Below are 61,039 nucleotides of genomic sequence, written 5' to 3' on the forward strand. Positions count from 1 at the left end.
AGAGTGGAGAAGGTGGAGAGGAACGGCACCATCATCTCCGTCATCCTGGGCGTCGGGAGCAGCCGGATGCTCTACGACATCGTCCCTGTGGTGTCGTTTAAGGGCTGGCCGGCCGTTGCTCAGAGCTGGCTGATGGAGAACCACTTCTGGGATGGGAAGATCACAGAGGAGGAGGTAATCAGCGGCTTCTACCTCGTCCCCGCCTGCTCCTACAAGGGCCGCAAGGAGAACGAGTGGCGGCTGTCGTTCGCCCGCAGCGAGGTGCAGCTGAAGAAGTGCATCTCGTCCAGCCTGATGCAGGCCTACCAGGCCTGCAAAGCCATCATCATCAAGCTGCTGTCTCGCCCCAAAGCCATCAGCCCCTACCACCTCCGCAGCATCATGCTGTGGGCCTGCGACCGCCTCCCCGCCAACTACCTGGCGCAGGACGACTTCTCCGCCCACTTCCTGCTCGGCCTGATCGACGACCTGCAGCACTGCCTCGTCAACAAGATGTGTCCCAACTACTTCATCCCCCAGTGCAACATGCTGGAACACCTGTCGGACGAGACGGCCATGCTGCACGCCCGCAAACTCTCCTCGGTGCGCTCCGACCCGGCCGAGCACCTCCGCACCACCATCGAGCATGCCAAGGCGGCCAACAGGCTGACGGTGGAGCTGCAGTGGCGGGGCAGCTCCAACAACCTGCCGTCGCCACAGTCCGACGCCGGCGGAGAGAACCAGCCCGACGACCGGCTGGCCAAGAAGCTTCAGCAGCTCGTCACGGAGAATCCCGGGAAATCCATCTCGGTCTTCATCAACCCGGACGACGTCACGCGACCGCACTTCCGCATCGACGACAAGTTCTTCTGAGACTGAAAACGATCTCCAAGACCTCTTCCTCCTCCTCCTCCTCCTCTTCTTCCTCCTCTTTCTCTCTGCCTTCCTCCTCCTCCTCGCCCGGTGCCCCGCCTCCTCTGAAACTTTGTTTTTTACATTTTTTATGTTTCTCTGCCACAGAGTGAAGTGAGGTGATCGTCTAGTTGTGTCCGCCACAGTTTTTTAATTTTTATTTTTCTACCCCCTTTCCCCTCTTCCCTCCTCTTTCACTGTGTGCCCTGTGTTTTTTTTACCTGCTGAATGCCTTTTAAATAGACAGCTGAATAGCAGCAGGTTGTTTTTAAAACTTAAGGATGAGGCGAAGATCCACCTTCAGATGGAATTCGTGTTCCTACGTTGCGGCAGTTTAATGTAATTATCAGGGATCCCGGAAATGAGACGAGACCACCCACCCGAAAACATCGCAGGAGCTTGTTCAGAGCATATTTTGGGTTCACTGACCCAGTGAAGGGTCAGATTTGAAGCCTGTAGTAATCAGGTAACGTGAAGCTACTATCGTCCAACTTAAAATACGATGTAATCACTAGCTAGTCTTTACCGCTGAAAGAATAAAAACTCATATCACATATCAACTGGAACTGACACGAGATAAAACATTTTAAAAGATGACACTAAATAATCTGTAAAAAATGAAACATTCGAGCAAATGTTGGAAACTTTTTATCACAGAATCACAATTTCAAGAATCCGATCAATCGGTTTATTTATTTATTTTAATTTGCTCTTTTCTACTCATGAATTATGACTAATTTAATAATTAAGATTTAGTTGAATGAAATAATAATGAGATAGGACCACAAATATACAAGCCCATAATGAATCAGTACGGTGAGCACCTCCGATACTAAGTCATAACTATGAGAAGCTACCTGATATAGGCCATTAATATTATGAGAATTTATGAGAATGTTTCTCATAACAATTTGGTTATGAGTCCGTGATAGGTACTTATTTCTCATAATTCAATTACAAGGTTTCTTATGATTTTTTTTAATGAAATTATGAGAATATCTTATCAATATATCCTTGGTCAGTTATGAGATATTATCTTATAATTAGTATTGAGGAGGTGACAACAACCTAAAGTGGGAGGTTTTTGTTTTTTTTTAAATTTTTTTTCTTTATTTTTAAAACACAAACTTAAAACACCGGAACGTCACTCTCATGTCCACGTCGTTCGTGGTTCCACACCGAGCCTGGAACAGCAACGAGATTGTAGATCGAGACTGTATAGAAGAAGGCGGGGATGCCAAATGGCGCCGACCGTCTCAGAGCCGGGAGCAAAGGTAACAGAGTTGTGTCTGAAGGTGGATTTTGTCCCTCCGAGGAATGTCTTAGTCCCGCTGGGGAATGATGGTACTAACGTCTTAGAAAACTAACTGTAAATAGAAGAAAACTGACTGAACACTGGTGTGCGTAGACAGAAAGTGAACTAGAGACTGATAACGATGTGTGGACTACTTTTCGTCTAACTTTGCACAGAATGTACAAAAACACTTTTCCTCTCGACGGTGGACGTCGCGTTCGTCCTGATTCTGAAACGATGCATCATATCATTAGACGGGTGACACTCTACCGAAGAATCATCGTACGGCACGATTTAAATGTGCGTATTAACCAGTGGAACAGCAGCCTGTGCACAGTGACACCGCGGTAATACTTCACCAGGGCGTCGCTCACACCTGGCTCACGTCAGAGCGGGGGGAGGGGGGAGACAATTATCCTCCGGCCGAATCGATCGTAAGATGCGTCAGGATCGGGGCGGCTGACCACCTCAGCTAAAAAAGGCTCCTGCAGCAAGGGAGTAGAAAAGAAGTGGTTCGTATAACGCGCTGTCCGACCGTGTAGGAAATGAGAAGTGTTTGTAGCTGATCCGACGGCAACGCTGGAGGGCTGAGGGAAAAGCCAGCCTTCATGCAGAGGTGGGGGGCAAATGAAAATATTTTCACACATGCAGGAAGACATTCGTAGGGTCTCAGTGGGTTATACCAGGTTATAATAGTGGTCAGAGGCTTCCCAAACAACGTGTGGCAGAAGGTGGCTTGGAAAATTAACTGTTGCGTTGTCGGCCAGTTTAGCGTTGGTGCGAATTACCTGCTCAACATTAAACGGGCCTGAAAGCTACAGACTCACTAAGACCCCCTCCAATGAAAACCGATCCTTCAGCCTTGTTAACGTGTTCGTATGGAGTTTTTTATATGATACAACACACGTCATGAGCGAAATGGCCGAGTATCTCCACCTTGGACAGCACCTCGCTGTCCGCGGTGGACGGCATCACTGTGCACTTGCGGCCTGTCCTCTCCACTGCTTAATCTCAGCCTAATCTGCTGCATTATGACCATCATCTGGTAGAGTGTCACAGAATATCTCTTTAGACATGATATCCCCGACGTCCCTCTTCACTTATTCCTCTCACTTTCTTCCATTTTCTTTGCTTTGATCAGAAGTGGTCGCACGTTTCCATACGCTTCACTGTTTCTGTACGACCTGGTGTTTTTGTTTCTGTTTGTTGTTTTGTACCTGACTGATATATTGTCTTCAGCTGCTTATTTGTTTTGATGTGTCAAGGATTCGACTCAATTCAACCAGCTCAGGATGTGAATTAGAGAGAAACCAGTCAGGTCGTGTTTATCAGGTCGGAGTCACTAAAGCCGGCCCACGGTGGGACTGAGAGTCGTGGATGAAGCTTACTGCGCCGACTGAAAGAGATGTCGCAGAATGCCATTTCCTTTGCCCTCCGAAAGGTCTGCAGTCTGCAGCGTTTCTGTGTACTGTGAAGGTCCACGCCGGGAGCCTGCCATCGTCCTCCTCGTGGCTGCACCTCACTGCCTGCCTGATCTCTCTCTCCAGCAGCTCCGTGTCTTTGCCGAGTACCAGGATGACGCCCCATTTGTTCTGGCTGCCAATTTAGAGCTTTGGCGGCCAGAGACGGCCTGCGTCAAAATTCAGACTGCCGGAAGTTTAGGACCCTGTTCTCACAGCGTAATCCGCAGCTACGACCCAGGCAACGAAATCCAATCCATCAGAAAACAACGCGCGATGCCACAGAACACACCGGCCGGCCCAATATGTTGTACGTGCCATTTTTGGATAAAGTTTAGGGGGGAAAAAAAGATGCACACGCCGACCAAAGCCGGTTCCAGACGCTGTTAGATGTGCTAAGCACTTCCTTTGAAGCGGACTGAGGCCTTAACAGGCTAGGACTCCTCTGGAGCTCTCCTGAATATCAGCAGAGATAAGAATCAGTTCCTGAGTTTAACAAGTTGATAAAATGCTTTTACTTCCAGTCCTGAAAGTAGGACAAAACATGCATCAGTCTGAGAACCTCTGGCCGTTTAGGACTGATTTCCTACTTTTAAGACGCTTCATAGATTTGGGTCCTGAACCTTCTGTCCCCGGTCATGATGTTAGTAATTAGCCGTGCTTTGCTCGACAGCTTCCCGTAGAAGAAGAAAACGCTGCAGCTGAATCTTAAAGTCTGCTGGTCCCGAGCTGGTTGTGTTGAGGGCGAGTCAATTCCAGTTTTTGTTGTTTTTGTATTGTCGACCGTCCCACACATTTCCAGAAAAATGCCAAAAAACCCGCAGACATCTGACCGGCAATGTAATCTCATATCCTCATCCTCAAGTGCAATTAGTGAAACTATACACACGACACGTTCACGCACATACAGTCATCGTGAAGCATCAAGACTAAAAGACAGTAAAAGAAGTTAAAACTGGTTTTAACAAAGACACACACAGAACACTAAACCCTTCACAAACCGACACTAACACACACACACACACACTCAGAGGTTTTTCACACCATCAAAGTGCCACACACTCTCCTGCTCGATGGAAATGTGATCAGTGTGTTGTTCTTCTGAGCTTCGTGACCTTTGACCTTACTCCTCTCTGTTTGTTCAGAACCTTGTTCAGAACTGTGAGTTTTTATTTTCTGTATCTTGCTGCTCTGCTTCATTGTGATGATGGATTTCTTTATGTAATGTCGACTTGGATGGGTTAACCCTTCAGATGGCAGCTCCTCCCCCCCGTATGTGAAGGTTCTCCACTATGATTCACTGTACAGTAGAGTCGTCATAAAGGCTTTCAACCAGAAGCTCTCACGGTCTGTTCTCAGTGAGTTCCTATAAATCTTATCTCGATATAAACTACATAGTTTGAGCTGTTAGTTTTAAATAACACTGGCCCTGTAGTCAAATCAAGAAGCAGTAACTTTGTCTTTCCTGCTTGTTGCCGGATTTTAGTCCTGTTTTCGTACACAGCGAGTCTGTGGTACAGAAGTAAATCTGATGTGCTGATGAGTAGTCCGGTGTGTGGAAGAGAGCACGGTTTGAATAACAGAGGCCCCAGAATCGAACCCTGGGGAACTCCGCTCTGACCGGCAAAGTGTCCCTGAGCAGGCAGCAAAGTCCCAAGGCGCTAAAACGTAGCACTCAGAAAATCCTCATTTACGAGTTGGAAATCAAAGTGTCTCCTTAATAGCTGCATGTGAGCACTGCTTTCCTGTAATGAAAGGCACAGAGCACCCGAAGTCCCGAACGATGGTACTTTTGTATCTTGCACAAACAAGATAAGAACATTTGCATAAAAGCTAGATGCACAAGTTATTAACTTGTCTGCAATAGTGATTATCTCGAACACACAAGTTATTAACTAGTGTGTGTAAGATAATATGTTATCCCCAAAAGTTATCATGAGAGCAAAAATTAAAGTCTGCAAAGTTATAATGTCCACAAAAGTTATAATGTCCACTGAGTTCATTATGTCCTGCACAAAAACGATTACAATGCAATGTTGCGCACTAACATTATTATCTGCTGCATAATGTACAATAACTTGTGCACATGATCCTGTGTACAAAAGTTAGAATTTGGTTTGCAAAAGTTATCGTTTTTGTGCGGTTATTATATTAAACGTACAAGACAAAACACTAAAGCTGACCGTCTCATTATCTTGTGCAGAAAAGTTAGTGTCTTGTGTGCACCATATATAGATGTGGTGCCCACAGGATAATGACTTGTTAGCACAAAATAAGTTGTGCATTAAGAAATGAATCCTGTGCACATTAGATTTAAAAAAAAAAAAAAATCCTATTTCAGGACCTTGACTCTGTGTAGAAAGGAGAGAGGCAGAATTCAGCCACCGTGACTCAGTAAGTTCAAATCACGCAAACATGGTGGCGCTGCAGCGCCCTGTCAGTGGAATATACTAAATATGAATGAGAAAATTACATCTCATCAGTCAAGTTCCCTCCGTGGCATCATGATGATGATGATGATGATGATGATGAGTCCTGTGTAACTGCACTGGGAAGGGCCTCACTCCTCGCATGCGTTACGCTCCAGAAACACTCAGACAGTTAAAAACCTCCTCCGATCTGCCGCTGTGCTTGTTGTTTTAAAAGACAAGCTGAACTCAAACTCAGACGTGTTGAAGAGCACGGAGTCCTGTCGGAGAACTCCCAGCGTCTGGGCTCTGCGCTGAAACATTCACGGGGATCGGCGGACGGCGGCCGACTGACATTCACTGACTCAAGTCCACCTGTAGACGTGACGCCTTGAACGTCGAATTTACTCTCGTGAGATCGATGCAGTCTGTCCTTTTAATATTTAAGTACCTCTCAGTGCCACAGGGGGACGCCAGTGAGGAAATAAATGTGCAGCATGTGAAGAATCGGGCCCGGCGTGTGAGGAAGAGACGCAGCTCCGTCAGCTGCTGGTGTCATTGAGGCGGAGGGAGCTGCGATCTGAACGGCTGCCGTTTGTACAAACGCAGTGACTTCGTCTGTAATGTGGAACTGTCGTTGTAAATAGCACTTGATAAAATAACTCAAACTCTTGTCCGGCGGTTCCTCTGAGCCTCGGTCCGGGTCAGGCGTTCTCAGCCGGGACGCTCTGTCTCGGTGTCGACCAGCTGGCCTCCGCTCGCCGGGCGGATCCTGTTGCAGACCAGTCAGACCCCGATCAAATGTTGCGACCTCAGTGCCGGGGATCGGATTCCCCCCGACATACTGGGCGGGCCCTGGTGAAAACTGCCCCGCCGACAAAATGCTGACCCATCACCACGTTGTGGAGATGTCATGTTTATGAGTCCGGCACAAAGTGAAATCACTACAGTTGCGGAGGACAAACAGGTTTCAGGTTTAGCTTTCTCTGCTAAGGTTCGGTGATCAAAAACCAATTGTGAAAAAAGATGGACACAAACGTCACAAGGGAGTTTTTCCTTTAAGAGTCGTCCGCTCCCAGGTCCTGGTCTCGGAGTAAAGAAAACGGTTTTGAACTGTGACCAGTTAACGAGTATTATGTGACCACGAGAAAATGGTCGTTCATGACGCCGAACGACCATTTTCCAGGTTGTCTCAAACGCAGCATTCCTCTCCTCCCCCTCTTTCCTCTCTTTTCCTCCTCTCCTCTCCTCCCCTGTCTTCCTCTTCTCGTCTCCTCTCCTCCCGTCTCCTTCTTTCGTCTTTTCCTCCTCTCGTCTCCTCTCCTCCCCCGTCTTCCTCTCCTCCTCTCCTCTCTTCCCCTCTTCTTTCCTCTCTTTTCCTCTTCTCGTCTCCTCTCTTCCCCTGTCTTCCTCTCCTTGTCTCCTCTCCTCCATCTTCTTCTTTCCTCTTTTCCTCCACTCTTCCCCCGTCTTCCTCTCCTCGTCTCCTCTCCTTGTCTCCTCTCCTCCATCTTCTTCTTTCCTCTTTTCCTCCTCTCTTCCCCTGTCCTCCCCTCCTTGTCTCCTCTCCTCCCGTCTCCTTCTTTCCTCTTTTCCTCCTCTCGTCTCCTCTCCTCCCCCGTCTTCCTCTCCTCCTCTCCTCTCCTCCCCCGTCTTCCTCTCCTCGTCTCCTCTCCTCCCCCGTCTTCCTCTCCTCGTCTCCTCTCCTCCCCCGTCTTCCTCTCCTCGTCTCCTCCCCGCCTTCCTCTCCTCCTCTCCTCCCCGCCTTCCTCTCCTCGCCTCCTCTCTTCCCCGTCTTCCTCTCCTCCTCTCCTCTCCTCCCCTGTCTTCCTCTTCTCTCCTCTCCTTGTCTCCTCTCCTCCCCGGCTTCCTCTCCTCCTCTCCTCTCCGCCCCCGTCTTCCTCTCCTCGTCTCCTCTCCTCCCCCGTCTTCCTCTCCTCGTCTCCTCTCCTCCCCCGTCTTCCTCTCGTCGTCTCGTCGTCTCCTCTCCTCCCTCGTTTGTTTTTTTGTTCTGCTTCCTGTCGTCTCACCACCTGTCCTCCACCTGCTCTTCTCTCTGTTTTGCTCGCGCTCAGTTCTTCCTCGTCGTCATCAGAGCGGTCGTCGTGCCAACCGGAAACCATCCATCACCCTCCAAATAGAAACACACCACATGCTGTGAACGCCACACACACACACACACACACACACACACACACACACGCTCAGGCTGTGTGTGTGTGTGTTTACCTGCTGGGATCACAGACTCGTCGGTGAAGGATGCTCCACCCACAACACGTGACCTGTGAGAGTAACGATGGTTAATGGTGATTCTTCCGCTTCTGGACGCATCAACCGTCGATCAACACGTGAGCGACGACGGCGACGAGCTGAGGACATGGAGTAGAAGTAAATAAGGTAAGTTAGAGGTTTAGAAAGCGGAAGTTAAAAAAAAGTCTGTTGTCCAGCCCACCCCGGCTGATTTGAATGGGGAGGACAAAATAATAGACTGCAGCCTCCAGAAGGATCAGACCGGTGGATCAGCTCCTCTCTAACACAGTTCCACTCCTTCCGGAAGGAGGATTTACCGCGGGACCGGTGGATCAGACTGGATTAGTTTTAGCTTGGGGTTCCTAATAAACTGACACCTGAGCGTATAAACGCAGTAACGATCACTAACAGTGAGACGGTCTTTAAAAGGCGGCAACCGTGTCCCCGTCCGGTCAGCTTGGGAGACGACGCGGCTCCAGTAACAGTTTCCCCCGCAGGGATTTTGTCGTGTTGTTGAACGCGCTCCTCATGGCTTTGTTGGGGGACTCAACAAATCACTTCACCTCACACGCCTCCGTGTTTTTACGCTCCATTTCACACATGTTCACACACTGTCCTAAAAACTCTACCGTCCATGTCCAAGACCTGAAACATAAAGCAAAGTGACTGTAGATTAGATTGACATTGTGCTACATTTACATCTAAAGAGAAATAAGAAAACACAAAACGTGCACCAAGTCCTATATGAGACACTGAGATGACGTCCATGGAAGACCTGTCCCAGGTGAGGAAAGGGGGCAGGTGAGGCTGAATCCGGAACCGTTTGAACCTGTCTGGGACCATGTGGTGTTTCGCCGTTACAGGCCGGTTTACAGCCCGTCCCAGGGTGGAGCCACTTCTCCTCCCACCTCGCTCTCCGTCCCCTCAGCCCCACAGAGGAACTGTCCTCCTCATAGAGGTGGACAGTTTATGATCAGACGTCCCTCTGGGACACAGCGAATGCCGGATGTGTGGACGTGACTGCGGAAGACCGTCGGGAAGGATCAGGCTGCGGAAAGACTCGGTCCCAGGTGGACTGAAGAGAGGACAGAGGGTCTGACGTGAGTTGACCTGCGCTGTCCCAAACAAGGACGTATGGTTTCTTTTAGCGCTTCTGGAATGACCTCAGTTTTATTTTGTGGACTTGGGATTACAGATAATTAGATAAATAAATACGAAAATCAAATCAGGCTGCAGCATCTCTGATTCATGAGGGTTCGTTGTAGAGGAATCTCCGTTTCTGCCAGATAAAAAACGTACCGTGATGCTGCCTGTCACTGCGTTTTCTTGTTGGGAGACAAATGTCAGCGTTCTGGTCCCAGACTCGATCCTGAGATGTGGATCAGGTCTTTTGTTGCCTCGGCTCATTGTGGACTAAATGGTTTGCTGAGAGAAATGTGGATGTCCGGCTGTAAAAGACGGGGCGTTTTCAAACTGTGGACGATTCTTCATTCGAAGAGTCGGGATGTCAAACGTCCAGTCCGTCCTACACACTGGACGTGAGGAGTTTGGAAGATGTGGCTGTGAACCAGGCGGGGAGGCTCTCCAGGTGCGTTATGGGAAATGTAGGATCCTGTGGGTTTGGAGTTTGTGAGTTCTCTCTCAACAACTACTTTAAAGTGATTTCACCTGGTTTTTACGTCAGAATTATGACCTTTGGACCTTTTAGACCATTTAAACTCGAGGTTCGGCTTTAGAAGGAGAATCTGCAGATATGCATTCGCACACGGCACCGTGTGAAAGCTTAGACGCCTCAGGTTCTTCTCCATCATCAGTCCCACCAGGAGACGCCCGATCGTCCCAGATTCGTCCTGCAGCAGGACAGCGAGTCCAAACACACAGCCAGAGACATAGAGGACTGCGTTCAGAGACCAGGAGAACAAGGAGTCCTGCAGCAGAGGGTCTGGACCTCGCAGAGCCCTGATCTGAGCATCACGGAGTCAGTCTGGGGCCACATGAAGGGACAGGAGACACTGAGACAGACTGAATCCACAGAGGAACCGTGGCAGGTTCTCCAAGACGCTGGGGCGACCTACCTGCCCAGAACCTGAAACCTGCTAGCAGGTGCACCAGGGAGAACTGGTGCTGACTTACAGGCCAAAGGGGGGTCAGAGCAAATACGGATCTGATTCAGCACTTTGGATGAAGTTCACTGGGAAATAAAAACTACTCTGACTTTATTCTGAAAACATCCTGACTTTGCTTCAAGAGCCTGAAACTGAAACGTTTACAGCCTAGAAAATGTCTTTTAACGGTTGAATGGGAAAATTTAGTCAGAGGATTTATCCTCTGACTGAACGGGGGGGGGGGGGGGGCACACCATGGGGGGGGGCACCCCGGAGTCCACCTCTGAAAACTGTCCGACCGAGGTTGGGGGTGAAATTCCCGCCCCGGTGATGCCTTGCAGGGGTGTGTGCCCCCCCCGGGCAGAAAAGGTTCACCACCATCATCATCATGTCACCTTAAAAACTCCTCCGGTGGTGACGTCACTGTGCTGTCCTGGCTCGAGCTGCAGCAACACGGCGCGAGCAGAGAGAGAGAGAGAGAACAGCAGCAGCAGCGCGCGGACACGGCACAGGTGAACGCACGAGCCTCAACGTCCGCAGGAGGAGAAAACGGCGAAGAAGAAGAAGAAGAAGAGGAAGAAGAAGAAGAAGAGGAGGAGGAGAACCGCTGCCGCGAGGAGGATTTCAGAGAAAACACCGCGGTTTGTTTCTGTTCTTATCCGCGCGGGTCGGTTCCTCCCGGTGCCTCCCTCCTTCCTCCCGCATCCTCCGCTTCCTTCTCTCTCCCGCCGGTATCGATCCATCGGCGGCTGATCAGCGATCAGATTTCCTCCGGCTCGACGCTTGTTGACTACAGCTGATACAGGAAGGAAGGAGGGAAGAAAGGGAGGAAAGGAAGGAAGGAAAGCAGGCAAGTGGATTTCTTACGGGGGCAGGAAGACCACCTCACCGCACCGGGAGATGGAGGGCAAAGAGAAGGCGCCGGCAGGTAGGGGACGGGGGGATGGATGGATGGATGGAGGGAGGGAGGGAAGTTTCCTGACATGGAGGGATGTACGGGAGGAAGTTGCTGCTTTTCTCCTGCGGGGGGTGGATGGAGGGGTGGAGACGCTGACGGGATGGAGGGATGATGGATGGATGGAGGGAGGGAGTGATGCATGTTGGGTAGAAGTGTACTGCGGTATCCTGCCTGCCGCTGCCGCTCACATCCTGAATGCAGCTGCACTGGAGCTTTTAGGTGTGGTTATTATGGGATGGGGTGCAGTGTGTGTGTGTGTGTGTGTGTGTGGCTCTGCTGTGTGTTTGTTTTTAACCGTACGGCTGAAACACTGAGCAGCCTGATGCAGCAAAACACAGAAAGGGAGACAGACAGGAGGTTAGTGAGACAGATAACAGGCCCGACGGAGAGACGGGGTGTTGCGGCAGACAGGTAAGAGCGTAAATACACAAAACAAGGCGGAGAGACCGACAAAAGACTTGGACGTGGGGGGCAGGCGGGGACAGATAACGGGACAGCGAGACAGGCAGGAGAGCTGAGAGAGAGAGACGGCTGGAGGTGCAGAGAGACAGGTATGAGGAGTAAGATGTGAGAGGAGCAGAGTAGAGAGACGGACGGCAGGAGGGCAGCGGCGGGACAGGTGGGAGGCTCGGAGACAGAGGGGCCGGAGAGACGGGGCTGCAGGCAGACAGGTAAGAGGGGAGAAAGACAGGGCAGAAGGTTTACAGATGGTCTAAGGTCAAAGAGACAGGACAGGACAGTCGGAAGACGGACAAGAGGGCTGAGAGACCGCCGAGAAACAGTAAACATTAGAGAGACAGGTGGAAGGCTGGGAGACCGAAGGGGCAGAGAGACAGACAGCAAGGGGGTAAGACAGCGAGGGTTAGGGACAGATAACAGAGGGAGACAGAGAAGACACCTGAGACAGACAAGTAGAGAGACAGACGGGGTGGCTGATAGGACACACGAGGGCAAACAGACAGGTTCGAGTGATCTTAAAAGTGCTAAGAGACGGACAGGACAGTCAAAAGACAGACGGGAGGGCAGACGGAAAGACAGTAGAGCTGCCAGACAGGTGAGAGAGAGACAGACAGGAGGAGGACACTTGAAAGATGGACAGGAAGGCAGCAGCGAGACAGACAAGAGGCCTGAGACAGACGGGACAGCAGAAAGACAGACAAAGTGATCAAAGTGTGTGTGTTCAGGTGCGTCCTGAAGAGAAGTCCATACAAGTGATGCATTCTGGGAAGTGAAGTTCTTCCCCACAGAGACTCTGGGTCTGTTAATCACCATCTGTACCTGGACCAGAGGTGTCAGGCTGACACACATGCGGTCTCTGGGCCCGCGTCACATCCTGCACTCACACAGTCTGGGGTCTCAGTCCAGATGTTGGAGCTGATGTTAGAGGTGAGAGAGGCTGCTGGTTCGATTCCTGGTGCAGACTTGTGTCCGCGAGCAAAGCGTCGACCCACGTCAACCTGCCCGGGTTTCAGACCTGTTTAATTTCATCTGGATCCGGTTGGTCCCTGGTCCCCCAAACAACAACAGTCAACGCAAACATTCCAGGTCCCACAGTTTGAACCCGGACCTGCACAAAGGCAGAATATTTCTGAACGTGGTTGAAACCAGCGCGTACGTTCTCACTGACGTGTTGTGGGACCCGAACGTGTCCGTGGTGTTTTGTACTTGTCAGTTGAAGACGCTCAGAACGAGCCGTCGTCACGTTTCCTCCGGGTTCTTATCTCTCCTCCTCTCACCGGATCTTTATCCTGTAGGAAATGCTTTTCATCACTTTGTCACGTTTAACTGTGACGACACCGTGGGTGCAAATTAGCTGTCGCGCTAACCGCGGCACGCGGCTAACGTCGTTGCTGGGGATTAACGTTCGCCGTCCCGCATGAGGACACAAATAAAGCAAGAAGAGTCAAAACTAGCGCTGTAGTGTCCCGGTCGATCGGATGGTCCGTTCGCTCTCGCCCGACCACATTCTCAAACGCTCTCCTGTCATTCGTCGACCTCACCCTGCTAACTTAGCCCGTTAGCACGGTTAGATAGCCTAGATAAATAGGCGCCACTGTGTTGGTGTCACACGTTGACGAGGGGTGTGTTGTTTTTAAGAACATCAACCAAAGGTTCAGTCTCGTTGCCGGTTTGTTCCGACACATTCGGAGTCATCGGCGCTTCCGACGTCAACGGGTGCCGCTTCTCGCTCGCTTTGGGCGAGGCTCATTATTACGGTTCCTTATTTCTCCTTAAGGTAGCACAGTGTTCGTTTTACTTACAACATTGTCTCTCGGCCCTGGAACGCAAACCATTTTCTGATGCTCTCCAGAAATATATATATATTAAGTAATTAAAGTAACATCTTAAACGTGCGGCGACCGTTCGACGGTGGGGCGGCGGCCTTAGAAAACGCAAACAAAACGACCAGCAACAGAAAGAAAACGGCAGTAACTCAAAGTACCATCTATGTGAGATTCCACAGCTGTTGTTTTAGTGAATCTAGCTTTGACTCAATCTGACCTCTGACCCCTCTGAAGGACGGCGTACAGACCGTGTACACGTCTAACCAGGGGCGGTGGACGGCTCGTTTTCTGCCCCTCCCTCTGTTTTTGTCATTTGTATAAAAAAAAGCCAACCAGCTAACAGATGTCTGCAGATGTCAGGCCGACGTCCTGTCACCACAAACAGTGCAGAGGAATCAGGGAGCAGACTTTCGGCTTCTGTCCCGCCCGTGCTCACGGCCCACGCCTTGCGGCGTGTGACGGCGTCCATTTAAAATATGCATAAAGACGACGTCCTCGAAAGTGCTGCCGGTCTTTATTGTTCCTGCACGCGGCGACCTAAAACAGATGTGTCATGTTTCAGTTTTGCCTTTGCCAAGGAAAATAAATCTTTGCTCCACGGTTTCATAACCCACAAACGTGTTTACAATTTAGCCGATAATGTGACTTCACACAGTCTGACATTCAGGGACGCGACAGTGTTGCTCACTTGGTGAGCGTAGAAGAAACCGGAGTTCCCGGGATAAATTCCGAGAGGAGCTTCATGCATTTCACTTAAACAGATCTGAGACCTGAACTTAGCAAACCACCAAACATATTTTCACCTGTTCAGGGAAAAGACTGAACTGCTTTAATCAGAAACATGTAATCGGTGTTAAGCCTCATTTCCACCGGTCATCCAGGCGTTTCCGTATCCAGATAATGGCGGCTGTGGCTCGGGAGGTAGAGCGGAGCGGGTCGTCCACTAACCGCAAGGGTCGGTGGTTCGATCCCCGGCGCCTCTAGTCCACGTGTCAAAGTGCCCTTGGGCAAGATGCTGAACCCCAGATTGCCCCCGATGTATCATCGGTGTGTGAGCGTGTGTGTGTGTGTGTATTAGAGAATGCGCTGTATGCAGAGAAAAGTGCTGTATCAGTGAGTGTGTGTGTGTGTGTGAATGGGTGAATGCAGCAGTAGCGTAAAGCGCTTCGGGTGGTCCAGAGTAAAGCACTGTATAAGTGCAGTCATTTACCTTTTACCATCCCGTAACATCCAGACGAGATCTAAGACACTTTCATTTACACCCAGTCACACATCTGTATCTCTGTCACAAATCTCATCACTATCAGTTTCACTGGCCACATGTGGATCTAGACCGGGCTCAGTGGTGGAGACAGACCTCGGACGTACGAAGAAAGTCACGGGGTGAGTGACACGGGTCCGTTTTCGGAGGCGACTTGAAGGGTCGGACAGCAACCGGCCTTTGATGCATTCACACCGAACCTTTCGGAGCCGAGGCAGGTATCTGACCCACACAGGACACGTGACGGGTGACTCGGTGTAAACGGGGCGCGGTCGATAAGCAGGCAGTTTGCGGTAATTGGCTTTAGTCCTGACGTTTCTGGAGCCCGTCCTGTCTGCAGCGCCTCTCGGCTGCGAGAGGAAGCCGAGCGAAAACTCTGCTGATGTCAGGGAAAGGTCTGTGAGATGAGCGTTAGAAGCCAGAGTGAGTCAGCTCTCTGCTCTTCACGAGACAGCTCGCAACATAAACGCTGTGTAATACCGCCGAAACTGCGGCCCAGTGCAGTTTCCAACCCACCTGAACTGGGATATCATTTGAGGAAGAGTTCAGCTTGTTTATAAATACACTTATTCTCTTTGTCTCTGAGAGCGGGACTTTCAGATGGATATCGATCTCACGTCTGTGAAAACCGTGTGGTTCTCTCCATCGGTTTCACCAACACAAAACAGGCACGACATAAAGCATTGAAACATCAGCTCTATATGCTTTACATCCGGGAGGCCTTTATTGCATCCGTCTGGTCGAGGCAGACGGCCGCCCCCCCACCACGAGCCGGGTTCTGTTCCAGGTTTCTACCTGCTGAAGGGAGTTTTTCCTCGCCGCTGTCACCAAGTGCTTGCTCATGGGGCAACGTCGGGTCTCCTTAAATAATAACCATAAAGAGTCCTGGTCTAGACCTGCTCTGCATGAAAAGTGTCCTGAGATAACCTCCGTTATGATTTGGTGCTATACATATATCTATATATATCTATATATATATAGATATATATATCTCTATATATATATCTATATAAAGAGATATATATATATAGAGATATATATATATATATACACACACAGTTGAAGTGCATTGAATCGAATGTCTGTGTGGTTAAAGAAGCTGGTCAGCTGCTGGCCGGTGATCTTCCCTGTTAATCGACTTGCCCATAAAATGTCAGGAAAAAGGGGGAAAATACCTGTTGTGACTTCCTGCAGCTCAAGGGGACGTCTAGAAATGTCTTGTTTTGTCTGATCGACAGCCCCAAACCCACGGAGGGTCAGTTTAATGTCATGTGACAAAGAAAAGCAAAGCATTATCATTTAAAAAAAAAAAGACTGATCGTTGCAGCTCTCTTGGTTTTTTATGGGAGTAAAAATGGTTTCATCTTTCCTAAGAGGAAATATTTTGTGTTATAACAGGAAGTATTGCAATAGTCTGATTTTTCTTCTCTTCCTCTTTTTGTTGTGGAGCGTTTATGCACCACCAACCCTGTGAATGTTTGGTTTCTTCAGTCTGGCTCCGTCCAAAGGGAACAGAATCCACCTACCAGCACCTCTAGACTCTCCGATCAACACGTTGTATCTCGTCTGTTTGATCTCTACAAAAAGCCAAAGCGTAAAACCGACGCATTGTGGTTTTTCGTGAGGTTATGGGCCAGACTATTTCTTGGCAGGGAGCAGTAACCTCCTGAAGTCCTGTTGTCACGGTGAGGTTTCCGGGCTTGGTGCAGTGCCAGAGTCAACGCGTCATTTGTGGAGTCGGCTGCTCCGCTCTGCTGCAATAGTGTGTGCGGGCGGCGGCGTAGAAAGTCGTCGCAGTCGAGTTCCGCCTTTCGTAAAACCCTGGCATGCGCGCGCTGTAAATTGTCCGGGTGCTGCGCCGCCCCACGCTCAGAGTCGACACTGAACTTCCCCGGGGCCTCGGCAACACACCCGGCAAGTTTGAAGTCGATCGGATGAGCGGTGGTCTAGGAAATCGAAATGCAGGCTGGCAGACAGACGGGTAGTTCTGTGCATCCAAACCGAAATCCTCTGCTGGAAGATTCGAGGATCCAAAGAGAAATGCTGGGGACAGTGTCCACAGTCTGACCAGATTATTGATGACCGATCACAGTGATTGATCACACAACAACAAACACTAACACTCAGGGTCACACAAGGGCGCAGGAGGGGACTGCGGTTCTTTGTCGCAGTTGTTAACTTTATCAGACCGGTTGGGTAAAGAAAAGTCAAATCAGTGGATTTATCTTCAGGTTTCTGAAGCTCTCGAATAGAAACGTCAGTATCGGCCTCAGAAACCCTGCATCGCTCAGGCTCCGCTTCCCACGTTCCAGAGTCTGCACAGACGTCCATGTGCAGGTCAGAAAGTATGACTGTACACGAACGTCCCGTAGAGAAGACACAGAACTGAACATCAACGAATGCCTTTCCCGCCACCTCTTTTTACCAACTTCTTCTGTTTGCTCAGAGAAAGTCTAAATCATAAAACCCAAAGGGAAGCAGACTGAGCGACCAAACGCCGACGTACGTGAAGCGTGAAGACGGGAAACCGTCGGGTCTGTGAGGAGCCGCCAGGAGGCTGGAACCTTCCTCACATCAACACACGGAACCAACAGAAACGTCAGGTTCCATCACGTTCTCCACGTGGTTCCCCATCGTCCGAGCTTCGGACTCAAAGCTTTACTTTCTTAAACTCTTCTTTTCTGTCCAGATTGACTCAGCTGATTTTGTTTGGGAAAAATGTGATTCTGTTTTCTATTTTTAAAAACCAGCAGCCGGGTGAGCGTGGTGTTCATCCCGTCAGGTGCAGGATTCGTTCCCTCAGCTGATGTGTGAGTGGAGGACCAAGCTGTCAATCATCTGACCTACAGCCTGATGGAGGACTCTGGATTTAGTCTGTCTGATGGATCAGCTGGTCTGTGATTGACCTAACGTAACCACAGGGTAGAGTAGTGTGTGTGTGTGTGTGTGTGTGTGTGTGTGTGTGTGTCTGAAGATGAAGTCAGCTTCAATTTCAGTGCTGTTTGTTTACAGCAGACAGATCAGTGTGTTGTATTGATTCTGGGATCAGATCCACACGATTCAGGACTGTAGTGACCCGCTGACCAGAACACAGTAACCTGAGAGACTGAACGGATAACACACACACACACACACACACACACACACACACACACACACACACACACACACACACGCACACACAGCATTCCAGGGAAGGTGTGTATTTCTTGTCGATCTTTGTTTGTGTTTCTACTTATAAGTAGAGAAACACCCAAACACTGTCTGACTGTGTGTGTGTGTGTGTGACTGACTGATTCTGGATTTGATCCAGGTATCAACGTAAATCCACAGAAATCACTTAACAACACTACAACATTCGAACAGTGAACTCTTAGATGTGGTTATTAGAAGCACATACAGTATATTAAAGGACGAGTTCACCCTTTTCAACTTTGTCGTAATGCTCATATGCCCGTGTGCCCATGTACAGAGTTCCTGGTGTCTAAATCCTCCCTCTGGTCCATAGAAGCTGTGAAGTGATTCCTTCCTAACGTAGCGTGGGAAGGGATTCAGTCTTTGAGCTGTGATGACCTACGAGCTCAGCAGAGTGTCTGCAGTGGTCTGCCTCGTGGTCCGGCTGAGAACGCTCCTAAAACTCACTGTCGGTTTGATCAGCTGCCGCCACTGATCAGTCGCTAAACCAAGCTAATCCGTAGAAACGGAGGAGGAACGTAGCGAACCGTCTGCGAACAGAATAAACTCATAAAATCGGGGTCTCTTCAGTGAAACGGAAACGAGAAGTTTCTCTGAAGCGCTACGTTGATTCGACATGTGAACCGATCAGCTCTTAGGTCAGGGCAGAGCCAGGCGTTTCCCATCGTGCCTCGAGGACTGGCAGTCTGCGGCCGCCTTGATCTGGTGGGGTTCTGGCGGCCGCACCGTGCGGGGCGCGGCTGGGCTTGGCCCCGGATGAGGGATGATGTAGCAGCCCGGAGGGAGAGTCCGAGCTCCGGTCTGGTCGTCTGCCGGTGGTGGTCCACAGCTGTATGGGACTCGTGCTCAACCTTTTACAACACAGATGTTTCCACCAGGATTCAGGGTTTCTGACTCTGTGAAGCCGTGGTGATCAGCCATGCCGTGTGTGTGTGTGTGTGTGTGTGTGTGTTCATAAATGACGACTGGTTTAAGGCCTCATGTCACACACACACCCCTCCTCCTCCTTTGTGGGACATAAACAGCAGGAGATGCTGAGCTCAGCACAAACAGGCTGCTGTGTGTGTGTGTGTGTGTGTGCCCCTCCCTGTTTTATGGCCTTTTGTTCTCTCTACTGGTTTCGCTCTCTCCGTCTCCATCATTCCCAGCAGCTCTCAGCTCTCCTCACCTTTCATACAGTATTTAATGGAAGCTGATGGCGTCAGAACTTAATTTAATAGGAACTTTATTGTAATTTTTTTCCCCTTCTGTTCGGAAAAGGACCTCAGCAAGCGGCCGATGACACATTACATCACGCACACGTCCATTTAAAGGAGCGGGGGCGGTTTTCTGATCGATCTGTCGCCTTGCCGACGCGGTCGGACGCGGTCGCCTGGCCGACGCCGCTGCCCTCTGAGCGCTATGAAGCGTTGTGAGTTTAGTTAGTGTGCAGCCTTTGCGTGTTCTTAGTATTTAGCATCTTCATGCTCAGAATCTGTTTTCTTGTGCAATTAGTTTAATCTGAAGCACTTGGTGCTGCGGTGGACGAGTGTATGATACAGTGTGTATGATATTATTATCTTATAATATCATGACAGCTCTTCTCTGGGTGACGTCGGGTTTGAACCTTCGTCAACTGAACGTGTTCGTATAAAAACAAGAAAAACGCTCGACTACATCTGATGCTCGGTTTGAAACGAAGCCGGTCACAAACGCAGGCCCGGGTTTAATTTTAGGAAGACGATCAGCATTTAAATCGCAGTCACGCTAAATATTGTTCAGCACCGCGACTAGTTTTTGGTAGAACGGTTTTAGAGAGGCGCAGATTCGGCTTTATGCTCGGTCGGAAGCTTCGCTTTGTGCCGCCGTTGAACCTCGCGTGTGTCGGTTTGCTACAGCATCAGCACGGAGCCTGATACCACTCCACGCAATCCATGCCAAAGTGTTAGCATGTGGCTAACGGCTGCAGTGATGGATGATGATGTCGTCTGAATTCGCGTTGGACGGACGCCGAGGTCAATGAAAACGTGGTGTGGTCCATCGCCATGGAGACAGAGTGAAGGGGCGAGAGACAGTGAATGAGTGTGTGTGTTAGAGAGAGAGAGAGGGGAGGGGAGCGAGTGAGCATTAACTTAAAGTGTACCGTCATGTAGAGAGAGAGTCAGCAGACCTTTCAGTTATTTATGAGGCTCTGCTGCAAATGGTCTCCGCAGCGCGCACACACACACACACACACACACACACACACACACACACACACACACACACACACACACACACATATCTTACATTAGCTGTGAGGACTAATGCAGTCCCCAGCCCCCTCACCCTAACCCTAGCCTGAACCTGATTCTAATCTGAACCCTAAAACCAGGTCTTAACCCTCAAAAAGCCCTTTGAAGGTCTGAGCACCGGACAAAATGTCCTCACAAAGCAAAATTCTTCCACACACACACACTGGCTCCCTGCTGTGGATCTGGGTTGACGAACAGTCTAATGTTATGCGGCTTTGTGGCTGCGGCAGATGAACACGAAGACTCAAACCAACAATGCGTCAGTCCGTCTCTCGACGCCTCTCTGACCCCCGTCCTCAGTCCGTCTCTCTCGGCGCTAAACCCACTGGGTCCTGCTGAAGAGGTGAATCTTTGAAATCACTCCCATGTAGTTTTATTTTGGAAAAAGGCCCAGTCACTTCCTGAAACAGCTGAACACTGTAGCTTTTAACAAACAGGAAGAAACGTTCGTCGGATACGGTTTTCAGTGGGAAATCAGGGTTTATTAGGGCACGGGTGTGGTTCTCACTCTGGGGGGGGGCACAGAGCCAATGCGGGGGGGGCGTGGATGACGAGGGGAAAATGGTGGCGTGACACTAAGTTGAATGACTGTGAGAATAAACAGACGAGAGCTGGCTGATGCTGAGGGGGGGGGGACTTTTTCGGCTTGTGAAGCGAGGCACGTCAGAAAAAGTTTGAGAACTGGCATACAGGAAGTGGCACGCGCTGCGGATCGTGAACTACGCAGAGCCAGCGTTTGTATCTGTGTGTGTTCACGTCATTGCCGTGACAGGACGTCGCATCGTGTGTGACGTGTAGTTTGAAAGAGGACGGGGAATTCGAAGAGCGGACAGAAAATCTGAGTTCATCTGAGGGTGGGAACGGCTACGGTCCGCAGAGATCCAGACCACCGTCTGGTTCTTGTAGTTTGTTTACTTGAAGTCAGTTTCGGTAATTTGATTTGCTGCCCACTGGTGCATTTCCACCTGTGACCGTGATATTTGTTTTCCGTTGTGTGTGTGTGTGTGTGTGTGTGTGTGTGTGTGTGTGTGTGAGCGGTGACGTAGTTATGAGAAAACTGTCCCGTTCGATTTGATCTCTCCCAGCAGCGATTGGAAATCCAGAGTTCTGTGTTTGTCATTGAACGCAGCACAAATTGAAATCAGTGCTTCATATCTTTTTCCTGAGTGTGTGTGTGTGTGTGTGTGTGTGGGGAATAGTGTATGTACAGAGACACTGTGTTGTTGCTCGGGGTGTGAGTAATTCACTGTCCCACCCACACTGCTGCAGTGCTTCTCCACCCCATGGATGAACACAACCCGCTCCCCGACTGCACACACACACACACACACGCACACACACGCTTGTGTACTGGTTGCAGTAATCCTAAAAAATCCCGTGCAGCAGGTACATGAGGAGTCATTAGTGAGACGTACATGAACAAAGTCAAGAGCGGTGACACAGGATGGAGCAGTTACCGTGGTGACTGTAAGTGTGTGTGTGTGTGTGTGTTGGGGGGTGTTATCATGATAATTATCACAACATTATCAGATTGTTACAATGTTCTGTAAAATATTCAAAATCAGATTCGATGTTTTCATCAATATGAAATCAAAGTATTGACCAAAAAAAATCTTAATTCAAAGTCAAATTAGAATAAATTTGATTTTCAATCAAAGTTTTAACGTAGAAATGGACACGGAGCAAATACGTGATACAGCTTTTTTTTAAATTTTGTCAGACGTAAATAAAATCAAGATAACCACGGAAACAAATCCCTGTGGTCCAGGTTGCTACGGCAACGTGCAAACGCTGCGGCCGTTGTTAAGGCGACGGAAGAATCCGACAGTCGTAACCTTCCATTTTGAGCCAGATGAAATGAAAATACACCACATTCAACCTGCTGAGCACTGATGGATCATCAATCACCTGAGAATCAATACTCCTGTTCATAGGCCGACGTCTGAGCCAACGTGACCTGGGCCAAACCTGGACGTGGGCTCGTAGGCGGTTTTCTAACTGACTCTGCCCGGCCGGTCCGGTTCTCCTGATGTCGGGCGGTGATGTGACGCATGTGCCCAGATTCTCTATAGATCCACGGGTCCACACCTACAGGAGCACAGCCGGTCTACAGCTGGTCTACAGCTGGTCTACAGCCGGTCTACAGCTGGTCTACAGCCGGTCTACAGCTGGTCTACAGCCGGTCTACAGCTGGTCTACAGCCGGTCTACAGCTGGTCTACAGCTGGTCTACAGCTGGATCCACATCAAGACTTTTCAGGGCGAACCCCGACGTGTATAAGATGTCAGACAACAGTGGAACGTGTCCACGCCGAGCTCTTTAAATGTCTTCTCTCGTCCCCAACCCAGAGACAGGAAACCCTCACCGCGGAGAAACTCGAACCGGAACCTGTTTGGCATTTTCGTTGAAACGGTGACTTCAATGACTAGTCAGTCACAACACTTGGCGCTGATTAGCTTTCAGGCGATCGGCGTGCGATCACTCAGCTAACTGCTTCGGCCTGTGTTAACGGGCATCGTTAAAGACATGCCGACGTAATTAACATGAAAAACAATCATCTCAGTCCGTTGGTGCAACTGTCACAAATTAGCTTTCACGATGAAGAGTGTGTTCGCTCCAAAGATAACGAAACGTCTGACTCCGTGCTCCCGTTAGAACAACGTGAATCGTTCAGTCCGAGGGAGTCGGGGTCGCTCGCCGGTGAAGCGGCCGGTTTGGTGACGCGTCCTTCCCCTCGGCCGCACCCTGGCGCCTCGGCTCCTGCCGCCGTCTGCCCCCTGCTGGCCAGGCCGAGCACAGACTCTGCAGTGACACAGCGGCAGCGTCGGGCTTCAGCCGAAACACAAACACAACACGGCTCCTGCGGTTCGCAGTCTCCGAACGCACCGTGTCCAGCCGCGGGGCCCCTGAGTGCTGAGCTTCCAGCTACGATTCTCCCAAAATAAGACCCTACAAAGGTCAGGCTGAGGATGAGGATGAGGAGGGCGATGTATCATGCGTATCTGGGAAAATGCTCGGCCCACATGAGCTCACAAGACATCACAAATGAACAGAAACCAGATGAGACCATTTTACCATTTTTATAGAATGAGGAAACATTATTTAGGTTTTTATCACATGTTTCCGTATTTGTTACAATGTGGAGGAAGCTGAAGGATAAAAATCATCTGAACGTAGAAGAAAAACAATCTGCAGAGGATCAACAACAGTAAAATATATGTGATAAATGCAGTGATCTCAACTGTAGTAAAGATTGCACAGAAGAATAAAACAGGACGTAGTGTAAATAATGTCTTAGATACTGCAGAGAGACATCTGAATGAACAGAAGCTAAAATGTCCATTAGTGCGATTACTGCTGCTCAGGTATTGATCTGGATGTTACATCTTTGAAATCTTCATCATCACTTTTCCTGCCATTAGCTGCTCCCGTTCAGAGCATCTTTAGTTTATGGCGTCTTGACTTTAGTCTTGCTGAATTCTGACTTCTTGAGATGGGGAACTTGAGCAGAGAGCCGGTCTTGAGGACGTTTCTCTGTGGTGCAGCGGCTTTTTTTTTTTTTTGTGATCACGACTTTTCCCTTCGAGGAAAGCGCCTTACGAGTCAAGCTGCAGGAGTCGAGCTCCCAGCAGCACCTCATCATCATCCCCAACTTCCTCTGCGATCCTTCCTTCTTTTTGACAGCGCTGGTGTCATCAACCTTCCGTGCGTGTTATCAGATGCCGTCGCAGTCGGCATGTAGTGTTTATGAGCCGCTTCATCGGAGAGCGGGAGGAGACCGAGCCCCGAGGACCAGACTGTCTGCAGCCCACTGTAAAGTTAAGTTACGGCGTGTGGAGTGTTTTCTGTCTGTCACAGTTTATTGGTCTCTGATATTAAGAGTTGTGTTCACATTCCGCTCGCTGCTATTTGCACGCTCAGAATAACCCTCTCCTCTTACTGCAGGATCACATTCACACTGAAGCCAGACCTGAAACCGGGCTGTCAAAGACTCCCAGTCCTCCCAGTCTTTACGGCAGAGACAGAGAGACCGTGTTGTCTCGTGGCTGGTTAGCTCCACGTCTCCGTCCACGCTACACTGAGCAGTGTGTGTGTCTGTGTGTACAACGAGGTGTGTTTGAGGGTCTGGGCTGTGGTTCACAGTAACGTTACATCCCTGGGTTGACAGGTCAACAGGTTGACTGCAGTGTGTCCAACCACCAGACGACTTTTATTATGGCCACAGGACACGGAAGCAGACGCAACACTCGTCAACATGGTGACGTTCAGACCCACGAGTCTCTGCTACATTATTACATTATTACTCAGTCATTACTACATTATTACTACATTACTACATGAGTATTCAGTAGCTATTATTACATTATTACAGTGGTACTCAGTCATTACTGCATTATTACAGTAGTACTCAGTCATTACTACATTATTAAAAGAGTAGTCAGTAGTCATTACTGGATTATTACAGTAGTACTCAGTCATTACTACATTATTACATTAGTACTCAGTCATTACTACATTATTACTACATTATTAAAAGAGTAGTCAGTAGTCATTACTGGATTATTACAGTAGTACTCAGTCATTACTACATTATTACACGAGTACTCAGTAGTCTTTACTGCATTATTACATTAGTACTCAGTAGTCATTATTACATTAGTACTCAGTCATTACTACATTATTACATTAGTACTCAATCATTACTACATTATTACTGCATTATTACAGGAGTACTCAGTAGTCATTACTGCATTATTACATTAGTACTCAGTCATTACTACATTATTACATTAGTACTCAGTAGTCATTACTACATTATTACATTAGTACTCAGTCATTACTACATTATTACATTAGTACTCAGTCAGTACTACATTATTACTGCATTATTACAGGAGTACTCAGTAGTCATTACTACATTATTAAATGAGTACTCAGTAGTCATTACTGCATTACTACATTAGTACTCAGTCATTACTACATTATTACATTAGTACTCAGTAGTCATTACTACATTATTACATTAGTACTCAGTCATTACTGCATTATTACATTAGTACTCAGTCATTACTACATTATTACATTAGTACTCAGTAGTCATTACTACATTATTACATTAGTACTCAGTCATTACTACATTATTACTGCATTATTACAGGAGTACTCAGTAGTCATTACTACATTATTAAATGAGTACTCAGTAGTCATTACTGCATTATTACATTAGTACTCAGTCATTACTACATTATTACATTAGTACTCAGTAGTCATTACTACATTATTACATTAGTACTCAGTCATTACTGCATTATTACATTAGTACTCAGTCATTACTACATTATTACATTAGTACTCAGTCATTACTACATTATTACTGCATTATTACAGGAGTACTCAGTCATTACTACATTATTACATTAGTACTCAGTAGTCATTACTACATTATTACATTAGTACTCAGTCATTACTACATTATTACTGCATTATTACAGGAGTACTCAGTAGTCATTACTACATTATTAAATGAGTACTCAGTAGTCATTACTGCATTATTACATTAGTACTCAGTCATTACTACATTATTACATTAGTACTCAGTAGTCATTACTACATTATTACATTAGTACTCAGTCATTACTACATTATTACTGCATTATTACAGGAGTACTCAGTAGTCATTACTACATTATTACATTAGTACTCAGTCATTACTACATTATTACTGCATTATTACAGAGTACTCAGTAGTCATTACTACATTATTAAATGAGTACTCAGTAGTCATTACTGCATTATTACATTAGTACTCAGTCATTACTACATTATTACATTAGTACTCAGTAGTCATTACTACATTATTACATTAGTACTCAGTCATTACTACATTATTACATTAGTACTCAGTCAGTACTACATTATTACTGCATTATTACAGGAGTACTCTGTAGTCATTACTACATTATTAAATGAGTACTCAGTAGTCATTACAACATTATTACATTAGTACTCAGTCGTTACTGCATTATTACATTAGTACTCAGTAGTCATTACTACATTATTACATTAGTACTCAGTCATTACTACATTATTACATTATTACACGAGTACTCAGTAGTCATTACTACATTATTAAACAAGTACTCAGTAGTAGTTACTACATTATTAAATGAGTACTCAGTCGTTACTGCATTATTACAGGAGTACTCAGTAGTCATTACTACATTATTACATTAGTACTCAGTCATTACTACATTATTACACGAGTACTCAGTAGTCATTACTACATTATTAAACAAGTACTCAGTAGTAGTTACTACATTATTAAATGAGTACTCAGTCACTACTGCATTATTACATGAGTACTCAGTCATTACTGCATTATTACATTAGTACTCAGTTATTACTACATTATTACAAGAGTACTCTGTAGTCATTACTACATTATTACATTAGTACTCAGTCATTACTACATTATTACAAGAGTACTCAGTAGTCGTTGCTACATTATTACATGAGTACTCAGTCACTACTGCATTATTACATTAGTACTCAGTCATTACTACATTATTACACGAGTACTCAGTAGTCATTACTACATTATTACATTAGTACTCAGTCATTACTACATTATTACAGTATTACTCAGTAGTCATTACTACATTATTACAGTAGTACTCAGTAGTCATTACTACATTATTACAAAAGTACTCAGTAGTCATTACTACATTATTACATTAGTACTCAGTCATTACTACATTATTACATTAGTACTCAGTCATTACTACATTATTACATTAGTACTCAGTAGTCATTACTACATTATTACAGTAGTACTCAGTCATTACTGCATTATTACAGGAGTACTCAGTACTCATGGGTCAGACCACCACCATCTTTGAACACTTCCCACATTTTGATCTCAGCTAAACACCTTTAAAGTTTCCTTGTTGTAACTTGCACAGTTGTGATGTGTGGTGGTGACAACATCTGTCCACAGACAGACACCTGCTAAATTACTCCACACCTCCTCTATGGTAGTTCCTGATACAGTAGGTGTCTCCTGGTCCACATTTTGCCATGGTGACACACACACACACACACACACAGACTCACAAGGTGAGAACAGTACCAGCCGCGCTGACGCAGGTGGTCATAAAACCAAACGCACAACTCGTGAAACACAGTGACGAAGAGTTTAGAGGAGGCTGTGACTGGCGACAGGCCGTCCCAAGAGGCGTCAGCAGAGATGTGATTGAATCATTAATGGCAGATCCGGGGTCAGTTTGCCATCGTTCATTATTAACATGGTTATTGTGTGATGAACAATCAGGATGGTTCTACATCAGCTCTCCATTCAACCGTTTCACTCTCTATGGCAAAAACAATGAAACTATCGTAACATTGAGAGCTTGTTAGAATCGCTGATCATTTATTTATTGAATTATCCTACGAATATGATAATTATCGTCGTCCTCTCATCCCCAACGTCAGAAAGCACAGAGCCACAAGGCTCTCCTCCACTCCGCTGTTGCATTTTTTTATGGGACGGGGCAGAATTTGAGGGTGTAGGTCCCCTTTTAATGTCACCTTCAGCTGCTCCCAGTCTTTCCACGCTTTCATACGGTGACAGGATCCACAAAACAAACCAGCGAACAGTGAGGCTGAGCAGGCAAACGCACCACGAGCCTGACGCACGCCCCCTCGCACCAGCCAGGAGGACAGCACACGCTAAAGTCTGTGACTTGATTCATGGTCATGACAGGATCGTATTTTACCACACAACATTCCTGTAACAACAGACACGCTCACTATGTCAGAGAAAGAGGTGTATTTTAATACCATCAGCAGCTGAGTAAGAGCTCAGGTCTCATTAGTGTCAGAGAAACGGGACCGCTGCGGGGACAGGGACATTAAGGCTCATCGTCCAAAAAGTCCAAGAGTCTTCTCCGTGCACTGTCCATGCTCGCTGCTGTTTACGCTGCTGTCACCGCGAGCGTAGCTCACAGTGTTGGTGGGACAACAGCTGGGCTGTGTGTCGTCACGTGGGCGTGAGCTGTCAGAGGCATGTGCGGCAGAAACCCGGAGACCGTAATGACTCCTCCGATCCTCCTCTGAGTTCGTTTAAAGGTGACTCTCCGCTCACTGAAGCCACCGACTCGTCGATTAGCCTCCTCGCAGACCGACCGACCGCCTGCCGACTCTCGTGATCTCCGGTCTGAAGCTCCGGTCTGGTCTGAATCCGTCCTCGGAGCTGAGTCAGGTGTCTGTGCACCATGACCCGTTACTGCAGCCTGTTTCGACGTCTGCTGTCCGGCGAGAGTAAAGGAGCGGAGGCAGACGAGGAGGAGGGCAGCGCTCTCAGGGAGAGCAGCCAGCAGGGTGAGTCCGCTCCCTGAGCACAGCGCTGGGCTTTACTTACTTTAGTCAAAGCCGTCTCCTGTTCCCCCGATGGAAGTCTACCTGCAGCAGTGTGTTGTGATCAGTGTATTCGAGTATTAATCATCTTTAAGTACCATTTTCATTTGATGACCAGTGGGAAGGGAGGAAGAAGTCAGCAGGTTGGCTCAGGTACACGATGTCCTGGTGTGCTTGGTAGCGTGTCTTGTTGTCTGACTGCGTATTTTATTTTATTTCATGCTTAAATTGTAAGGATAAACCCCTTGGGATGCACCATCTCCTCTGTTTTCTAGGGGTCCTCAGACAAAACTTCAAATGACACAAAACAATCACTATCATAACGGCTCTCCCACAGCCCCAAACTACACACTGCACCTCTGTTACAAGCATCATCCGCAAAGAACTAACGAGAAATAAAATAAATTAACGCTGCAAAAACGAATAAGACGTCCGAGCTGCTAAAATCCTTCCTCCAAACTAAAACCGAAGGTAAATACAGTAAAGAACAAGAGCGAGTACATTGAAAGTAAGTTCAGATCCGAGCGAGTTACTCTGACGGCGCTTTGAATCTAGAATCGCTTCCCACGGATTCGCTAGAAATCACGACGGTGTTGCTCTAAACGCCTCTACAAGCGTTTTGTTTTCAGCGCTCAGAAAGAATGAAGCGAGGTGTTGACGGAACCAGATTTACCGGCGACGCATTCAAGTAATCTGACCCAGTTGGAGTCAGCGTGCACGTACGCGGTGCTCTGGGCAAATGTAGAGAGGATGAAAAAAATTTAGATGGACAACTAAATAGATGGAGACGGACAGACAAACCTGGGCCGGATGTTTTATCTGAGCTTTGGAGGCTGGTTTTAGCAAACCTGCTACTCTTCTTGTGTTTTCCTTTCTTTAAATTCCCTTTCAAGCATCTCATGTTCAAGTACGCAAAGCGCCGTGTGCAGATAACTTACGAGAACATGCAAATACGCACGAATAGTTAATCCCCAGTTTAAACCACGTGCAGAGTGAGGAGGTCGCCGACGCGCCCTCCGTCCAGTCGGCACTGTCGTACGTCATCTGTGTGGCGGTCGGCTAACACTCCGGCCATAGAACGGTCTAAAATTGAGCCGGAGCAATGAATACACGGTGGACAGAGTATATACCGTATGTGGAAGCAGACACCAGCTACAGACCGGTTCATAGAGTGGACTAAAGCGATAGATGAGGTCGGTTTGTACATGACACCGTCGGGTCTGCACAGACAGGTTAAGGCGTAAAGAGCTTTATAAAGTTGCCAACCGTGCACTAATGTACAGTCTTGTGACTCACACAACGTGCTACAGTGTGTTATGTCTTGGTAAACAGACACAGTAGCAAGGAGTGACATGACGACACATGTAGGTAAACGATGGTATACGGTCCCAGCATTCGCCGTCTCCTGGTCCAACTCTTTCTCACGACCGACAGCGTGACGGTCGTGCTTCCTGCTTCTGTTAAACTTCGACTGACGGGGCGAATTTACACGGCTGCTCTGGAGGATCGGTGCCGCCGCCCGTTGAGCACGAGGTCGCGATGCGTCGGTAGACCCAGGCCGCGGGCTGGCGTGCCTTTGAAGGGGTTCTGGAGAACGAGACCCGTGGTCGACGGTCGTCGTCCTCCGCCTCTTCTGATGTAACTGGTAGATTATAAATATCAGTGTTAACATCTCTGATCAGGTCTCAGTGTTTCACACCTTCAACAGATCACAGCCGACCACTTCTCACTTCACAAATATCTCTTAATACACACACACACACACACACACACACACACACAAACGACACCGATGATACTCGTGTCCTTCGTTCAAACTACCAGTGTCTCACACCAGCACCTGACAACAGGAAACACTGATCTTGGAGGAAAATATCTACGGTTTATTATAATTACTGCTGTGGTGAAGCGAGCACCAGAGCAGTAACCTCAGCGGCTCGTGTCGTTTAACGCGACCTCGCTACCTGCGTTCTCTGATTATTTGTCCACGACAAGCTGACGGACGCGGCGTTTATTTGCTCACGTCCGCTCACGGAGGGACGGGCAGGGCTCGTCTTGTGGGACAGACCTGAACTCATATCGGCGCGATCGGGACCTTGGCATGATTTGTTCTTTCATCACCTCAGCAGCGTACTGCAGACACTCACCGGGCCTGAAGTCCGGAAACGGGATATTTTTAAAAAAAATCTTATTTTACTATAAATTCATAGGCGTCTCTAACGACTCCAGATGTGCACGGCCACCAGTTTTATTTTCGCCTCACAATGTCCCACGATGAAATTCTCGCCGCTCCTGCGCTTAGACACTTAAGGAGCCTCTTTTCTGTTGTCTCAGGTAATTAGCTACTGTCTGTGTGTGTCCGTGGCTGTTTCCACACGGATTTAAATTTAAAGCGCGTTGAGTTTAGTTGTTATGAAAGTTGCTGGAGAAACAAAACGTCCTTGTCATGTCTTAACCAAGTAGTTTCTGCACCGGAACCTAATTGAATTTAAAATAAAAACAGAAAACATAAAACATGAAATAAATCATTTTAGTAGTTAGTAACTGAGGACGTCTGATCAGACAACGCCGCTATGCGTCGTTTGGAAACGGGAAATGACTTTGTGGCATTTAGTTTGGAGAATTGTTGGCCTGCTGCTGCTGCCGGAAGCACCGAGACTGAGCCAAAACTAGGAGCCAAAAGGGGCTAAAGAGCTCAGAGCTCCAGAGGGTTGACAGTTCTCTCCGTTCTCATCACCACCGGTTTGCGTGGCCGGATTGCGATCGCTGTGGGGCACCGGTACAAGTGTGATTTATTTTTAATCAAACACAATTCACCGGGCTCCTACGCTTTGTACGCACACGTTTCTAAAATAGAAATAACACAGAAAGAGACGAAAGCGCTCGCGCTGCATCAACAACAGTGGATATTATAAACCAGGTAAATGATTTTTTTACTGGCATTTGTGTTCCGGCACTGACAAGAAAACATAATAGAAACAACACTCAACTTGTAACTATAACAAAATGATTTCTCGGCCCAAGCTGCACACACACACTTTACACAAGAACCGGGTCCTTTAAACTCCCACAGAACGTTTTAAAAACTCAAAACTCTCCCTGCTGAGTCACTGCGCAGACGATTACCGGACATGACTGGCTGTGACTTCATTAGCCAGATGAACCGAACGCTGCATTTTATAAAAGACTGCACAACTCATTTTATAGTAGAGTTCACCGTATATTTGTGGTTTGAACACGCTGTGTTGGGACAGGTCCTGTCCTAGTGACTGTTGCTGCAGGTTCTACTTGTTAACAAAACACTAGAAACCATTGGAATCAACCAGCATCAATAAATTAAATAAAATCTAAATCTCAACTGTGAGCAAGGAAACCTGAGGAGGTTATGTAGGTCAGAGTGTGAAGGTCAGAGGTCAGAGGTCAGGTGTCGACGACACAGAAAAACACAGAGAGAATCATTTTTAGCTCCGTAGCCTGTGACAGAAACAGAACGCACAACTAAAATTACCCCCAACACCCCCTTGTTTGTGTGTGTGTGTGTGTGTGTGTGTGTGTGTGTGTGTGTGTGTGACCTTGACAGTGATGTCTCAGTTATATTTACAGTATCATGTATTTTTGTCTGAGCAGCTGTGAGTTTCCTCAGGTCTTTCAGCACCTCGTGTGTTTGCGGCTGAGCTCCAGTCCAGAGTTTAGTGGAGGGCGTTTGACATCGAGTGACTACATGTGAACGGTGCAGCAGAAGTGACATTTGCTCACCTGTATTCAGACAGTTGTGTGACAGAATGAGTGATGAGTCAAATCAGCAAAAATCAGCTCCTCGCAAACTTTAGGAAATTCACTGAACATTTATGTTTTGGCCCAGTGGCCTCTGTCAGGTGTTTCATATGTAACAAGCCTCCACATGTGTGTATTCAGACCACAGCCTCGGTCTGAATGGGGACGACACAGCTGTCCACGTCCCTCTGTCTCCCTCTGCTGGCCACACTCGGCAACTCTCCTCCTCTATCGGTCAGCGCGATTACTTCATACGCTGACTGGAAATCCGGTAACAGTAAACACAGTAATGGATGGATGACTGACCGGGCCTGGCACGCACCGGCCTAGTGGCCCAGGGGTCGGGGGGCCCCTGGTCCTCACCTGCAAAAGATCCCAGAGAGAGACGAAATGACTAAAAACAACCAGAGTGAGACGCAAAACGACCACAAAGAGACACAGCTGCATGGTTTGTGGTTATTTTTTGTCTCTTTCAGTCTGGGGGGTCCTGCTCCTATGAAGGAGTGGTGGGGGGCCTTTTCCATGTCTGTGCCCAGGGGCCTGTTGTGTCATAATCCTCCCATGAATGAATTCAGTTTCTGTATGTGAGGCTTTAATGTTTTATCTGCAGTGACAAGTAATAAACAACTGGAAAGGAAAGAAACAGCATAAATACAGTAAACATCACTATATCGGTTAAAAAAAACACAGTTGAATACTGGAACTATTCACATTTCCCCTTCATGTAAGTATTATAAGTGTGTGCGTGTGCGTGTGTGTGTGCGTGCCTGTTTGTGTGTGTGTGCGTGTGTGTGTGTGTAACTGTTTGTGTGTGTGTGTGTGTGTGTGTGTGTGTTTGTGTGTGTGTGTGTGTGTGTGTGTGACCTTTGGACAGTGATAAGTCTCAGTTATATTTACAGTATCATGTATTTTTGTCTGAGCAGCTGTGAGTTTCAGGTCTTTCAGCACCTCGTGTGTTTGCGGCTGAGCTCCAGTCCAGAGTTTAGTGGAGGGCGCTTGACATCGAGTGACTACATGTGAACGGTGCAGCAGAAGTGACATTTGCTCACCTGTATTCAGACAGTTGTGTGACAGAATGAGTGATGAGTCAAACCAGCAAAAATCAGCTCCTCGCAAACTTTAGGAAATTCATTGAACATTTATGTTTTGGGCCCAGTGGCCTCTGTCAGGTGTTTCATATGTAACAAGCTCCACATGTGTGTATTCAGACCACAGCCTCGGTCTGGGGCCGGGGAATGGGGACGATACAGCTGTCCACATCCCTCTGTCTCCCTCTGCTGGCCACACTCTGCAACTCTCCTCCTCTATCGGTCAGCGCGATTACTTCATACGCTGACTGGGAATCCGGTAACAGTAAACACAGTAATGGATGGATGACTGACCGGGCCTGGCACGCACCGGCCTAGTGGCCCAGGGGTCGGGGGGCCCCTGGTCCTCACCTGCAAAAGATCCCAGAGAGAGACGAAATGACTAAAAACAACCAGAGTGAGACGCAAAACGACCACAAAGAGACACAGCTGCATGGTTTGTGGTTATTTTTTGTCTCTTTCAGTCTGGGGGGTCCTGCTCCTATGAAGGAGTGGTGGGGGGCCTTTTCCATGTCTGTGCCCAGGGGCCTTTTGTGTCATAATCCTCCCATGAATGAATTCAGTTTCTGTATGTGAGGCTTTAATGTTTTATCTGCAGTGACAAGTAATAAACAACTGGAAAGGAAAGAAACAGCATAAATACAGTAAACATCACTATATCGGTTAAAAAAAACACAGTTGAATACTGGAACTATTCACATTTCCCCTTCATGTAAGTATTATAAGTGTGCGTGTGCGTGTGTGTGTGCGTGCCTGTTTGTGTGTGTGTGCGTGTGTGTGTGTGTAACTGTTTGTGTGTGTGTGTGTGTGTGTGTGTGGATGGGTTTAAAGCTTTTAAGAAGCAGCTTGTTGTTTTTCAGAATCATGAATTTTGCAGCAGCAGAATCTCCTGAAATAGTGATTCAACATCAAACATTCAAGTCACACACACACACACAAACACACACACACTCATGGCTCTTTAGCTGTGTGGATGTGTTGGATGTGTGTGTTCTTGTGATCAGATTAACTGATTTGCAGTGAGACGACAAGAATAAACAACTGGAATAAAGTCAGAGCGAAAATCAACAAACTAAGAAGCAGAAATCACATCAAACAGTTTTAGTAACAGTAGCAGTACTAGTACTAGTTCTAGTAGTAGTTGTAGTAGCAGTAGCATTAGTAGCAGTAGCATTAGTAGCAGTAGCATTAGTAGTAGTGGCTGTAGTAGTAGCAGTAGTACTAGTAGTAGTAGTAGCTGTAGTAATAGTAGTAGTAGTAGCAATAGTAGTAGTAGTAGCAGTAGTAGTAGCAGTAGTAGCAATAGTAGTAGTAGCAGTAGTAGTAGTAGTACTAGTAGTAGTAGTAGCAGTAGCAGCAGTGGTTTATTATCAGTTTGTGAGCTGCAGTTGTCCTGATGTCCAGCAGATGGCGGACTGTCTCCAGTCTGCTGTCACACACTGACCTTAGTAAGCTGGCTGCAGCTGATTGGTCCAGCACTGGTTCAAACTTTATTCATCTCACTGATGGAAACGGTGATAATATGATGAAGCCAAACCTCAGACACAGCTGGATCCACTGTCACCGACTGAGATCCGCAGACCTGTTCACATCTGGATGTGTTTGGAGAAACGCTGGAGGAAGATGCTGAGATGACACTGAATGAGGAGGAAAACACACGTGTGTACTTCATGTGAAGATATTCACCGACATAATGCAAAATAGATCAATTGATTTGTGAATCAGCAATAAATGAAGGTGTCACCTTGGGATCTAGGAAGTTACAGTGGGCTTGTAATAACTATTTTTCTGACATTTTATGGAAACACAAGGTGGAGAAACATAATCAGCAGATGAATCGGTCGTGAGATGATCGTTAGACGCAGCAGTAGTCCGTTCCATCCCCGTGGCTTTAAGCTGAACCTGAAACGAGGGTGACCTGTCTGCGGTGTCATCTTCCCAAATCGTGCAGCTTCTGGAAGATGTATCATTTTTTCCTCATTTAAAGGAGCAAGGCTAACGGTTGCCCCTGCTTCCAGTCTTTGTGCTAAGCTGAGCTAAACCTTTACAGGACACTGTCTCCTCCGTGGCAGGCACACGGAAAAGAAAGGCTTCAGTGATGGAGCCAACGGCTCAGTCTCCTCAAATCCAGGATTCGGGAAAATCATTTTCGTATTTGTTAATCTGAGATGAGTCATCGGCAGAAATTGGCCCCCACAAAGGAGGAGAAACTGTTGGATGTAAAAAATGTATCCTGGACTTACTGTATGTGTTTAAGAATAGACAGTGGAACAAAGGGGAGCGTTCCTCAGCCTGTGATGCTGTCGACATGCGGCGAGGGTCTTTGTTTGGTTGGAACATCCAGCTGCTGTCCTCTGAGCCGCCCACACTGCCGTTTGTTCCTGTGCTGTTCTTCGATTTGGGTTTAGCTGCAGCGTGTGTGTGTGTGTGTGGGTTTCTGAGCCGAGTGAATTGATGAAGGAATCAGTGGCAGGTCATTTTCTCTGGTTCAACATGTTGGATGCTGCCTGTGTTTAGATTAAGAAATAATTCTTCAGTGAGTTGCCGGGAAAGTCTGGTGATATTTTACATTTGTCTTGTCGCCACCAAACCCCCACATGCGGAGCAAAAACCAACGATGATGGAGACACACTGAAGATGTAGATCTTTAAAAACACCTCACAGAAAAATAAAAACCCAAACAGGAGGAATCGGTGCATTTGTTGGGGACTATTTTCCGCGGCGGATTAATCCACATCCCAAAGTGGATGCTCTGCCATCCTGGGACGCCCCGAGGACAGGCCAAGGTGCCGCAGGCTCAGTTTTATTTTATAAATTACACTTTTATTAATGCGTCGTCACATCAAACGATGGTACAAAACCTGCATCTTTTGAATTTCGTTTTCAAACGCGTCGAAACACACGTCCGTCAGAAGTCGCGGCTGTCGGGGCAGCGACGGAAAGATTTGTCCCTGTAAACAGAGCTGGGCCCTCAGCGGGGCCTGACAGCACCAGAAGAAGCCAGGTCCGTCGACGATCTTCCGGCTTTTCGTGGCGCAGGGGACGTTCGCTGTGCCACACCTGGATGACTCATCTGCGGGAGAAGCTGTCAAAGGCAGCCATGGCACCGAGTAAGAGGCGTCTCCACAAAAAGCAAAGACATTGATTACTTGGGAAAGAGACACTATAGCTGCGTGCTGTGGTTCGGAAAGCTCCGGAAAACCACTGCTCTAGTGAGTATTTGTGGCAGCGGGACGGTGTGTGTGTGTGTGTGTGTGTGTGTGGGACTGAGTCTAACTAAACTCCGGTGTGTGTGTGTCGATGGTGACGAAGGAACATGTCACCCAGAGCAACAGTGCGTCTCACTGACGCGTGGTAATAGTTTCTGGAGACGGTGGAGCTCCGAGGCTCGGAGGAACCAGATGTATCAGGGCTGCAGATACACAGATACGCAGAGTTCTTATCAGTAGGAGACGTTGGCTGTCGGTTTGTCTCTGCACGTGTTGGCGAGAAGAGAAGTAAAGACTACACTGTGCGAAGGCTCGTCGCAGTCCTCCGGTGGTTCGATGTTTGGAGGACGATGAGTGTGTCTCGCCGTTCGGACTCAGCGCGTCTGATCTGAAAGGATTCTTCGGTTCTACCCACCTGTACTATACGGCACTCTGTGTACTCTGCACTGGGCGCACTGGTTGTACTGGGTGTACTGGGGGTACAGAGCACTGTCCTGCTGACATTCCGCTGCCCTCTGATGAGGCAGTTTGTCTATTGATTAGGAAACATACCTCAACTGGACACACACACACACACACACACACACACACTCCTGCTGGGTATTAATGAGCTGTGGGATCGATTGTGGTGCCGCCACAGTGGATTTCCTGTCCTTCAGTCCTGGACTCTTCTCCCACCGGGGTGTGTGTGTGTGTGTGTGTGTGTGTGTGTGTGTGTGTGAAGATACGAAGTTATCAGACTGACATTATTCAGCGAATAAACAGGGTTTAGCTCTCTAGAGTCTGGGACTATGAGACCAGGACGGGTCAGTGTGGGTCATACATGTGTGCGTACAGACTGCTGCTCTATAAACAACACCCACATGAACACGAATAGAGTGGCGGCGATCATCCCTCCGTCCATACTGGCTGTGAGGCGATCATTTCCCTGCACGGCTGCACCGTAGGAGACGGAGGACAGAAGCTACAGTCTGAGGCTTCAACAATCTGAATCTGCACAGTGCGAACTCTTCTCACATCAACACATTTCTATGACCAACATGGCAAACGTCACGTTAAACGCTTCTACCACAGCTGAGTCTCTGTCCGCTGAAAACGAAGCTGGTGGGACGGATACGTCAGTCACCACTGGTCGTCAAGTCACATCAAATTAACGCAAAACACTAACCACCAGTTTTTCAGTAGTGGTCTGTGGCCCTTCTGACCTATGGTGTTCCCCAAGGCTCCGTCCTTGGCCCCCTTTGTACATGTTTACACTACAATATATTATCCACATATATCGGATCGCAGTATTTGGCAGAAAAATGGCAATTAAATATTTTCCCTAAATGGTTCAGCCCGACAACTTCCTTCACCTACTATGTCGTCTCTCAGAAGCTGAGTGGTGGGTGTCTCGAAACCTTCTCCAGCTAAATAAAATCAGAGTCCTCCGAAGTTGATCCCCACTCACAGAACCGTCAGCTAATTGATGTGGATCAGCAGAAAATTAATCAGCAACTGTTTATGAATCAAATCAAACACTCCCCTTTCTCCAGTGCCTTAGAGTTCCTGCTTTTCTCTGTGTATGTTTGGGTGACGAAACAACGTCTGACCTTTTACACGGTAAACCAGACACGCATTGGCAGAAGAGACGGCAGGTTAATTTAAACAAAACGAAAGGAACCGTTGGTGTAACTCTCCCGACTCGCGTTGATTCATACTCCGCGGCGCAGGAATTTCCGCGGCAGAGGTGGACAGAGCGACCGACTGATCGCGAGCCGCCGATGGGAGCGATTGCGTGAACGAGGGAGATGAAGATGTTTCTCCTCGTCCTCCTCTCCCTCTCCGCTCTCGGTCCCAGTGTGCAGGTACGAGGACGCAAATACACAACAGTAATTACAGACGCTGACCTGGTTTTTTCTGCCGGGGGTGTAGGCCTACATTCAGCATGATGGTGCGTTCACTGACATGGGGAGAGCGCAGACGCGGGGCCTGGTTACTGGTGACGAGGATGTTAATCCTGTTCAGCTTGGGTTCAGTCCAGTCTGTCAGCAGGAACCGTGAAACCTGCCGGACACGTCGGCCCCGGGCCCAGAAGCAAACTGATTAGACGTGGAGGATTAGTTTTTATTAGCATCAAAGTGTTTGCGCGTCACGTGACTGCGGAGCTGACACACTCGCTGAAATATTCAGTTTACTGACAATGTTTCACGCTTTTCATCAGGCCCGATTCCGTAAATCTTAGTGATGTCTGAGCATTTCACTCTTCAAACAGCATTTCGTTTGGCAGGAGGATGGGTTGCTTTTGATCCAAAATAGAGACTTGATTCCAGATCCCAAAACATGTTTGCAGGGACAGAAATCTCATTTCAAGCTCACACACACAACAGCGTTCAATTTGGGACCTGATTTGTGATACGATGTGTGGCTGTTCTCCCCTTTTTGCTCTTTATCTGCACAATAAGAAAAAAGTCTACCTTCCTCTTCCCAAACTACAGGGCAGAGTAGTGGGTATCATTTATCTCTCCCCTCCTCTAAGATGCCCAGTTGTTACTCTCCTCTTCCTCGTAGTCTTCTTTTCTTCCACTGTACCTTCATTTAAGTTATTGGGTAACATTTTAGTTTAAAGGTTCCGTATTTTCCAGCTAATTTCCTGGAAACTTTCCTCATAAATTCCTAAAAAAAAAAGTGCTGGTATTTAGCTGTAAATGTTTCCAAGAAAGCCCTATGCAGTTCTGTACTAATTGTAAGGGAGCTGTAGGAAGTGTTAGCTGCTACAGTCATTGAATATCCGCTCGTTACATTTGAGAAAATAGTGGGATTTTTGTAGGAGGGGAAGTGAACAGTTCATAGACTGACGTCAGTATCCACCAGTTTCCCAGAGCGACTGACGCCAAATTCTTCATTTGGGTTCCTCACGAGTTTGAGCCGCTGTACATTATAGATCTGCCTGGTGATCAGTAAATTTCCATTCAGTTGACGTTTATGCTGCATGTTGGTTGAACTGAGTGAATGTAAACCAAAGCGTTTTATTGGCGCCCGATTCATCCAAGTTTTTAAAAAATATTCTCTAGAACAAAAGGCTGATCAGAGCAGTGTCTAAAACAGCCAATGTCTGGAGAGAAATCGGTGGATCTGTGGTGAACTTTTGACTTGTAGATTCACGTCAGTGACCAACAGCAAACCATACATGACGGAGCTGTCCTTTGAGGAAGTCCCGAGCCAGGGTTGGGCATCGCAGCGTCCGGCTTCATCGCGGCAGCTGCCGCTTGGTTGCGATGTTGCGTGTTGGTTGGTTGGTTTTGTCGTGCGGCTGCAGCGAGAAGTCGTCCGTTTGCCGACGGACAACGAGCGTCTCTGTGAGCTCTGTCAAACTTGTAAATACTCTTCCTCACTTTCTTTCCACTTCGCTCTCTCTCTCTCTCCACCACACTGTGGACGCCCGACACACACTCACACAGTGCGACGATGACGACGACGACGGCGACTCCATGATTGTTGTCAGCGACCCATCACTGGATTGTGTAACAAGCTCTTCGCAGCCAATTGTCCCGTCCGCTCACGGAGACTCGTCGTCACGCTGCTCCGTCGCGTCACCTTTCACTCCACCAGCAGCAGCCAGTCGGGGTCAAGGTCCGGCCCGTTCTTCCACAGGTGGTTGAAAGTTGGAAACTCTGGGAAGTTACCAGTTCAGATCGGGGGGAATGTTTGACTCAATGTAGGAAGACTGACTTTAAGAAGATAAACTCATCAGCAGCATTTTCAAAACTCTGCATTAATTACACCAGAGACTGATGACAGCTGTCTGCAGACTGAATGAATATTGTCAGAAACATTATAAACTCCCATCAAAACATTTTTTTTTTCTGGGAAAACCAAGATTTGCAACATAAAGTAAGAATGATTGATCTCTGGGTAATTTTTTCAAAACTTCTCATGTTTTTCTTGTTTTTGTGTGGCGATCCCATGAATACAGAAAGGTTTGATTCTGTCTTTTTTTTTTTTAAATGTATCCTTGAATCAGTTTGTTTAAATATTACTTTTGGAATTTTCCTTTATTTGACAGTGACAGTGGAGCCGCAGAAAGCGAATGCGGGTAAATGAACCAGAGGCGTTGTGGTTTTGTGTTTCGTTTGCTGTTCTGTTGGCGCTTTGCTCCGACCGCTCTGTTCAAAACTCGCCGGTTCCCGCGCAGCCGTTATCAGGGTTTAATACAAAAAAATGTGACGATGCTTGATCAGGACAGTGCGATACGATGATATATGTCGTGTGACGACAGCAAACACTTCATGTTATACTCTGTCGCGTCCTTTACGGCAATATTTTTTATATACACGAGTGCTCGAAACAGACCCCAGACGCGGGACAACATATGTCAAAGAGTCACGAAGACGGAGGGAGATAACGGCTGCAGCTGCAACTTTCATCTGCACGGACACGGGCCCAATTTACACGCTCGAGAAACGCGGCTTTTCTGACTTGGTGCTAACACTCGACCCCAGGTACACGATGCCAAGTTGAAAACACTTCACTGGGGTTGAGTTGCCTCATTTATATCGAGAGTTGAGGAGGACATCCACATTTATTTACTTTTCATTTATTCATCCATTGAATTTACAGACAATGCGCTATATTGTGATATGTATCGTTATCTGGACATGAATTGACCCATATCGGCATATGAGATGTTGGTCGTGTGGCCCAGCCCGACGCGTGATAAACAATAAAAGACTGGGGGCTTTGCTGGAACTTTCCAGGGTGTAAGCCCCATAAGCCCAGGCCTGGTGCCACCCAAGCATTATCCAAGCCAGAGTCAGAGCAGAAACTGTCACGGCGAGATTCATTCAGGCGTCCTAGCAGAGAAGATATCGCAGGGAGTTTGGTGACACTCTGAATCTTTACACATTCTGACCAGTTTAATTACAAAGAAGATGTTTAACACGTGTGCACGACTTAACTGTTAATTAAAGCCCTCAGCAAAAGAGCAAATGCCTCCATCATAGCTCAGCAGTAGCATCATTACCATCATCTAACTAGTGCTGCTGCTGCTGATTATTATCGTTATTAGTTGATTCGTCAACCGAGAGAAATGAACCAAATTAACTATTTTGAAAACTGATGAATTATTCGAGTTACTTTAAAAGCATTTCCTTTGTTCAGTCCTCTCAGTTTTCTGTTTTCTGTTTTATATCCCAGTAAACTGAACATCTTGGGGTTTTGGACTCATGGTTTGGACAAAACATTTGTACGTTTCAACTTGGACACATTTTTTGGACAGAAAATAATCGTCAGATTAAGTGATGATGAAAAATTGTTGTATCGTAATTATCATTTGTCAAAACACATCTGTAGGAATGTAAAATGTAATCGGATGCAGCGAATATAATCCGATGGAAGCTCTTTTTGAAACAGCTTGTCATCGCCAGGCCTCGCGCCACCTGTCCTCAGAACTGGGATCAGTTTTCTCAGGATTGTGTCGCCCCACCTGAGGCGGCAGCTCGGTCTCCAGTGTTCGCAGCGAGATGTGAGGCGATGAGTGAATCGCCCCTGCTCCGTGTGAGCGGGCGCTGGCTGAGTGTCAGGTGGTGTGGATACCTGCAGGCTTCTCGAGTGTTTCATCACTCAGAGCAGGTCTCAGAGCAGGTCTCACGGTTATTCAGCCCTGACAACATCTTCGTGAGGCTCCCCTGCCACTGTTAAGATGCAGCGGGCATAAAATGCTTTTATGTAACCCTGCAGTCACAGCCTCCAACGGGAAGTGTGTGCGCAGCACAGCAGAGAGTCTCTTATCAAGAGACTCAGAGGTTGTAGATTTTATTTTAACTGGTTTTAACCTGGACCCTGGTTCGATAAAAACAAGACTGGAAACTGGAGACTAGAGGAGCGGTCATGATTGTGAACTCAAGACGTATCACAGGATTCAAGACTTAGTGCTGAAAGAGGTTTGCGTCTAAAAATCCAAACCTTTCTCTCTTTTTTTTCTTTTCTTTGTTTACACGCAGTGAGTTTACCTGCTCTCACCGACGTTAGGTCCTGCTTTGACATGTGACCTTTTCAACATTTGTGACCGTTTTGTTTTCATGCGTAGGCACATGACCCGCCACTCACTGGATTATTCAGACACACCGATCGGCGCCAAACTCAAAGTCCCAAATCCAGAGTGATGCATCTTGCTGGAACAAACGGTTGGAGTGCAGACGCCAACCAACACCCACAACTGCCATAGGTCCGCTTTGCCACGGGCTGGCCTATAAAAATCTGGCACGAGTTGAGGTATTGGAGTCGGGGTTGGGAGAAAAAAGGTGGATGAGTGCATTTGGTCCTTTGTGTTTTTGTCAGTTACCAACCAGCTTCAGGTGGATCGCCACCTCCTCCTGGACTGGAGGAGGACCGACCCAGATTCACACGTAGCCGAGGAAACAAAGACGGACACACAAAGCGTGTGAACGAAAGAGTCTTAAATGTCACGTGGCTTTTATCTGGATACGAGACACTTGAAATGACAAGTGTAAACAGAGCTGAAAGAGTCCAGGGTATTGTATCTACCTGAACCTGATCCAAAATGAAACCAGGTGCGGGACCGAAACAGTCGTGTGTTAGCGTGTATCGGGATGATGGAGTGGGGGTAGAGCGGTCCGATGTGGGAGCAACATGAAACATCAGGCAGAATATTTTTAGGAGCTTCTTCCACACCTCCAGCTCCTGTCTCTCTCTCGCTCTCTCTCCTCCCTTTGACTATCCCTCTCTCTCTCTCTCTCTCTCTCTCTCCCTCTCTCTCTCTCTCTCTCCTCTCTCTCCGCTCTCCTCTCCTCTCGCTCAGCCTCTCAACACATTCAGCAGCTCTCAGGCTGCGAGGACGAGGAGGAGGAGGAGAGGACCAGGCAGTGGAAGGCAGTAGAGTAAACTAGAGCAGAATAGAGTCTGTGTGTGTGTGTGATCCGCTGCCTTATCGCGTCTTCTCGCCGCCGGATTTTCTTGCCGTCGCTCTGGAGTTATTTTGAACTTCACTGGGTTTGCTGAAGGTTCCTTCTAGTCCTTCTGGGTTTCCGATCGACGACACCTCTGAAAGTTGCCGATGGACCGATGTTGACGATGGAGGAGTGAGTGGGCAACGCTATCCCGTTGTTTCCACGGACCCCCGAGAGACACGGACGTACAGGATGGGTCGTCCCTGATTCATCGGTTGATGGATCGGTTCTCTGGAGCGTAAGGCGAGAGAATCCCAGCGGCTCCCGCGGCCACGGGCTTCCGTCGGAGAGTCTAAACGCCTGTGGCTTTTTCATTCAGACGTGCTCGTGCTGTTTGTCGTGTTTAAAACTGGGAATCATATGTCTCCAGCTTCCAACCTCCACGAGCTGGGAACACTTATCGATTGATCAGTAATTACCGAGAACAAAATGAGACGATGAAACGATTGATTCGGGATTTTTTTTCTTCAGTCCTAAATAAATGTTCTGCATGTCAGTCGCGTATCTTACTACTTCTGTGACTGGTATGAAACCGGCAGGAGATTTTTTATTAGTTGAGAAAACAATTTCAACTCAAGGTCCACTTTTTCGCTTGTTGGACCGAGCTTTTGACCGTGTCTTCACGGAACTGTGGACGTCAAACTTTCCTTTGGTCTGACAACTTTGAGGACTTTATTTATCATTGTTATTGATTTTTTTGATCGTGATGAAACCAACATAAACAAAATTTTGTCAAATGACACCGTTAGTGATTCTTCAGCCATAGAAAATTTGAAAGTTTTCTTGTGACCAGTCGTCATGACTGATGCTTTGTCACCTCCTCTGGTGGGAACAACAGCTGCAAGACGTAAACGTACACCGACATGTCAAACACGTAAACTGTAAAGAAGCAAGAAAATATCTGTATTTCTAAGGTATCGGGCCCTGACATGTTCTATCGCCTGAAAACCTCAAGTGTCGAAGAGGGCGGTTTTTAGAGCGTCCAGCTTTTTTTCCGTTGGACAGAAATGTCACCTATTGTGAGACTAAAGTGCACAAAACGCATGAAACCTTATTTGAGCCCTTAACTTTGACAGAATTGAAAGATTCTTCGGGTTTTTGAAACACGAACATGTGAATATCAGGTGTCGGCTTCTTCTCAAAGTGGATCTCCAAAGCGTTTATGAGCAGTTTCTAATCATGGAGCGACCATAAATCAAAAAAAACGTTCCCACTCAGACTCGGTGGACTCCTCCAATCATTGACTGACATGCCACTTGTTTTGGACTAAAAAAGTGAACGTCCTCAGACTCGGGACACAGAGCAGGAGCCGATATTTTGTCCTCAGTGGCTCCGTCCACCTCTCAGGGAGATGGCGGCGGCCATCGCCAGCTCCCTGATCCGACAGAAGCGTCAGGCCCGCGAGTCAAACAGCGACAAGGTCGCCACCAACAAGAGACGCTCGAGTCCCAATAAAGACCCGAGATCTCTGTGCGAGAGACACATCTTCAGCGTCTTCAGCAAAGTTCGCTTCTGCAGCGGAAAAAAAAGACCTGTTCGCCGGAAACCAGGTGGGTCCATAGACATCTGCACTCTTAAGTCCAACACCGAAAAAGTCTCCTCAGCCTTTTCGTGTTACTGCCAGTGATCTAAGTGGAAGCGTTGCAGCCTTTAAACAGTGTTACTCCCTCAGTCCCGTGAGAGGTGACGCTCAGTCACCTGGAAATGGTTTTTTATGACGTGAACCACTTGAAGCAGACGCGGCGGACACCCAGCATGTAGTTAATTTGCCTCCCAGTACCAAAAACGCGGTGAGTCACGGCTCGAGTCGACATTCGCTCCTGCGGAGCTTTAACGTCTTGGCTGTAGATTCCTCACTATCATCTGTTCTTCCAGATGCGCAGAAGGAACTGAAATACAGCCAGTGGTTGAATTAAACATCGCGTAGTTCTCATCGATGAGTTAAATTATTTAACCCCGTTATTGAAGAAATACCCAAAGTGTGGCTCCAGCCTCTGTAGTGATGGTGTCAGCAGACTGCGTTTCCCTCCGGAGACCTTTCGCTTCATCAAACGACGGATAAGGCTTCCCTCTCCTCCTGCAGAATAACGAGATAAAAGTCCACTTGACCTTGAGCAGAGTTTCCTCCTGAGGAAATGTTCAACGTTGAAGCGGGCGTGCGGAGACGCAGCGACTTGGCCGGCCGGGCGGATTTCAGCACTCGCGCGCTTACGAGCGTCGTTTCTCAGTAGCCGACATCCCGCTGCTGCAGTCACTGCTTCCCGTTTTCTTGGGAGTCCCAACAAACAGCTCCTCGGAGGAGCTCTTACACGGAGCTCCTGCCTGATGAGCTCCTTCACAGTTTGCAGCCTCTTTAACTTCGTCAACTTCTCCGCTGAGGAGTTTGTACAGAGCGAGTTATTAAAGAAATCTCGGCAGCTGGTGAAGTCATCGCCGAGGGTATTTAGTTCAACGTCAGCACTTAGTCTTCCTCTGATGGTATTTGTTACCAGCGATGGGTAGATGAAGCCCCGTTGAAGCACTGAGGCTTTCGTGCCCTTTGTGTCGACGCTGGGTTAAATGCTGGAGGCTCCGGTAGTTTTCCCTGGGGCCCCTCTGAGCTCAGTCCTAACGAAAACAAAACAAAACTCAAATTCAAGTATGACGATACCGTAAACGCGCCCGTAGCTGCCGGCCGCGTCTCAACACAACACGCAACGCACGGGTTTTTAGGGTTTTTCTCGGCCTTCTATCTGCGAAATGCCGCCCGAGCTGAGGCCCTTTTTAAACCTGTGCCGTCGTACACCCGGATCTAAGCTTCAGTACGCGGCTGATTCGGTCCTGATCCTCAGTGAGGGAACAGGAACCAGAAATCAGCCGGAGATGTTTACCTTTTAAAAAAAAAAAATTAAAAACTACCCTTCGTGATCAAAACATTAAAATAAAAATTAATATCTGGCTCCTCATGTTTTTAATACACAGTGACATGTGTAGTATAACAACCAGGTTTAAATTGTGCTTTTCTTGTTGAAATTGACCAAAAATTCTGAATAAATTCACAACTGTAAAAGAGCCGAGCGAGTGCTCCAGGGGCCCGTTTCTTTTGTGAGAGGGGCCCCTTGTCCATGTTTCTCACAGAGAAAGGAAACATTAGTGGTGTAAAATATTCTTCTGTTTATCCCGAAATGACTGGGCAACGTAAAACCGAAAACAGAATCACCTTCTGCGGCAGAGAAGCCGACCCGAGGCTCAGTTTTAAAGGATGCGTCCTTCTCATCTCGTGTCGGCGTGTGATGGGGTGCTTTCTTTTTTTTCCCCCATACAGGCTCACGGTTGCGTTCAAACTCACAGCCGAGACGCACACTTTTTAATATAACTTCCTTCAGAAAAGTACCTCTGGATCTGGATCAGTCATTGACCCACAGGCGTCAGCGCATAAATCGCCACGATGTTGACTTCAGATTCAGTTTCTCTCGCGTCCCCTCAGACTAAACGTCAAAATGCCGTAACATGATATTTTAACATTAACTTCCAAAAATCACCCGTGTGACCGCTTGATGATCCGTCGCCTCTTTAATTGAAGCTGCTGCAATCGATGCTGTAACTGTCACCATCTCCGCAGCTCTGTGAAGCGTTTAGCCTCTTTTATATTTAGGGTTTTTTTCATGGCTTTTCATGGGGTTTTGAGGGGTAAAATCCTTTCAAATGTACAAAATAACAAGTAGATTACAGGTACCCTTTAATTTGTGTATTAAAATGACCTTAACTTTGTAAATTAAGGTGCGAGTTTAGAGGTTCGCCCCATATTAGGAATTAACTGGGGGAATTACCAAATAGAATGGCCATGGCTGGTTTTTCCTGAATTGGACACTTAAGTTAGAAAAGAGGGTTAAGACCTGTAGCGTTTTACCCCTTAAAATGTGACTATAAGACACGACGAGTTGGCCGGACGCAGACGAAAGCTTAAAGGAGAAAAGCTGCGAATGTCGAGTCTCGCGGTTTTTGAGTCTGTCCGGACGCTTCTGTCTTTCTGTCAGTGTGAATGTTAAGTAGCACAGCAGCCTGCTCCACATCGGCCTCTCTGCATTTTGGTCTATTTCTGCCAGAGATGAGTCCTTCTGGCCCACATTGTCATCTGGAGCATCGCTCCATCACTTCAGCCTCCGTCATGTTTACATCCTCAGACCTTCAGCTGTGTGTGTGTGTGTGTGTGTGTGTGTGTGTGTGTGTGTGTGTGTGTGTGTGTGAGAGAGATCACCTGTAGGGATGAGAAGGGATGATTTGAAGCCTGGGATTTGGATTTTCTGCTCATCACCGTCTTTGTCTGCCCTCGTCACCCTGTAAAATCCTCAGAATGAACCTACGACGGCTAAATCCGTCCAATCAGAGACTCTATCATATGATCCTTTTTTCCTCAAAGGTCTCATTTATATCAAATAAGTACATTTGTGTTTTTAGTGGAGGCAAGTCACCCAGTCGGAGCAACGTCTGCAGGAAACAAAGATGGAAACTGCAAAGTGCAGGACAAACGCTCTAAACTGTTGAACAGGGCCAAAGTACTGCAGCACCTGCGGCACTGTGCAGTTAATCATGTAGATTAAATAAAATGAGAAAAGGTGACGCGAGATTAGGTCGGGAGCGAAGCAAGGAAACGAGGTGAGACGAGAGAGGAGAGGAAGAGGAGGAGAAAAATGACGGGGGATTAGATAAGGTGAGTTAACATGAGATAAGAGGAGAGATGAGGGGAGAGAAGTTAAGATGATGAAGTTTAGATGAGATCACATTAGAACAGATGAGATGAGATGAGATAAAGTGAGATTAGGTGAGAAAAGTAGATGATGAGGTGGGTTTAAAGAAGGTAAATTGAGAGATGAATAGAGAAGGTGAGAAGAGATGAGCTAAATTTATATGAGAGAAGATGACGAGATGAGAAGAGGTGGCGTTAAAAAAGGGTGACGAGAGAAATAATGTGAGAGGAGATGACGAAAGGAGAGCAGAGCAGATAAAGTGTGTTTGGAGAGGGTAGGTTGAGAGACGAATACAGGAAAGATGAGTTTAGATGAAATACAACAAGGGCATCAGATGAGAAAGGACGATGGGAGGCAGGAGAAGAGGTGGAATAAACTGAGGTTAGATCAAATGAAAAACCATCAGATTAGAGGAGATTGAGATGATGAAAACTGATGAGATGAGAGGAGAGGAGACGAGAGGTGAAATCAGAATTCAGATAAAATGAAAGATTAGATGAGATTAGAAGGTGAGCTGCAAATGTGACGGGGTGGGATCAGATAAAAGGGGTGAGAAAGTGAGAGGGGAGTGACATGAGATAAAATGAGAGGAGACTCTATAAAATGAGATGAAATAAGAGAAGAGGACGACATGAGGTGAGGTCAGATGAGAGGAGACCAGGACGCGAGACGGTCATTCGAGATTAGTCGAGGGGAGGAGCTGAGGACCTGATGTGCAGAAAAGAGGACGAGATCTGATGAGAAGTACAACATACAAGAAGTAAATCTAGAAACTGTACTGTAATATCAAAGGAAAGGGAGCCGGGAGTCGAACCCACATGAGAACACAGAAAAGCTCTGGCGGAGGAGTGGTACGGGGGGAGGAGGTAGAGTGTCCACAGGCAGCTGCAGCAGATGTGGCTGCTGGAACATGAATAATACATGTGAGAGTGTGTTCGGAGCGGACAGACAGTGCTGGTGGTTCTGTCGCGCTCCGACTCGGTATCGCCCATCCTGAACCGCCCGCACAGGAAACACTGCACGTCCTGCATTAACCTGACGTCCCGGTGTGTGTCTGCGGATCGAACCTGACGTGTGCCTGTGTTGTTGTTCTTGTCGCTGTCGTTTCAGAGCCGCAGCTGAAGGGCATCGTGACGCGTCTCTTCAGCGAGCAGGGTTTCTTCCTGCAGATGCAGCCGGACGGAACCATCGGCGGGAACAAGGACGAGAACAGCGACTACAGTGAGTCTCCGCCGCTGCCTCTGCTCCGCCCCGTGTAGGCGTTGGCGCCGCAGCCCCCGCCCAAATACGGTTGTTGACCGAGCGCGAGCGATGATCGCTGACTAAACGCGGAGGAGTCACTTTGAAGAGCGACTCTCACGATTGATCAGAGACATGGATGAATCGGCACAACGTTGAAACCGGTTCCTGGCTGGACGGAGTGTAGATGGTGTAGATGGTGTAGATGGTGCAGACTGACCCTACATCTGCCGTATCGCACATGCTTAAAAAAAGATTCCCCCAGTTTATTCAAGAACATATAAAACTTTTATCATTTTTGAAAAGGTTCATCTTGTTTGTGCGAAATCTTTAATTCTGCAGCAGTCCATGCGTATTGTATAAACACGAAACATGGACGAATCCTCAGGGAAATTGTCCGAAGCGGAAACTAAACTCTGCTGAGAGACGGACGAGGCTCCTCAGAGAAACCAGATCGCGAGGAGAATCTAGCTCCACGCTGACAGAGGAGACCATCAGACGGCGACCGTACAAATATGTCAAACGCTCTCAACTTGTAGAACCGATTGTTGCCATGACATGGGGGCCCCCCGTCCTTAGGACAGCAGAGCAGCTGCAGGAGTTCAGGGTTACAGATTCTGCCGCTTCCCTCAAATCCTGTCCTCTGGTTGGGAAAAGAGGACAAGAAGAGGAGGAGGCGATGTTTTGGATTTCCCTCTCACTCCCGCTCAGATCATCTCTGTCTCTGCGTTAAATAAAGGAGGATTAACAGCAGCCATCGCCGCAGGCCTCTTCCTCCTCCTCCTCCTCCTCCTCCTCCTCTTCCTCACCCACGCTGCAGCTCTCTGTCCCTGAGGATTAAATCACCTCCCTCATCGCCACCCCCCCACCCCCGCTCTTTTATTTGGTTTATCTGCTGGAAGCGCAGCGGCACATCCAGCAGGCTGTGGATGGATTCTAACCACCGTTAAACAGCGACAGCCTGACTTTAAACTGCTGCGGTGGCGCGTTGTGTGAAGCAGAGGCTTGATTTTACTGTTGCTTATGAAATGTGACTCTTTTGTTTGATCAGTTTGAAAGAAAAAGGTTCTAAGTTCTGTCAAATTCTTCACGACTGCAGTAACCAGCTCTCTCTCTCTCTGTCTGCCTATGTCTCTCGCCCTCCAGCTCTGTTTAACCTGATCCCGGTGGGTTTGAGGGTTGTGGCCATCCAGGGAGTGAAGGCTGGACTCTACGTGGCCATGAACGCAGAGGGATTCCTCTACACATCAGTAAGAGCCGCCGGTCTGTCCGCCTGTCTGTCCGCCTGTCTGTCCGCCTGTCTGTCCGCCTGTCTGTCCGCCTGTCTGTCCCCCTGTCTGTCCGCCTGTCTGTCCGCCTGTCTGTCCGCCTGTCTGTCCGCCTGTCTGTCCGCCTGTCTGTCCGCCTGTCTGTCCGCCTGTCTGTCTTTGCAGATAGTTTGTCCTTCTTCGGTTTGCGACTTATTCTTTGAGTTTCTTCTCTACACTCAGCAGCTTGAAAGGCTCTCGGGCTGCTCTTCAGGCAGCATCTGCGATAGACTCGCAGGCTCCTCCGATGCGATGACATTAAACTAACTCTGAGAGACAAATGGACCCTGGCTGCTCCCTGACTGCTTGCTCTCAAAAATGCATTGTTTGTTATGTAATAAATTAAAAAAGAAAGCTTGCTTAAAAGTTTTATGAACACCAGATAAAAATATGACCCATTATATATAATACATCCAGTACACTCAGTGATTTCTTGCTGACTCGATATTAAAAAGGCAACTGGAACTCTAACACCTATGTGATCAGACGGCATCGGCCTCGCAGTAAAGGCCCTGCAGGTCTCCCTTTCCTTTACTGGGAAGTGGCTCAAATGTTTGTGGTGTGAAACGGCTGAAGTTTGCTTCGTTTTAAAGATTTTATTTTTCCAAAAGCTCTTAAATTAAGTCCGGATTTCTCAGGGTTCAGGTGATTAGATTTCAGTGGTATTCTGGATGATTGATTCAGGTTTGACTATTAATAGAACAGTTACTTTTTCACTGCAGTATTATGATCCATTCACGTTCTGCTGAAAAACATCGGCTGTTCTGTAGAAAGATCAAACCTGGAAGACAAACAGCAGAGAGGGATTCAGACGCTGAAGCTTGAGCCTTGAAAGAAAAGTGATCTTTTCACTTTCTCCATCATCAGACGTGTGAGTCTGTATATATCAAGGCCTGTTACTGTCTTGCTCAAGGACACTTTGGCAGAGTAATGGCTCACTCTCCTTGTAGAGGTGTCTACCTGGTGGAGCGGTAGAAGAATTGGACTGAAGATATCCTGACTGAAAGACGAAGCTACTCACCAGGCGTCTCATTTTTTACAGGAATTGTTTTTTTTGTGATCGCAGACATGATCATATTTCAAGACTTTTACATCAAACTGTCACGTGATTCTGCCCCTTTGAGGAAAGATCCTCTCTTTCGTTTTAAGTCATTTTAAGACACAAACCTTATAAAATTGACATTTTGGTACAAAAAGATACATCTTCTGACACTATGTGTTTGAAAGATCTTGGTAGACAATTTAGAAAACAACGATAGTGATAGTTTATGCCGATAATAATGGAGAGGACAGCACTGATCAGTCTGCATTGTAGACAGAGAACAGCTGCAGTTGTTGTATTGCTGTTTCTCCTCAGTGCGTCCGTCCAACATCCATTATTCATGTCGGCTCCTTCCATAAAACTTTAAAATGCAATTCTTCAGTCGCTGTGTGCACGGCATAAGAGAGGAGATGGTGCGATGGAGAAAGAGAGAGACGGCGGAGATGGTAACGGTAGATATGTGAGTGCAGGGAGCGTCCTCGGGCAGATTCTCTCTACAAGACGTGGACGTTCTTTCTAGTTGAGCTGAGCGCAGACACGTTTTAAAGGCATTCAAGCATGAGCATATTTTCGTTTTAACAAAGATAAAATGATAATTATTTGGTACCAATTCGATGACAACATATCCCACGAGTCCTGGTGTCGTCACGCTGCCAGATCCTCATGGGCACTGTAATTGTTAGGTGATCCTTCTGCTTTATGTGGCTTATGCTGAGTGGGAGGAAAAACCTCCTGTTATTCGGATGCTATTCCAAGATGGTACCCCCCTCCCCACTCCCCCCTCACCTGCCTTGTAGTCACACCAGCTGAATGGACGTAAACCCTAAATCATCTGTTCTTACTGTGACACCAAATGGCAACAAGGTGCAGCAGGTACAAATGAACTGTGAATGGCTCCTTTTAAATTAGCTGAAAAGACTGCATCCATTTTGGTTCTGGATTTAGAGGGTTAGCCGCCATTTTGCTACTGATTTCTTGACGCTTGTGTAGTTCTTTTCACAAAGTGGGAGAAATAGAATTGTAACTAAGAGGCTGATGCAAACTGTTTTCTGGATTTGTGGTCTGGGATATGACATAAAAGCTCCTGAGCCATCAGTTTTTAGCCGAGTTGGTTTTAAGATCAATAAACAAAAAAAACTAAAAAATCTCATCATATGCAGATGACGCTCTGCTTTATGTCCTGTTCCAAAGCTGCATCCGTGGCGGATCTTTGCTAAATCAACACAGAGTTTCCGCACAAATCCTTCACTCAACTGCATAAAGTTAAATTTTTTTAACACACCCCTCCCCTTTGTGTCACAGGTAAGTTCCAGGTTACCTGCCCTGCCCCTAGCCCTCAGTGCTTTGAGAGACGCTTCGCTTGCTTCGCGTAGAAAAGCTTTGCTTCCGTTCATATCAGGACGGATTCAAGCCTCACACTCACTGATGGAAATGTAGAGGCCAGTGATCACATGTCGTTATCCAGACACCGTAGGCATCCACAGCCAAATCGCATATGAAAACCAGGTAAAGGTGGAGTATTAGCTGCAAGGTGATTCGTGGGGTAAACTCCGGAAGATATGGACTCAGGTCCTCAGTTTCCCCTGCTCTTCCTCTGGGCATTTAACGTAAAAAACCTTTCAGTTTTTATTCTCTCACAGAGCCGAGCTCCTTCACACAGACAGTTGAAGGTAAAGTTGTGGTGTGTGCTGGGAGGCTCTGCTGTCTAAACGCTGTTTATCTGAACTATCACGTCTTGATATGTGATGCCGGCAGCCTGCTGGGAGGAAAGAAAACAGCTTTCATCATCTATTCCCTCTGTTTCCTCAGCCCTCCTCTGGCTCACCCCACCTCTTTCTTCTTTCTCTCCTGCTTCTCCTCTTTTTCTGATTTGTGTGTCGTCGTCAGTAGTTATGGTTTTTGGCTGATCCTGTTACTGTTGCACTGCATGATGATGCTTGCTAAAATTAGCAGAGCCCAGATAGCAGAATGTAAAATGAATATTGTTACGTTAGTCACTTTTTGACGAAATTTGTGTAAAAAAATCCACTGAAAGCTTCCTCTGCAGCCACGCGTTTCCCAGTGAGCAGGAGAAATCATTGCGATAAGTAAACATGTGAAAAAGAATCACGTGAGCTCGGTTCACGGTTCATATATTTATATGTTCTCTATCAATCAACACAATCTACAACTATTTGGATAATTGATTCATCGTTTTAGCAGATTATCAAGCAAAACTCTGTTATCAGTTATTCCCTGGCCTCTATTAAAGCCATCTGTTACGTTTAACCGTAGCAAAGCTGGACATGTTACTGCAGACACACGACCCAGGAGCCAGAGTTCTGTGCTCTGGGTTAAACTGCGACGGCAGAGGCTGTTGCTTCCTCACAACGTTGATACGTTATTGGACAATTTGATTTAATAGTCTTCAGGTCGGCCCCAATGGTAACGTAAATCTGATAAAAATCACAAAGGTGACCAGACGTTGCCTCTTGACTCTCATGGAAATGAAGTGAAACCAGCGGCTGCCTGGGAGGAAAAGGATCAATCTCAAACAACCGATGGACGACTTCCTCAAACTATGAGTGTTCAATGCTAGGACAGGTTTTTGCTCTGGGTGTGTTTGTTCTGCTCTGATTGACATCTTTAAACTGTTCCAGTAGAGTCAGGTTTGGCTTTTAAACTCTTCCAGACCAGGACTGGATCTGTCTGATCCCAGTCACATCATTAGTACAGAGAAACACAACAAAATAAATATGGATGTTGATGTATTTTTTCATGTTTTTTTGTTAACGATGAATCATCGTATCTTTAACTAGTGGACTGTTGATGTCACCAGGTGATGTCTGTATATTTAAGCCTGTATCTGACACCTGTGTGGGCAGAAGGTCTGTGATAAAATAAAATCCCTGGAGTTTAAAAGAGAAAACCCAACGACAAATCCCTTAATATAACATGTCGGTATGATGGTGTCCAAACAGAAAGAGCTGTAGCTAAAGACAGTACCAACCAGGTCCAGAGGACAGACCCCCTTTCCTGTTTCAAAATAAAATCACTGAAATGCTGATTTAGACTGAATAAAAACATCCACTTTTCTGTGTGTGTGTGTGTGTGTGTGTGTGTGTGTGTGTGTGTGTGTTTGTCAGGATGTGTTCACAGCAGAGTGTAAGTTTAAGGAGTCTGTGTTTGAGAACTACTACGTCATCTACTCGTCCACACTGTACCGGCAGCACGAGTCGGGCCGGGCCTGGTTCCTGGGCCTCAACAAGGACGGAGTCGTCATGAAGGGAAACCGAGTGAAGAAAACCAAACCCTGCTCACACTTTGTCCCCAGACCCATCGAAGGTGAGACAAACGCACCTGTGGACACCTGCTCTCTCTGTCTCCTCCAGAGTCAGACGGATATCAGTTTCATCTCCAGCACAGAGACAGGTCAGGCTGCGGGGGGAACTGTTAGCCTAGCTTAGCACAAACACTGAAAGCAGGAGGAAACTGTTAGCGTAGCTTAGCACAAACACTGGAAGCAGGGGAAACTGTTAGCCTAGCTTAGCACAAACACTGGAAGCAGGGGAAACTGTTAGCCTAGCTTAGCACAAACACTGGAAGCAGGGGGAAACTGTTAGCCTAGCTTAGCGCAAGCACTGGAAGCAGGGGAAACTGTTAGCATAGCTTAGCACAAACACTGGAAGCAGGGGGAAACTGTTAGCAAAGCTTAGCACAAGTACTGGAAGCAGGGGGAAACTGTTAGCATAGCTTAGCACAAACACTGGAAGCAGGGGGAAACTGTTAGCATAGCTTAGCACAAGCACTGGAAGCAGGCGGAAACTGTTAGCCTAGCTTAGCACAAACACTGGAAGCAGGGGGAAACTGTTAGCCTAGCTTAGCGCAAGCACTGGAAGCAGGGGGAAACTGTTAGCATAGCTTAGCACAAACACTGGAAGCAGGGGAAACTGTTAGCATAGCTTAGCACAAACACTGGAAGCAGGGGGAAACTGTTAGCAAAGCTTAGCACAAGCACTGGAAGCAGGGGGAAACTGTTAGCATAGCTCCAACTGTCCACTCAGTCTGTCTGAGTTCCATGTTCAATCATGTTTATTGAACAGGTGCAGTAATAGTGTCTCATCACAGTCTTGACCCGGTTTTCTCTTTCTTCAGTTTACGATACGGAAATAAAATTTAGCATTCAAGATTGTTAAAAACTGTTTTTGTTTTTCATCAAAGATGATACATCTCTTTCTGAGCCTTCGGTCTACATGACATTTCAAATGTCCAACTTCAATCCAAAACCTCTTCACACAGACATTAAATCAGAACAAATATACCAGTTTTTGTAACAATATCACAAAATCCACAGGAATCAAAAAGGCCTTTTCTTATGTTTCTTTAAAAACCGGTTTGTTGGATAAATTATGAAACACCTGCATTACGTTGTTGAAAAAAAACAACGTGTAGTGTGTGTTCAGGTGAAGGGTGATGGGGTCACCGCGTGGAGCAGAGACCATCACACCGATATCCTTTAACTCCAAGTATCATTGTGCAGGTGCATCGCCTTCACGCGTTCGGCGCATTTACATGCGGAGCGACGCGGCCGTCGTCAGTTTCGCTCGTCCCAGCTCTTTGTGGGCTGCGTAGTCACAGGCGCACTGGCGGTGGAGTCGAGGACGGCGGCTCCAGGGCCTGCGTGTAATATGCAGCTCTCCAGGGTCTGCGTTGGGCCGGCAGAATGGAACGGGGCTCTCCGCATCGCCGTCACTTCGCGTCTGTTCATTCAGTTCCTCTCTGTGGGGTCAGAGTAAAAACGCCTCCACCTGGAGTTCTCACAGCTTCTCTCTTCAGACGTCAGAGTCGCTGGATGTTCTTTGGAGGCTTACGCTCAATGTATGTACGGAAACGACCCGGTGGTTTTTAAGCCGGTATTTTGATTCGTGCCAGCAGATTGATCATTAGCCCAGACACAGAGGAGCCTGCCCGGATAGCCGGATTATCAGTTTATTCGCATCTCTGAAAAAACCCCGAGCTCATTACTGGGGCCGAGCTCCGTCTTAGCGCTGCCGCTGACCGGCTCGTCGTCGTGCCGACGAGGCAGCGTGAAAGGGTCCGGAGAGCTCAGAGGCGAAGCGCTGAGCCGGGAGCACAGGTCGTCCTGCAGGAAACTTCCCCCGAGTGTCAGGACAAGGTGAAGCTCTAATATCACAGATGGGGGTTTAACAGGAAACATGAGGCTCCGTCTCTGCTTTCAGCTGCTCCCGCTCCCCCCCCACCCTCCTCCACCCCCGTCTTCATTTAAAAATATCTGTCATCACCTTCATCCAGTCCTCCGGCCCATCTTCTCCTCTTCCTCTCCAGAACTCGTCCTTCAGCTTCAACTTCTGCCTTTTCTTTTGCCTCCCTTTCTCCCCCCACACCTCTGTTCCTCCTTCCCGCTCCCTCTCTCCTACATTACTCACCTGCGCACACACACATGCGTACGATAGACCCGTATGTACGTACGTACTGTGTGTGTTTATAGCATCATGGTACAGATTTGTGTATCACATACGTGTATATGACGTATCGTGACTTGACTTTTTCTATAAATAACTACTTGTACACACATATTACCTGTAAACATGTTTGTATATTACATATATATATGAAAACATACGAACATCTAGACATTAATATATATATCACACACCTGTAAGTGCATTTTTGTGAATAACACACCTGTACACACATGTATGTACATTCATATTATCAATACTCATCATTAACGGTATGTACTAGACCTGATTCAGTTTCTGGTTATCGATTTTAGTCGATTATTACTGATGTTTCTGACGTTCTTCGTGCTCTGTGCAATATCCCGCCGAGGCTAACGACACGTTCTTCTTCTCGCCCCCCCCCCCCTCCCGCAGTCTGCATGTATAAAGAGCCGTCGCTGCACGAGCTCGAGGAGAAGCTGCTGAAATCCTCGCGGAGCCCCACGATGAACAGCGAGGAGCGGGCGAGGAGCCTGGAGCACGAGCAGCAGCCGCAGGAGGACTCCACAGAGCAGGAGGGGTCATAGCCTGCAGCGCCCCCCGCAGGAGGAGGAGGGTGAGGAGGAGGAGGCGGAGGCGAACTCCCATTTTAACACTCCCTCTGTTCAGCAACAACAGCAACTACAACCACGCCAACGACAACAACCGCCACGACGACGACGACGGCGACGACAACGAAAAAAAAAGAAAAAAAGAAGCTTAAAAAAAAAAAAAACGGGGAAAAAAATCTTCTTGCTCGTGATGAAATATTTTAAATCTCGTGGGGGAGGGGCTTGTTTGAAAATGAGCAAAATCAGGACGTTGATGATGATGATTTACATTTTATGCAAAAAGCCCTGCTGAAACGGCGCCAGGAGGCTAGCACACCTACTCTTCATCGCCACATTATAACCATCATCATCATCATCATAATCATATCTGTCACGATGATGACGAAATGTTTTCGAGTCGAGCGAGCGCTGAGAACTCCAAAGCTTTAAGCCATGTAGAAACTTCACGTCCTTTCCTTTCTTGATGAATGCAAAAACTTTCGCACTTTCGACACGTCACGCTTCTTCTTCTTCTCCACGTTGTCCTGTCCAGTCGGAGAGAAGAGTTTTTCTGTTTCGTCTTCTTCAGCTGCCACGTCCTGCTCGCTTCTTCCTTTCGTGGGGGTTGGAGAGCCATGAGTTTCGTTGCAGACGCTGTGGATAAAAAGGGTCAGAGGGGAATGGAAGCTGAGGGACTCCCCGCTGTTTGCTCCGGAGGAGCTCGGTCCGGTTCTGGTTCATGTCTGCGATTTAATCCCCGAGTCGATCCGAGCACTCGTCTGGTTTCTAGACAGGTTCCGGATGCAGGTTACTCACAGTTTGTGTGATCACTACAGGAGAATACCGGTGTTTCAGTCTGTTTCCTACGAATCACGTGAACCTCACATTCCTGCCGATCATTTCCTCCATCAGTTTTTCCGTGAACTTCATTCCTTCCAAGCGGCCGTTGCTCTTCCGTGAAAATCAGATTGCGGAGATCTGAAATTTGCTGCAGAGAGATATAATCTGGGAGGGGGGAAACAGTAAAGTCGAGTAAAAGGGGTTTCTTCAACAAAAAAACAGAACTAACGCGTTCGTGTAAATCTAGAAGATCACACGTCGTGGTATCTGCAGGTCTTCCTCTCTCAGGCAACACGCAAGCACATCAAAGCCGACAGACAGAAGGTTAGGGCAGCCAGGAGCCTGAGAGGCGAAACCCGGGGCAAAAAATAAAAAGGAAACGCGGGGGAAACATTCGGTGCCGCTCTTAAAGGTTGTTGCCGCGTGGAAACAACCGAATGCGGCCCACGAGAGCCTGCTGGCGGCCGGACGTTTACAACGCCTGTAGCGCACATCAGACGCAGCACGTAGACGGAGGCAGCCGTCGAGACAGCACCGGCGTGCGGGCTTACATTCAGGCGAACGGGCGCAGGCGTCTTGACGTGCGTCCGACACGACCAGCCCGCGTTGCCCTCAGACAGACACTGTTTAGACACGCGTTAGGGAGTAAAGCAAACTGAAACTAGGAAATTAGGCCCTTGAATCCATCACGTTCACTAGATTCTTTCGTCAGTCGTGTTTGTCTTCGGGTGGTGACACAAGCTGAGAGCAGAGACCAGTTTATGAACCCAAGAGGTAAAGGTTGGGAAGAGACGGACATCTCTTAGTTTCCGTCCGGCAGCCGACCGATCTCTGCCGTCAGAGCGTCCTTGACCGCGCCACCCGAGGACGGCTCTTGGTGCAGTGACCGTTCTCACGACACACCACGGGACTACAACCAGAGCCGAGTTGACAGTGATGGCTCACGTCCCCGCAGGAAGATTTTCATAGAACCGAAGTGAAAGCGTCTGGAGGGAAGGACGTCGCTGATGAAAAACAGATGAGGATCTGGAAAACGATCAGCAGGACTGTGAGAAAGACAGAACTGAAAGGCCCGTGTGATCGTCCCCGTCCCCCTGCCGCGTTCAGGGCCTGATCAGAGTTAGTGTTTCACGGCGTTGAGAAGTTGCAGGCAGAAATATTGCATGATGTGTTTCACAAAAGTGTAGCGACGCCCCCGCAGCCATTGGGGGGATTTAAATGATTTATTGAGACGCTAACAGCTGTGTTGTGTAACTCTGATCCGGTCTGAACAGGACTGAACCGGGGGACCGGTCGACTCCGTTACCCGCCCCGTCCAGGCACGTTGAAGACTCTGCATGATAGGATACGATAGGCTACGAGAGGATGTGAATGCGTTGACGAGGGGCGCGGCGTGTCCTCCCGAGCCTAAAGCACGCTTCTTTGAACGCAGCGCTATGATTCGTTTTCGGCTCAGCGGGCTCGGCTTGTTGCTATGCTGCGGTCGGGCGCGCTGAGCTCCGATTGGTGCACTTTTAAAAAGGGCCGTTCCGATTTGGACCTTTCACCTTTTGCGAGCGTCCGCGGGCCGATCGTGTGAAAGGGGCCGGGTTTATGTTTCGATCCGGCCAAAGGCAATGTGATCGCCTGATGATGTCATCAGCGCCCCCCCAGTCAGCCTTACAGCTTCGTGATTGGTTCTTTTTATTAACAACTGATTAGTGACGTTCTCTGGAGACTGAATAGGTTTTTCATTCTAAATTTAACCTAAAATGAAAAGATGAGATTCTGGCAACAGTGGCATGTTATGGATGTTGCAGCTGATTATTAGTTATTGATTATGTTCACTTATAGGCACCTGGATTCACATGGAAGTATTTTTCTTTGCAGGACCAGTGTGCAGGACTCAGGTGGATCTATTGGCAGAAATGGAAAATAATAATTACAGTGATGTTTTCATTAGTGTCCAACCACCTGAGCCCTTCACATCCACACAGGGAGCGGCTGCTCTTCCACGGAGCCGCCACGTCGCGCCGCCATGTTCCTACGGTAGCCCAGAGC

The 61,039-nt window shown here is 47.6% G+C and overlaps 2 protein-coding genes across 4 annotated transcripts in view; both read left to right on the forward strand.

The window, feature by feature from the left end:
* LOC120792163 (protein MB21D2) overlaps positions 1-2,555 on the forward strand; it is an 8,457-nt gene extending 5,902 nt beyond the window's left edge. The window contains exon 2 of the mRNA XM_040131232.1: positions 1-2,555. This exon is cut by the window's left edge and continues 413 nt beyond it. Within this exon, the coding sequence (XP_039987166.1) occupies positions 1-852 (852 nt within the window). The 3' untranslated portion in view covers positions 853-2,555.
* An 8,746-nt stretch (positions 2,556-11,301) lies between these two features.
* On the forward strand, positions 11,302-58,156 carry LOC120791978 (fibroblast growth factor 12-like). Of its 3 annotated transcripts, none has more exons than XM_040130927.1 (5): positions 11,302-11,336; positions 49,651-49,761; positions 50,926-51,029; positions 55,254-55,452; positions 58,005-58,156. In XM_040130927.1, the coding sequence occupies exons 1-5, from the start codon at positions 11,309-11,311 to the stop codon at positions 58,154-58,156; spliced, it is 594 nt and encodes a 197-aa protein (XP_039986861.1). In that variant the 5' UTR covers positions 11,302-11,308. The 3 variants fall into 3 exon arrangements, with proteins under 3 accessions (XP_039986861.1, XP_039986860.1, XP_039986859.1); XM_040130926.1 differs by lacking the exon at positions 11,302-11,336 and adding an exon at positions 28,654-28,759; XM_040130925.1 differs by lacking the exon at positions 11,302-11,336 and adding an exon at positions 45,165-45,363.
* Positions 58,157-61,039: the final 2,883 nt, after the last annotated feature.

The sequence above is a fragment of the Xiphias gladius genome, chromosome 7 (assembly GCF_016859285.1).
Source record: "Xiphias gladius isolate SHS-SW01 ecotype Sanya breed wild chromosome 7, ASM1685928v1, whole genome shotgun sequence".
Classification (NCBI taxonomy): Eukaryota; Metazoa; Chordata; class Actinopteri; order Istiophoriformes; family Xiphiidae; genus Xiphias; species Xiphias gladius.

Bases quoted from the DNA above. Each gene is read 5' to 3' on its own strand.
- LOC120791978 (XM_040130925.1), top strand. From the start codon at position 45,165: ATGGCGGCGGCCATCGCCAGCTCCCTGATCCGACAGAAGCGTCAGGCC. The intron at 49,762-50,925 runs GTGAGTCTCCGC...CTCGCCCTCCAG, and splicing joins GGACGAGAACAGCGACTACA to CTCTGTTTAACCTGATCCCG. The intron at 51,030-55,253 runs GTAAGAGCCGCC...TGTGTTTGTCAG, and splicing joins AGGGATTCCTCTACACATCA to GATGTGTTCACAGCAGAGTG.